This window comes from Procambarus clarkii, chromosome 2 (assembly GCF_040958095.1).
Source record: "Procambarus clarkii isolate CNS0578487 chromosome 2, FALCON_Pclarkii_2.0, whole genome shotgun sequence".
Classification (NCBI taxonomy): Eukaryota; Metazoa; Arthropoda; class Malacostraca; order Decapoda; family Cambaridae; genus Procambarus; species Procambarus clarkii.
In genome coordinates this window covers 40,746,577-40,818,665 of record NC_091151.1, presented here as the reverse complement: position 1 = coordinate 40,818,665, position 72,089 = coordinate 40,746,577, and the positions used below count along the sequence as shown (strand labels likewise).

At 44.0% G+C, this 72,089-nt stretch overlaps 1 protein-coding gene across 1 annotated transcript; it reads right to left on the bottom strand.

The window, feature by feature from the left end:
- Positions 1-36,138: 36,138 nt before the first annotated feature.
- Positions 36,139-60,648, bottom strand: LOC138366273 (S-antigen protein-like). Its single transcript, XM_069327282.1, has 4 exons — positions 60,503-60,648; positions 47,917-48,060; positions 42,690-43,064; positions 36,139-36,328 (listed from the first exon to the last, which is right to left on the bottom strand). The coding sequence occupies exons 1-4, from the start codon at positions 60,646-60,648 to the stop codon at positions 36,139-36,141; spliced, it is 855 nt and encodes a 284-aa protein (XP_069183383.1).
- Positions 60,649-72,089: the final 11,441 nt, after the last annotated feature.

The window sequence follows — 72,089 nt, the reverse complement described above, 5'->3', positions numbered from 1 at the left end:
TGATAAATGGGGTTTTAACACCTTATACACTCTCAAATTAGAGCTCTCGTGGAGTCCTCACCTCTATTTTGTGATTCTTGTCCATGGACTAACCAAATGTTCGTCGAGACATTCCAGAACTGTGCCAGATACCGCCGACACAGCCCCACTCTGCAACACAGAGATGTGGCTGCTCTGTAATGAACCTACTCCTGAAAATGTTACTACATAGTTCCACTACGTATTTCTCCCACAAGAATAAACTACAGATTGAAACTTTTACTTTAAACCAATTTGAAACTTTAAGACGAACTTAATGTTAAATTCAATATCATTCAAGCTGCTCCGGTAACTTAATCAGATACGTTTTGTTAAGCTTCCATTGTTGTTCCAGGGATATTTGTTATGTTGACCAATCCACACATTAGAAAATGAAGGGACGACGACGTTTCGGTCCGTCCTGGACCATTCTCAAGACGATTGTTATTCTCACAATCGACTTCAGAATGGTCCAGGACGGACCGAAACGTCGTCGTCCCTTCACCTTCTAGTGTGTGGTCTGGTCAACATAACCTTCCAGTATTTCCGTGTGTAGATTGAGAAACATGTCTCGACTACGAGCCAAGGAGTACAGTTTGAGTCCTATCAGGCGATTCCACAAGTCTAAGTCTTTCACTTATTATATTTTAGTCAGTAAAGAATCTTAATATTGTCTTGAACTGTAACCTCACCTCCCTTGAGAAGGTATGTGAGACCGAGCAATATTTCTGTCCTTTTATTTCACTGTAAATAGAAACTGTTGTTTTATTTCACTGCTGATTAGCATTATCTTTAATGCACAGCTAACTAGAACAGTTTCGCTTTATTGTACTGCTGATTGTAACTCCTTACTGCTTTAATAACCTCAAGATAAATAAAATATCTTTATTTTAATGATGATTCAATCTCTAGTTTTACTTCACGGATAACTTTATCTGACAAATATATATATTGCTGAGTACACAAATATCGATAAATGTCATTATTTATTTCATAAAATTCATGTTAATTCATTCAGAAAATTTATACTAATTATTTCATATTAATCAAATTCTTTCATATAATTCATAATGAATAATTTCATATAATTCACAATAATCTCTCGTATAATTAACATAAATTCTCTCGTATAATTCAAAATAATTCTCTAATATAATTCAAATCAAATCTCTCGTATAATTCAAATCAACTGTCTCATAATTCAAATCAATTCTCTTATATAATTCAAATCAATTCTCTCATATAATTCAAATTAATTCTCTCGTATAATTAAAATAAATTCTCTCGTATAATTCAAATTAATTCTCTCGTATAATTCAAATCAATTCTCTCATATAATTCAAATTAATTCTCTCGTATAATTCAAATTAATTCTCTCGTATAATTCAAATTAATTCTCTCGTATAATTCAAATCAATTCTCTCATATAATTCAAATTAATTCTCTCGTATAATTCAAATTAATTCTCTCGTATAATTCAAATCAATTCTCTCATATAATTCAAATCAATTCTCTAGTATAATTCAAATCAATTCCCTCGTATAATTCAAATTAATTCTCTCGTATAATTAAAATAAATTCTCTCGTATAATTCAAATTAATTCTCTCGTATAATTCAAATCAATTCTCTCATATAATTCAAATTAATTCTCTCGTATAATTCAAATAAATTCTCTCGTATAATTCAAATCAATTCTCTCATATAATTCAAATAAATTCTCTCATATAATTCAAATTAATTCTCTGGTATAATTCAAGTGTTATTTGTTGCACACGCAAAATGGATGAGAGCAATTTGTGGATTAGCCCCGATCATCTTTGGGTTATTAATGTTCGCTAAGTGATATTGCATGAATTTATTACTTCATAAAAGCAATATGTTGGGATCGAGTGCTGGATTTTGTTGCCATTTTGAGCTGTATAGAATTCTGCCAGTCGCTACTCAAATATAAGCTTGTAGAATACTGAACTTGGGCGATATTAATGACAATTCTAGTAATAATAATAATATAATATTATTCAAGAATAATAAAGCATCATGTAATTGCTGCAGCTAAATTACATAAAAAGCGCACTTGTAGTTTCTAAACTTTAAAGTAATTAATGATGTGTATATATAATAATAATAATGTACAAAGAAATCATATTAATGCGATGAATCAATGAGAAAATCAATAGGAGCCGTGAGGTTGATTCGAACCTATGTGGTTAGTGTTCCGGCACACACGCCCTAGTCAACTAGACCACGACATGGGCAAAAAGATTGCAACCTGGAATTCTACTGAGCTCACGAGGGTTTCCTGAGGTTTCCACTGAAACCGGACCAGGATTTTTGTACAATTTCCCCCCACCCACCCTATGCACTTAGGCTCTGTCATGCAGGAATGTTCTACCTCTGACTCGATTGACTAGTGCGTGTGTCTAGGAACACCCTCCACATAGGTTCGAACCCTCATCACTACAACGGATTTTTTCACTGACACATCACGTTAGTAAGATTACTCAGTATAATAATAATAATAACCAGATTAGGTTTCTCTAAAACTTCAGCATTTCATTAACTACAGTACAAGGACTCACAATACATGTTTCTTACTCGATGTGTGATATGGTTGAGTGTAGCTTCAGCACCCGGGCAATGATGGGGCCGAGAGTGGTTCTGGTGTGCCTGTGACTGGTCATGACCAGTGAGGCAATGGTTGCAACGCTCACATTATGCTTCTAAAGTGTTAGTATTGTTCTGGTGTTTGTATTGTGGCGGCCAGCGAGGGTTGGGTGACATTTTCAGCGTGTTTGTGTTTATTTTGTGTGTTGGTAGCTGGGGAGAGGTTGGGGGAGGGGGAGTGAACGTTGGTGTAGGGAAGGGCCTTGGGTTAGGGGCGATGGCAGGGCGTTCGTTGGGGAGAAAAGGGAGGGCGTTCGTTGCTTGGGGACGTTTGTTGGGTGGGAGGACGTTGGTTAGGGGTATGTGCGTTATTTCCAAAGTGGGGGTGCGCATTGGTTGCCAGGGACAGGGAACGACTGTGTAGGTACAGCTGTACCGTCGTACCACGAACATGGCTGGGACGGGCCATAGCCGTACAGTCGTACCATAAACATGGCTGGGACGGGCCACGGCCGTACCGTCGTACCACAAACATGGCTGGGACGGGCCACAGCCGTACCGTCGTACCACAAACATGATTGGGACGGGCCACAGCCGTACCGTCGTACCACAAACATGATTGGGACGGGCCACGGCCGTACGGTCGTACCACAAACATGATTGGGACGGGCCACAGCCGTACCGTCGTACCACAAACATGATTGGGACGGGCCACGGCCGTACGGTCGTACCACAAACATGATTGGGACGGGCCACAGCCGTACCGTCGTACCACAAACATGATTGGGACGGGCCACAGCCGTACCGTCGTACCACAAACATGACTGGGACGGGATAGTTGGCGTAAATACTTCGGAAAATTGTCACATTCAGCCCTTATTGCGGGATGGAGAGATACGAGCAGTAATATTAGAGCTCCCACACGCGGGAACACGGACATACACCCCACCAACACCCACACCCTGAACACACACCCCACCAACACCCACACCCTGGACACACACCCCACCAACACCCACACCCTGGACATACACCGCACCAACACCCACACCCTGGACACACACCTCACCAACACCCACACCCTGGACACACACCCCACCAACACCCACACCCTGGACATACACGCACCAACACCCACACCCTGGACACACACCCCACCAACACCCACACCCTGGACATACACCGCACCAACACCCACCCTGGACACACACGCACCAACACCCACACCCTGGACATACACCGCACCAACACCCACACCCTGGACATACACGCACCAACACCCACACCCTGGACACACACCCACCAACACCCACACCCTGGACATACACCGCACCAACACCCACACCCTGGACACACACGCACCAACACCCACACCCTGGACATACACCGCACCAACACCCACACCCTGGACATACACGCACCAACACCCACACCCTGGACATACACCGCACCAACACCCCACCCTGGACATACACCGCACCAACACCCACACCCTGGACACACACCCACCAACACCCACACCCTGGACATACACCGCACCAACACCCACACCCTGGACATACACGCACCAACACCCACACCCTGGACATACACCGCACCAACACCCACACCCTGGACATACACGCACCAACACCCACACCCTGGACATACACGCACCAACACCCCACCCTGGACATACACGCACCAACACCCACACCCTGGACATACACCGCACCAACACCCACACCCTGGACATACACCGCACCAACACCCACACCCTGGACACACACCCCACCAACACCCACACCCTGGACATACACCGCACCAACACCCACACCCTGGACATACACGCACCAACACCCACACCCTGGACATACACCGCACCAACCCCCACACCCTGGACATACACGCACCAACACCCACACCCTGGACATACCCGCACCAACACCCACACCCTGGACATACACGCACCAACACCCACACCCTGGACATACACGCACCAACACCCACACCCTGGACATACACGCACCAACACCCACACCCTGGACATACACCGCACAAATCACGCATATGCACCCCATGAACGAGCGCACACACACACACAGCTAAACACACACACTAACCTGCATTTTCTTTTGCCAGATTCAGTCAATTAACGTAATTACCGATTGAAAATATGTTCGAACACCAATACGAGAAATTCTTTAGCAACAAAACTAATGAAAAAAAAACCACTAAAGTATACAAAAAATACTAAATAAAATATGTAATATGACAAAATGTTATATTAACTAAGAAAATGAACTGACATAAAGACGCCTCTTTTGTTTAGGAATAGCTTTAATGGAGGAGACTCGTTTTCTTTGAATTTGTCAAAATAACGTGAATACGACCCCCCATTAAGACCTTTTTGCGTGTCCTTGAGACAGAGAGGGAAGGAGTTGGGGGGAGCCTATTTTTACACGAAAGTTTAAATACAAATTATATATCAAAATATATATATATATATCGAGATGCATTTCGCCGAATTTGTCGATAGATTTTGTTATGCTCATGGACGGCGCCCACTAGTACTGTGTCTCCTCTACTGACGGCGCAGAGGTATTTGAAGTTAGGTTAATGTGTCTGTATGTCCGTTCGCCTATCCGTCTGTACGTGCGTTTGTATGTCCGTCCGTCTTCAAGTACGTAACTGTACTCCTGTCAGTGCGCGCTTGTCAAAATGTGTTGGTGATAATGGCTATAGTGGTGATAGTTGTAAGGGAGAATGGTGACGCTTGCGGTGAGGGGTAACTGTGAGAATAATTTTGGAGGTAATGGTTTGGGTGTTGGTAACTGTGATGGTAACTATGGTAGTGATCTTTGAAGTGATGGTAACTGTTGTAGTGATGGTTGAGGCGCTGGTAACAATGGTGGTGGTGTCGCTTCTGGTAGTGTTTACTGGTGGTGGTTGCCGTATCAGTGCTATTGGTACTGAGAGTGATAGTCCAAGCTGCTACCACAGTGGGTTGCTGCTGATGGTGGTAGTGGGTGCCGTGGACGGAGGGGGGGGGGGTGGTAGTGGTAGTGGCGGTGTGGACAGAGGAGGAGGCGCTGCTGCTGGTGGTGGTGGTGGTGGTGGTGGACGCGGTCGGCCTCCATATCAAAACTTTACCTTTTCTTTGATGGAGGTATTAGAGCTGTCCACACTCGGGGATTTCATGCGTATTACACTCCAAGAAATTCATCTTGTGTGTGTTTGTGTGTGTGTGTGTGTGTGTGTGTGTGTGTGTGTGTGTGTGTGTGTGTGTGTGTGTGTGTGTGTGTGTGTGTGTGTGTGTGTGTGTGTGTGTGTGTGTGTGTCTGTATTTACTATTTGTGCCTGCAGAATCGAGCTATTAGCTCTTGTTCCCCGCCTTTCTAATCAATCTATTTTTCCTTTATTATGTCTACTACATATATTTCTCTCTAAACACAAACACACACACACACACACACACACATTCCCAGGAAGCAGCCCGTAGCATCTGTCTAACTCCCAGGTACCTATTTACAGCTAAGTAAACAGAAGCATCAGAGTGAATGAAATTCTGCCCATTTGTTTCTGCCTCGGCCGGGAATCAAACTCGGTCCCTTAGGACTACGACCCCCGAGCGCTGTTCACTCAGCCGCTCCCAAAACCCTATCAACCACAGCCATGGATGATGTTGTACAACAAAAAATTTACCTATAATTTGTATCTAACATTTCTTAACTCTAGAACCCATGATTTTCCAGTTTCCCAGTGTCAGAACTCAGGGATTCTTAAAAAGTTGGGATTACAGACCATAATGGATTACCCAATATGTTCCAATACATACTGGGCACATATTGTCACCCCTCCTCCCTCGCCTGACTCTCGAAATCGTGACCAGACCACACACTAGAATGTGAAGGGACGACGACGTTTCGGTCCGTCTTGGACCATTCTCAAGTCGATTGTGAGAATGGTCCAAGACGGACCGAAACGTCGTCGTCCCTTCACATTCTAGTGTGTGGTCTGGTCATCATACTTTAGCCACGTTATTGTGACTCATCGCCTGCATCTCGAAATCATTATGATAACCAATCCTATTCGGCACCAGAAGACTTCACAAGGTGTCAGTAGCTTGGTTTTTACTTTACATATCGATAGCGAGGAACAAAACACCTGAACCAAAAATCATAAGGATTGCATTACATTTATTAATAGAAAACCGATAAACGACAATTACACAAGCTCGCTACGACTATTAAGATGTGTGCTGTTGTTTTTGTGAGATCAAAACACGGAACTGAAGTATAGTTACTGACGAGGATAAGTATAATCGAAGATTTTTTTAATGGTTTTTGAGATCGAGTCGCATACCTCCAATATTTGGCTCTGATCCCACCCCCGCCCAGTTACGAACCCCTTGTCTTAGGGTGATCGAGGCGCCTCAACACCGACCTTCGACAAGATGTAACCCACGACAACGGTCTAATTCACAGTCTTAGTCACTCAAGATATGACAGACAAGTATCTGTATTATAAATCCCGCCAAACACGACGAAACTATGACGTCACAACATTCAAACAAGTTTTACACCTAACAAGTTGTAACACCGTTCGAATACGTCATAAAAACGATATAACAAGATGTAACAACTCGTCACGGCCCTTGTGGATTTGTTCAACTTGATTAAAAGTTGTAACAAGCGGAAAATAGGGAGAGTTACGTTGTGTGTGTGTTTGCAGGGAGGTGACATGATATATTCGTATATCTATATGATGTTTTAAGAGGCTAAAACTTTCTTCTCCTGCGCCCTTGGGAACGACCTAGGCCTCTATCACTGTGCCCAATTAATCTATCTATCACTGTGGCCTCTAGAGACCTCAGGCCTCTATCACTGTGGCCTCTAGAGGCCTCAGGCCTCTATCACTGTGCCCTGTGCCTCTATCACTGGGCACCAATTTACCCTGTGCTAATAGTGCTAATTGCACAACCCTGTGCAATTAGCACAGGGTCGAACCCCCCACAGGGTTCAACCCTATGCTAATTGCTTTTCAAGCAGGTAATAAGTCCTCAGGAAATAAGAATGCTTTGTAATTTATTCACTTTTCCAGTCTACATATTTTTGTTAAACTTTACCTAATAGACATGTTAGCATGGTAATTTTTTTGTCATTATAGAAGCAAATTTCTAATTTAGAGGTAAAACAATACTAAATTTGTTGGTGATTTACATCGAAACATTATTTTTCTCGAAAAGCTCAGAGGAACGTATCTACTCTACATGCTTATTAAGGATCACGAATCATGGGAATGTAATTTGGGTAATTAGACTCTGAGTATTTTATGTTTTTATACACTGGTGAGTAAAGGTGAGGTGTCATCTGATTCTTACTTGCAGACCAAGACCTCTCCCTCCCACAGCTCGGTGCTCCTGTGCCTACTTCTCCATTAGTGTGCCTTCCCCGCTATCATAGTGCTTTCCTCGCTATCATAGTGCCTTCTCCGCTATCATAGTGCCTTCCCCGCTATCATAGTGCCTTCCCCGCTATCATAGTGCCTTCCCCGCTATCATAGTGCCTTCCCCCGCTATCATAGTGCCTTCCCCGCTATCATAGTGCCTTCCCCGCTATCATAGTGCCTTCCCCGCTATCATAGTGCCTTTCCCGCTATCATAGTGCCTTCTCCGCCACCATAGTGCCTTCCCCGCTATCATAATGCCTTCCCCGCTATCATAGTGCCTTCTGCGCCACCAAAGTGCCTTCCCCGCTATCATAATGCCTTCTCCGCTATCATAGTGCCTTCTCCGCCACCATAGTGCCTTCCCCGCTATCATAATGCCTTCCCCGCTATCATAGTGCCTTCTGCGCCACCATAGTGCCTTCCCCGCTATCATAATGCCTTCCCCGCTATCATAATGCCTTCTCCGCCACCACAGTGCCTTCCCCGCTATCATAATGCCTTCTCCGCTATCATAGTGCCTTCCCCGCTATCACAGTGCCTTCCCCACCACCACAGTGCCTTCCCCACCACCACAGTGCCTTCCCCACCACCACAGTGCCTTCCCCACCACCAGAGCGCCTTCCCCACCACCACAGCGCCTTCCCCGCCACCACAGTGCCTAATGTGCCCCCACCCTCCCCTAATTCCAACTCATCCTCCTGATAAGACAGTATTTGTTGTAACTCTGTGAACGATCGTACAAATGTCCTTCATGTCGATAAATAAAATGTAGAATTTGGTACTTTTAATCCAAAAAGTACTGTCGTCGTCCCTTCACCTTCTAGTGTGTGGTCTGGTCAACTTACTTTAGCCACGTTATTGTGACTCATCGCCTGCATATAGAATTTGGTACTATTCGTTTCATAGTCTGGAACAAATAAAGGTTAAAAACCAAACTGAAATAATCATAAGCCTAGTACAGCCTATGTAATATATTAGGCCTCAGCGTGTGTTAGGCCTAAAATGGCTAGGTTAGGTTTCATTGGGGACATAATCAGGGAAAAACTTTTCTGGTTAGTTTAAATTCAATAATTCCCAGGTCCACTTTCCATTGGTCCATCGTGTCCATATTTGTATGATCGACCACATAGTTATCTTGAGATGATTTCGGGGCTTAGTGTCCCCGCGGCCCGGTCCTCGACCAGGCCTCCACCCCTAGGAAGCAGCCCGTGACAGCTAACTAACTCTCAGGTACCTATTTACTGCTAGGTAACAGGAGCATCAGGGTGAAAGAAACTCTGCCCACTGTTTCTCGCTGGCGCCCGGGATCGAACCCGGGACCACAGGATCACGCGTCCAGTGTTCTGTCCGCTCAGCCACCGGCTCACCCCTATGAGTACCCCTCATTACTATGCCTACTTTCATTTTATGAGGATGGGCTGGTATTCATAGTGACTCCCTCACCATCACAATGTCCCCCCCTCCCTCACCATACCTCACCCCCCCCTCACCATGCCAACAGGGTATTAATAGTCATCTGTAAATCAACAGACGCGCATGCCCTCTGTTTATTGGTTGTCATGACAACCTCCGAGGAGGATGGGGAGTGATGTTGCCAGCCTGTTCTATATTACAATGTTAGAGATGCTCTTTCCTTCTTTCTCTTTTGGAGGGAGGGAGAGGAGGGAGGGATGAAGGGAAGTAAGGATGGAGGAAGAGACTGAGTGGCGAGAGGAAGCAAGGAAGATGGGGAGGGAGAGAGGAAATAAGGAAGAGGAGAAAGGAAGGGAGGGCTGGACTTGGTAGAAGGGGAGCACGAGAAGAGGAACACTGGACTACTCAACAAACAGGTGAGAGTGAAAGCTACAAGTGTTACGAGAGAGAAGGCAGTAGATTGGGTGTATGTTTACAAATGTTAGGTCGAGAGACAAACGTCGAGAGGGAAGAGAAGCTGTGAAAGAACAAAACAGATATCTGCTCTAATCGGAGATTACATTGAATAAAAACAATATCTCTTAATTTTTTTCTAAGCATTTTAAGTTCTTGTTCATGTCCTCCCCTGCTTAATAATTATTTGTAAAATATATCCTTCTCACTCCTACACACAAACACACACACACACACACACACACACACACACACACACACACACACACACACACACACACACACACACACACCACACACACCACACACACCACACACACACACACACACACACACACCACACACACACACACACACACACACACCACACACCACCACACACCACACACACACACACACACACACACACACACCACACACACACACACACACACACACACACACACACACACACACACACACAGACTAACAGAGGAGAAACAATTGACGAACGCTCTTCAGTCCGGGGAAAGGAAATTGGGTATCAGGTAACTGTCCACTCACCACAGTTGCCAACTGCAGAGTTTTCGTAACTGGAAGAAAAGTTTACAAGTCATTTGTTGTCGAATAACAACACCTGGTGCTCTTTATATCACTCTCTCTCCCCATCTCCCGTCCCCCGAGTCTCTCACTCCCCTAAATCTCCATCTCTTTTCATTGTCTTGATGTTAGTAAGAGTTGTAAAACAAGAGAGAGAGATGAGAGAGAGAGAGAGAGAGAGAGAGAGAGAGAGAGAGAGAGAGAGAGAGAGAGAGAGAGAGAGAGAGAGAGAGACAGAGAGAGAGAGAGAGAGAGAGAGTGGTAAAGCCAATCACAAGGTGGTAACAAGGACCTACAGAAGGACAAGGTAGGAGTAGACTGGTAAATTACGTAATGTCTTATGATCCATACGGGCGTCACGTTGCCTCCAGTACTGCCTGCTCCACATATGGTAGTTCTCTACAAGCAGAAGAGAAGGGAAGGTGGTGAGAGGTGGAGGAGAGGGGAAGTAGGGGAGGGAAAAGGAGAGGGAATGAGGTTAGTGAGAATGAGAAACACAGAGGAACAAATAAACATAAAAAGGATAGGAAAATTATTGAAAACAAAAAGTAGTCGCAAGCTACAGCGGACTGAAAGAACAATTGTGTGGCTCCCGGTAAAAGTTAAGACCAAAACCTGATGCCAGTGCTTGTACGTGGGACATATGGACACCATCTTCGGAGCAGAGCCCACCATAGCCACATTTCCCCGCTGACGTATACCTCAACATTCCCCCGCAATCCATATGCATGTCCATTATCCATTTCGGAGGCAGTAGCCGCGCTATCCAGGCGAGAAAATCACAGAGAAGGAGAAGGATTAGGTTCGAATCCCCCTTAAGCCCGTGGATCTGGGGAGCCTTCCGGGCTGGCTCACCACTCTCTATGTTGCGTGTGGAGGCCGTTTTTAGCGCAAATGCTGAAGAGGTTATTCTATTATGCTCTCTATCTCTTGATTCTCTGGCAGGATATTCTCCTTCACCGGCCCTTTCTTCCTGCCCGAGCTTCTTTTGTTTCCCGCTTTATTTTCGCTACAGACCAGCATATGAATGCGTTTATCGTCGGCGCGAAAGACTCTGGAATCGGCCATCTCATCATTTCCGATGATCATATGTTTTTGTTGATCATCGCTGCCGGTTTTCCAGATCCTTGTGTCTATATCCCATGCGTCGGCTCTTGCATATTTTGCTCATTATCTAAGACTTTAGTTTTCTGGAATGGCCTCTCCTGATGATCTCCAGGACCAGGTGGATCAAGAAACACACATGCCAACGGAAACTAACTGAAAATACACTACGAGAAACAAAGGTAGAAAGGAGTCTAGGAAAAAAGACTAGGAAGCCTTCCCGTTCAAAATGGCGTCATATTGTCACCGGGTTTCTTTCTTAACCTTACCCAGATTCCCGCGTGCTCTTGCCACTCGCGGACCAGCTCCTGCTGCTGGATTTACCACTCCATAAAAATGCAACAGTTTGTCTTAACAGAAAAGTAAGAATCCAAGCAATCCACCTAACCAATCGAGGCTGATGCATAAATAACTGTAAATTTTACTGCGTTTTAATTTATATTAATATATTGTATATGTAAAATAGGGATTTGCAGAAAGGTACTATGCCAATATAAATATACATCACTTATAAGGGTATGGAATAATAAAAAATGAGATATGAGGATAGATAGCTGGGATATGATGACAAGGTGGCTGGGATATAATGACAAGGGGGCTGGGATATGATGACAAGGGGGCTGGGATATGAAGACAAGCAGCTGGGATATGAGGAAAAGCTGGGATATGATGACAAGCAACTGGGATATGAAAAGCAGCTGGGAAATAAGGAAAAGAAGCAGGGATATGAAAACAAGAAATTTGAACATAAATGATTAACAGTATTCAACCCCAGCCAAGAGTCCCCCCACCCCTAAAAACAAAATATACACATAAAGCCCGAGAAATTTCTGAAAACAACATGATTGGTCCCAGAACTGAGGACGACTCAGCAACGCCGAGAGTCTGAGAGAACTCAACCTCACAACATTCAAGGAATTATAAATCTGTGCATATGGATTTAATACAAGATCCTTGTGGGAAATCAACTGAGTGGCCAAAGAGACCATGTTCCAAAAGAGGGAGGCACAGATGAGTCGGAGAGGCGTGAGGATGCACAAGTGATAAGACCAGCATCACTTGACCAGACCACACACTAGAAGGTGAAGGGACGACGACGTTTCGGTCCGTCCTGGACCATTCTCAATTCCATTGTGAACAATCGACTTGAGAATGGTCCAGAACGAACCGAAACGTCGTCGTCCCTTCACCTTCTAGTGTGTGGTTTGGTCAACTTAATTTAGCCACGTTATTGTGAATCATCGTCTGCACCAGCATCACTTGCTTATCACCAGCAAGTGATAAGACACTACAGGAGGAAGAGACGGTCGAGGAGAGCACAATAATCACGTTCAAAGAGAATTATGAAGAAAAACACGAGGGAAAAAAACGTCAGTATTCTAATAAACCAGGAATAGGATAAAAAAGGAGGGTCTAAGGAACGAATGCTCAACCGTGCAAGTATGCAGGTATAGATAGGTGAATGCGCGTATGTGCGCACGCATGTACGCACGCACGCACGCACACACACACACACACACACACACACACACACACAGTTATGTACTAATCTGACAGCTGAGGACAACTAACGTGTCCAATTTCAGTACACAGACTGAAACATGTTCAAGTCAACCCATTCTTGAGTCTCGCTCATAGGCACATAGGACGCCCACACCCATACCGGCACGCCCACAACCTCCCTCGCACGCCCACAGTGAGATCCGTGCTAACTTCACTAGGCTTGGCGGGGATCAACAGCTCTACGCCACATCATTCTGCACTCTCCTAATAGAATAAAGGCAGGAATTTATTTCTTACGCTTTATCCCCTTAAGATGAAAAGAGGGAGGGGAGAGAATGGGTGAGAGGGGAGAGACGAGTGGGTGTGGAAGGAAGAGAGGACGTAGTGGCAATATGGATGACAGTAAGGAAGGATGGGGTGATCAGAGAGAGGAATAGAGGGAGGAAGGAACGGAGAGAGGGAGAATAGAAGGGAGTGAAGGAGGGGAGGATCAAAGAATGGCGGAGAGAGCATTACGGACGGAGATTGTGAAGGGGAAGCATGGGAGAAGGAAGTATAGAGGGATGAATGAAGGGAGGAACAGAGGGCGGGATGGGAGACGGGCAATTTTACAAAGTGTGGCAGCAGGATACTCCAGCAGGAACCTCTAGCGTATCAGTGGCAGCTCTCAAAGCAACAAATGTTTCATTTCCAAGCTCTCGGCATCAGTTAAGAGGGGCCTACACCAGATCCTAACGGGTTCCTTCTTGCAGGTGTACTGTCGTATCTTCAGACATACCAGAAGCACCTCATCACCTGTTAGTGGCACCTGTTAGGCACCTGTTAGTGCCTCATCTCTACCAAAGCTGTTGACATCTCCGGATGCTGCATCTTTGAACCCTAACAGTTTTTTGCTTTCTGTGCATAAGGAGTACAGCATATTTTTGGGTCCACTGTTATTTGATTTTTGATCTAGATTATTGCATATTAATTAGTGATGTTTGAGGTGTGTGTGTGTGTGTGTGTGTGTCCTCGCCTAGTTACTCACCTAGTTGTGCTTACGGGGGGTTGAGCTCTGGCTCTCTGGGCTCCGCCTCTCAACTGCCAATCAATCAACTGATTTTGTTTCCATACACACACACACACACACCCAGGAAGCAGCCCATAGCAGCTGTCTAATTCCCAGGAACCTAAACAGGAAAAACTGGCTCTTATCCTGGCCTCTCCTCCACCCTTACTTAGCTCATCTTATCCATCTGAATCTGGCCCATCTCCTCCACCCTGGCCTGGCCCATCTCCACCCTGGCCTGGCCCATCTCCACCCTGGCCTGGCCCACCTCCACCCTGGCCTGGCCCATCTCCACCCTGGCCTGGCCCATCTCCACCCTGGCCTGGCCCACCTCCACCCTGGCCTGGCCCATCTCCACCCTGGCCTGGCCCATCTCCACCCTGGCCTGGCACCCTCGCACGCTGTAATTCAACTGTTTAGTTTGTCATTTACATGTCTGGCAGCGTATCGTCAAGGAGGGGGGGGGGCCACACCTCCTCCCCTACTCTGAAACAACATCCCACTCCTACCCACCTCCTAACGGGAAGGAATAGGATGCCAAGCCATGCTATGCAAAGTGGCGCTTCTCTCATAAGACAGTGCATCATTTACGGTCTTGGGCTGATGGGGCTTTATTGCCTCGCCAACGAACGTAGGACTGGAATGAACCTAAAATGTGACTAGCAAGTGTTGATGTTTAAGGGAGGGAAGGAGGAATGGATAGAGATAAGGAAAGGAGTGAGGGGACAGTGAGCAAAAGAAGGGAGACACTGAAAAGGAGGGAAAGAAAAATGAAATTGAGGTAAAAGAGAGAATGAGACAGAGAAGGAGGGAAGAGGGAGGAAGGGAAGCTACTAAGAAGACATTACCCTGTCGGCGACAGAATGGTGAAGGGCCTTAAGTGTTGATCAGTAGGCAGGATATAGAGAGACGAGCGGCCTCCACGACACGCGGGTCCACGCCCTGTCGTGGAGCTGTAACACACTGGAGGGAGAGAGACAGAGACAGAGACAGAGACAGAGAGAGACAGAGACAGAGAGAGAGAGAGAGAGAGAGAGAGAGAGAGAGAGAGAGAGAGAGAGAGAGAGAGACAGAGAGAGAGAGAGAGAGACAGAGAGAGAGAGAGAGAGAGAGAGAGAGAGAGAGAGAGAGAGAGAGAGAGAGAGAGAGAGAGAGAGAGAGAGAGAGAGAGAGGAGAGAGAGAGAGAGAGAGAGAGAGACAGACAGAGACAGACAGAGACAGAGACAGAGACAGAGACAGACAGAGACAGAGACAGAGACAGAGACAGAGAGAGAGAGAGAGACAGAGAGAGAGAGAGACAGAGAGAGAGAGAGACAGAGAGAGAGAGAGACAGAGAGAGAGAGAGACAGAGAGAGAGAGAGACAGAGAGAGAGAGAGACAGACAGAGAGGGACAGACAGAGACAGAGAGAGAGGGACAGACAGAGACAGAGAGAGGGAGAGACAGAGACAGAGAGAGAGAGAGAGAGAGAGAGAGAGAGAGACAGAGACAGAGACAGAGAGAGAGAGAGAGAGAGAGAGAGAGACAGAGAGAGAGAGAGAGACAGAGACAGAGACAGAGAGAGAGAGAGAGAGAGAGACAGAGAGAGAGAGAGAGAGACAGAGAGAGAGAGAGAGAGAGAGAGAGAGAGAGAGAGACAGAGAGAGAGAGAGAGAGAGACACCTCCAGACGTCGCACACACTAACCTGTTCACTCCCTGAACATATACTAAAGCCCTACCGGCATTGTTCACAATTACAGTAACCATTGTACCATCACTCACTCTCAAAGCCACAGAGGATACAACTAAAATTCAGTAAATTACCGATTAGGAGCCTGAATAGTTGAACGAACTAAAGCATAATAATAACATTTATGTTGTAATACAATTATTACAACATAATGTAACAATATATTAACATGCATATCACATGTCAGAGCTTGCCGTCTTACACCATGTGATTAAAAGTATATATACAAAAATTAATATAAAAGTTTCAAGGAAAGATTCCCAACTGTTCTAAGCAATAGTTCTAAACTAAACTAATAAGGAGCTTCTCTTTAAACATAACAATAGGACATTGTATATAGATTTTTGCAATCATTTTATCAGTCACTTTAAAATGGTATTTAACTGAAATGTTTAGAATGTGATGAGGATAACATAAATTACGCTCTAACATACATGAGCATCATTCACAAGAAGTCAAAGGTCAAATTGGGATAAATGTTGGAATTCAAGAAAAAAACATGGGGTTATAGGACACACACTGCGAGACACGTGGTATAGTATATCTATTAACAGTTGCTTACATTTGCCTATAACTCCAGTATTGTCAAAGGTCTCCCATCCTTCACGCCCCTTTCCCACCACACTTTCCTCCTTCCTTCCCTCCACCAACCCTCCCCATCATTGTTATGGCCCCCATGTTTTCCCCTCCAACCTCTACTACTCCAACTCGTCCTCCTTACCTCTCCAATATAACATTTCCCTCTCTCCTGTCTTCCAACACCACTCAACACTTCTCTATCTCTCTCTCTGTGTTCTCTCCTGCTTCCACCACCACTCTCTCCTACGACACTATTTTCAGTGCCAGAGTAATTAACAGGTGGAATACATTAGGCAGTGATGTGGTGGAGGCAGACTTCATACACAGTTTCAAATGTAGATATGATAGAGCCCAATAGGCTCAGGAACCTGTACACCAGTTGATTGACAGTTGAGAGGCGGGACCAAAGAGCCAGAGCTCAACCCCCGCAAGCACAACTAGGTGAGTACATCCCTAACTGCCCCACACGACCGACCCCCCTCCCTACCATACATTTGACTACAGTAGAGTCGTAAATCAAGAGGAGCAAAAGGCGGTGTTATCCGCCCTGTTATCACGGCCGCTCATAAATACAACACATTGAGGAAACTATTTCATCCGGGGGCTCGCGATCACTGCCTCCTCCTCCTCCTTCCTAACCCCCTTCCATACCTCACCATCTCCCTCCCATTCTTACCCATCCTAGTAGATATGCACAAGCACGAGTAAGCAAGGACCAGTAGGCAAGCACACACACATCAGTGCGGCTCTGGAAAAGAAAGGCACCACCCCTCCTCCCTCCATCTCCCGGGCTCAATATGGTGCCCCATTAAACACACAACACAACAGCGACTGGCAGCTATAACTACAACATGATGACGACATGCTAAACGACTTTTTAATGCTATGAAAATTCACGCCAGCTCCTTCATCACAAAGATTGCCGAAAAGATGCAGAAAATGGAACGAGCGAGACAGGTGGGGGTGGGAGGTTTTGGGGGGAGGGGGATAGGGGCGGGGAGTAGGTGATGGGGTAAGGGTGGATGGAGAGGGAGGGGAAGTAGGGGGTAAGGTGCTGAAGAAGGGGAGCGGGGTAGCTCAAGTATAATTTCCCCTCGAGTCATACATAGGCCGGGATGGTATGCCTTTGTCCTGCTGTCGTCATTAAAATCTCCTCAGTGGCCTCTTTTTTCCATAATCATTGTGTTATATATCTTGCCGCTTTCAATTCAACCTCCATTAATATAATTTATTAATTTTTTTATGGTATATGTGAGAGGAAATACAAAATATTCCAACTCGATAATGACTGACCCAACAAAATATATAATATCATTCTCGGAAACTATTCTAGGAAGCTTTTAATGAGTTAGTTTGTTCTAGTGAAGTACCGGTGCTGTTGGTGGGGGAGACCTCTGTCGGCATGGGTTCGAATCCTCTGAGGATCAGAGTTATCATCACTATATTATACATATAACAATAACTTCCCTCTCCGGATATACAGTACTAGAGCGATTATCCGGCGTTGCTCGGGTGACTGACGGCACATCTTCACTACCTACTATCTTCATCACTGTTGCCATCTTCACTTTATACGGCTTTAATCAATATAACCAGTCTTCACTACCATGACAACGCTACTTACTCACACTAGACCCGTCATCATTACTACCTTCCCTACACTTTAGTGCCTTCTTTACCCTTCACTACCTTCCCTACCCTTAACCACCTTCCCTGTCCTTCACCACCTTCCCTACCCTTAACCACCTTCCCTTTCCTTCACCACCTTCCCTACCCTTCACCACCTTCCCTACCCTTCACCACCTTCCCTACCCTTCACCACCTTCCCTACCCTTCACCACCTTCCCTACCCTTCACCACCTTCCCTACCCTTCTCTACCTTCCCTGCCCTTCACCACCTTCCCTACCCTTCACCACCTTCCCTACCCTTCACCACCTTCCCTACCCTTCACCACCTTCCCTACCCTTCTCTACCTTCCCTGCCCTTCACCACCTTCCCTACCCTTCACCACCTTCCCTACCCTTCACCACCTTCCCTACCCTTCACCACCTTCCCTACCCTTCACCACCTTCCCTGCTCATCACAGCCTACCCTGCCCTTCACCACCTTCCCTACCCTACACTACCTTCCCTACCCTTCACCACCTTCCCTGCCCTTCACCACCTTCCCTGCCCTTCACCACCTTCCCTGCCCTTCACCACCTTCCCTGCCCTTCACCACCTTCCCTGCCCTTCACCACCTTCCCTGCCCTTCACCACCTTCCCTGCCCTTCACCACCTTCCCTGCCCTTCACCACCTTCCCTGCCCTTCACCATCTTCCCTGCTCATCACAGCCTACCCTTCACCAACCTCCATACCCGTCACTATCTACTCTACACCACTTTTCCTTCATCCCTGTAATGTTAGTGAGGATGGCGTTTTATCTTGCAACATTATAAATTAGTATGATTTGTCATTTCATGCTAAGGAGAGAGCCATGGGACGCTCGACCCCAACCCACCTATGACTATCCTCTGACAAAGACCAGTTACCCTGCAATGTTTGGCGAGACTAGCCCTAAGTGCCTGGCCCAAACCTCGAACATATGGATTAGTAGGCATCCATCAGTCTCAGGAGACTATGGTGTTGCGCTCTGGTTGTCGGTCTGGAGTGGCCTCTCCAGGGCGCAAAGCCAGGGTAGGGTGAGGCGGAGGAGAAGCTGTTACCCAGGCAGCAGGTCCCCCCCCTCTCCACGGCGCCGAAAGTCTCCAATGGAAAGGCAAACGCCAATACGATTGGTTCCAGCGCCGTCGCAGGAACTGTGAGTTCCGGGGTTGACCTCGAAGTTGGTGAAAAGGGGCACAGGGACTCCAAACCCGGAGACCGCCGTGGTCGGGGCCGGAGAAGAACCACCCCAGCAAGGACAAGAACGACCCCAGCCTCCTGAAGCAGAGCCTGGGGGGCCGCACGACCCCCAGGAGGTGGACGTCCCGGTCCCGCACCTACGGGTTCCTGACAGAGATCGTCACAGCCCTCCTTCACCCGAGGCCCGCTTCCTTCAAGATCGAGCAGAAGTAAGAGTGATAATTATTATTTATATTATTATAATAATAATTATAATAATAATTGTTGTATTTAATAATTATCACTCTTCCTTCTGCTTGGTCTTGAAGCATTCTTGGTCTTAATTATAATAATATTGTTTATATTATTATAATAATTATTATAATAATAATTGTTGTATTTAATAATTATCACTCTTCCTTCTGCTTGGTCTTGAAGGAAGCGGGCCTCGGGTGACAGAGGGCTGTGACGATCTCTGTCAGGAACCCGTAGGTGCGGGACCGGGACGTCCACCTCCCGGGGCTCGGGCGGCCCCCAGGCTCGGCTTCAGGAGGCTGGGGGTTGTTCTTGTCCTTGAAGGAGGACATGCATATGGATCAGGCAACGTCTAAACTACCAAGATCGACCACGTTCCTACCAGTCGCCAGTAGGTGGCCGCAGGTAAAGAAAACCCAAAATATTTGCTACACAATACGTCGAAATGTTGCATTATTTGTCTGTTTCCTTATTTCTATGTCCACCCTTCTGGCTGGCCATCTTTGCAATGAGGCTGTGGATCTGTCTGCCTGTTCATCCGGGAGTCTCGCCGCCCCGTGCAGCGTGCCAGAGCACAACACCTTAATACCACCAAGTCCGAACACACACCCACACAAGCCCCTCGTCAACAGCGGGATTGGCCGAGCTAGGAAATACGCACCGTCCCGTGTCGAATCCTAATTCTGAGTACACATCATATATTTATGTGACAGATGAGTTTTTCCTCTCACACGAACACACACATACACGAGTAAAAAATAAAACTTGGATTGTGCTTTTTTTTAAGGGGTGTTTTATAAGTACTATTGTTCGTCTGTTGCGTTCAAGCTATACACAATAAACGGTATGCTCTCAAAACGCATATAACATACACAGCATCACGACACTTAAAGTTCCTTAAGAACTTTAGCTTTTGTCATTGGAGATGTACAATTTACAATTATTGTGACATTAAAAATAACTTTGTGCCTTTTATGACTGAAGTATTAATGAATGCCTGCTGCAGTACCATAATCTTGAAGACATACGCCGCTTGTCGTGGTGAAGGTCAGGTGCCCTTAGACCTTCACCATAGCAATTTACAAGTCAGGTTGATGTCTGGTCTACATCATCGCAAGGAAAAAGACAAGGAACAATTTTTTTTTAAATCTAGAAGGGGTACCACCTCTGGTGCAAGTGTAGGGACCCATAGCCTCGGAAAAGAAAATAAAGAGTACTCAGAGAAGACCTTGTGGATCCTCAAATTGTCTGTGGACAATTTTGTATTGTAAATTCATATATTTCCCGTAATTGACTGTCCCACAGCAGCGTCTTATAGTAGTGTTCCACAATAGGTTTCGACAATAGCGTCCAGCTGTAATGTGCCATTTAAGTGTCCCACGGTAACATCCCAAGGTCATGTCCCTCTCTAGTGTCCCACGGTAACATCCCAAGGTCATGTCCCTCTCTAGTGTCCCACGGTAACATCCCACGGTCATGTCCCTCTCTAGTGTCCCACGGTAACATCCCAAGGTCATGTCCCTCTCTAGTGTCCCACGGTAACATCCCACGGTCATGTCCCTCTCTAGTGTCCCACGGTAACATCCCAAGGTCATGTCCCTCTCTAGTGTCCCACGGTAACATCCCAAGGTCATGTCCCATTCTAGCGCCGAACAGTAATGACTCACTGTGGCGCTCTGGCAATATCCCACAGTAACGTCCCACAACAGCGCCTCACAACAATATCCCACAGTAAAGTGTCCCAGTAGCGCCATAGGCTCCCATCCCTCACCAGGTAGTGGTGTTAAGTGTGCTAAAAACCGCCGCTACACACTGATGATATTACACAATGATATAATTTGCAAGTTCTGATGAATCCCTATATATATAATACGGAGGAGACATAATAGTCGCAGGTCTAACGAAGAAGGTTTCGAACCATGGAGACGAAATATAACACATACCGAAGATTTTTGACACTTTCCACAACCTTTCACACCGCCACTACCCTCAGCACTTGTATAATTACCAGACACTTCCCCCACGCCCAGAACAAAGACAAAACACCATCGCTCACTAAAGCTGCAAGTAAACAGAAGAGCATCACCATCTATCCCCTTAACGGCTTGAGAGGAAGCCTGATCCCGCTCTGAACGAGTGCCGGGGGTTAAGATGTTATCTTACGCCCTTCCTCAACAACATCCCCTATCTCACTTACCCCTCACGTTCCTCCCCTCTCCCCCCCCCCCACAAACGCCCTCGTGTTTGACTAAGAAATAGTTCTCCCTCGAAACGTCTCTCTGTAAACTTTATCAAAAGCTCCCACCCGTTTTCTGTGACATCAGCTAATGCAGTCCATACCATCCGTTTTCTGTGACATCAGTTTACATAATCCGTTAAAATTTGCTTTCATAATAGGATAATTTATCATTAAAAGTAATTAGACCTAAATCAATTATATAAGAAAAAATGGGATTTGTTCTTTACCTTAAGTAAGGCGTCTGTGTTCCGCAGGTAGCAGGTGGGCAGGGTCGGTATTGCATAACCTGGAAAATGACGTGACATTAGATGTGGCATTAGACGTGACATTAGACGTAACATAACATGTGCAATAAGGCTCGTACTATAGATATATCATTCATATACGAAAGCTCGCATTGCACATTTAAGATAAACAACCAAGGGAGAAAGACTGGGTTTGTCTGGTGAAGGGTTTAAGGCGTTTCAACATCTTGGGAGGTAACCGAAGCCACCACAATGGCTTATTGCCCAACAAGCAAAGTGCTTTAGTACTGACATAGTCCAGGACGGTTGTATACTCTGTGTGTATACCCAACACACCTCCGTAGGCAGAATTAACATTCATTGTATGGAGAAAGATTATATAATTAATAGTAATATTAATATTGTTCTAATTATATATAATTATAAATGGATTTTCCTCTTAGGAATTCCAATCTTATTATAAAAAGTTATACATCTTCTTCTGTTTAAAATAACAGACGATTTAGTCATAACTCCATCATCAGTAACAAATAAAAATTATATATAACGCATGAAGCCAACCACGTTGACTATTTAAAACGTAGATCCTCGACCCATTAAACTCAGATCTGGTGTTGTCTGTGTGTGTAAACGGTGGAACTGTAACGTTCAATATGCGGGGAACTACCTGACGAAACTTCAGACCAATACGGTTACCTCACAAGGTAAGGTAACCATCATATGGGTATCTCTTACCCTGTTAGTTTGTTTCCTAGGCCATGTGCATCCTCTCCTACTCGAGATCACAGGCCAGGATCACAGGCCACCCTGTCACTTAAGAGACATTTCGTTGTTGTGTTTCGTGGTTCGTCTCGCCTTAAACTCAACATTTTATAAAGTCTCTCAGTCGCTAGAATGAAACCAGCGTTGAACAGCTCAGAGTCGTCGACTGCGTTGTTTACATATTAATTGTTCTTTGGTTTGAAGTACGTTGTTGAGTTTGTTATTATTCTCTTGTTGCGATCTATCTCTTATTTTGAATATAGTTCAGTTTTAGGTTTTTTAGTCATTTTAGTAATTTTAATTTTTAATCATTTTAATTTTATTTTTTCCCGTCTTAGGGAGACGGGAATAAAGAGCATTCAGAGAAAAACTTGTTGTTTGACTACATACGTATGAGTATTTGCTTCTCCTACCGCCCCCTTTTATTATTAATATCTACTTTATTATATAAGGTTACACAGTTATATAGCTAACTTGTTGCAAAATTATAGCATTTATAGGAAACAAAAGGAAGTTTGTTTACTAGAGGCTGTAACTCCTCTAACTCCTCTAATGCCAGGCAGGAACCGAGGAGACAGAGGGCGTTCCCCCTCTGGATCTCCACACTGAGGCGCTGGAAAAGGAAGCTCGCCGCTCTAAGGTCTTTTATTGTCTTTATGAGCCTGGGCCAAAATCTTGAGAAACCTCCTTACATTCTCTCCCTGTGGACTAAGGTTACGGGTCCTGTTGGAACAAAATTATGCTTCTATTTGTTAAGTTTTCGTTAATCATGAGATAATTTTTAATCAATCAATTAAAAATGGATCCAAATTGTACCAACAATTACTAATATTTATGTTGTATGGCTTTGTAATTTGTATTATAGCAGAATCAATAATGTTTCTATTAAATAGCTGCTCGGATAAGAAGCGGTGTTCTCAACGTGGTATGGCCGTTGAGAGGAAATGTCAGCACTGGAGAAATGCCCGACAGACCACTGGAACATTATCTAACTGAGTGCAGTTACAAACCTATTAAGATTTGAACTTAGATTCATCAGAGCTGAAAAAGTTGTTAAACACATGGGGCAAAATCTTTCTGAAGCGACCATACAAGTCATAAATACTCATACTCCGCCCAAGTAAAACAGAAACAAGCAACACTTAGTGGGCCAGCCAGAGGCTTAGGGCCCGCGCAGGAATATCCCTGCAAAAAAAAAAGCTGCTTTTACAATTTATTATTGAAGAAAACGTCTCACAATCAATTTGGTGAGATTGTCTGAGAAATGAATAAATAAAGCGTTATAGGTATTTGGCCACTTCTTACAGAATATTTATGCTGCGAATTTCGAAATTTCAAATCGTTGGTGCTTGACCAATATAGATTATATTATGATCTTAATTGATCAAATTACAAATTTGATAATTTGCACATTGGGTAATATGCAAATTACCATGTTATCAATACGAGGGCTGTTTCTAAATAATAATCTGCCAACTGCATTTTCATATTTAAGCATCACATGTAGATCAAGACCTTTCAAGACATTGACAATATTTTTGAACTCGCAAATTTTTTAGCAAATTTTCTCAATGCAGATTTAATAACACATATGTTGAGGATTTTTACGGTAACTTCCGAAAAAAACTTACTGGGTAGCAAAGCTTGAATCCAACAGAATTAATATTTTAAAACTCTTCATCTAAGAACTCTGGGCTAAGAACTCTAATTCAGATGACGATAGTCTGGTGGCTTCTACTAATATTTATATTACTTTTTTGTTTTTAATTATTTACTATTTCCTTGTATTGGTCTTTATTACCAAAATGACGTAGAGATTTAGAGCTCTCCCTTCCCATATCTCAGCCGTTCTTAAGTCTTACTCTACTACACTTTAACATATTTTTTCTCTCTCTCTTCCTCTCTCTCTCTCTCTCTCACCGTACTAGAAAAAGGATCCTTCCCCACCATTATATTTGTCAGTTTCAGTTGTCACTCCCAATGTTAGGGGAGCAGTAATCCATTTATCTCCCGCCCCTTGTCTCTCCATCCTATAACAAGGGAGTAGAACAGGAAAAAGCCAGGAAATGAGGGCAAGAAGTAGAAAAGCGGAGTGGGATAAGGGCAAAATAAGAGAACGAGAGCAAGAGAGGATGATAGTGGAAGCTGGGTGGGAGGATGTGGAGGGTAAGAGGATATAGGGAGGATGTAGGAAGGAAAGGAAAGGATGTCGTGAAGGTATGAGAGGATGTGTGAAGGTTGTGAGATATAATAAAGGTGGTAGAAAAGGAAGAGAGGCTTGAGTGAGAGAAGAGGTGGGGGTGGAGTGAGGTATGAAGGGTAGAAGAAAGGTAAATGGAACGATAAAGGGATGGGGGGGGGGACTAACAGACAACACCCCTTCCCTCCTATCCTCTAGAATCCAAGGGAGGATGGGGAAGAGGATCAAAACTTTAGATTCGTAAACTCCAAGCACCTCATCCCACCCACAGCACCAGCAGCATCCACCCACTACACCCATATCATCTCCCATCCCCCCTCCTCACCCCTAGAACCCCCCCCCCCCCCAACAACTGACACCACAACCGGGAATAAATCAACACCCGACGAGCAACAAAGAATCCCCCCTCGTTACGTTGTACTCGGCTCCCGCCATTAACCCGCACATTAATTCCAATGCATTTTGATTCTCGTCCTCCACCAAGGCGTAAAAGAACAGCTCCATCCCTCCGTTAATCCCAGATGACTGGAAACTCCATATATGGTTTCTTTCGTTCGCCAAAGCCGCTCAAATTCGTAAATGATTTGGAAATTCTTTTCGCCTGGTGGTTGGAGCCTTCCGTTGTTTCATATTGTAGACGCTGAATAGAGCAGGAATTTTTGGCGATGTAAAGCACGGAGTTATTAGTGAACAATGTTGCGGTAATGATAGGCTTTTTGTGTCGGGCGAGGTGAGGAACAAGGGGAGGGAGGGGGGGCAAGTGGGAGGGAGATGGCTGGTGGGGGGAGAGGGAAGAAAAGACGGGAGGGAGGGGAATTGGGTAGGAAAGAGATGGGCTAGGTAACAAGGAAGCGAGAAAAAGTCTTGAAGATAGAAAAAACTGGAAAGGGAATGAGAAGAGAGGAGAGAGCTATTGTAAGGGGAATATAAGTGAATGAAGTGAGGAAGTGAAGTATGGATAGGAAGGGGGAAGGGGGCGGAATAGAAACAGAAGTTGCATGGATGAAAAGGGCGATGGGAGGGGAAAGCGAAAAGGTTTGGAGGAAATGGGATGGTTGAGGAAATGTATGGAAATTAAGATGAAGGAAATTCTTTACCACCACAACCACAACTATCGCAACCACCACAATAACCATGTCAACCACAATCCCCACAATCACCACCACTACTTATCATCCTCCTCAATCACCACCACTGCCAATCAACCACCTCCATCACCACCACTACCACCCGTAACGCCCCATTACCCACCACCTCCACCAATCCCCCCCCCCCCACACCCACCACCCCTCACTCCACCTCCAACACCTTCCCCCCCCCCCCATCCCCTACCTTACTATCTGGCCCCCTAACTAAAAGACAAAAGGAATACCAGCCATTACTTAGCGGTACATTTTCACCCATTACTAGGGTTTTAAGCTACCCATTAGCACACACAATGGCTCAGGACATTAGCTGAATGGGGAGCCCCGCGCTCTGCCTAAGACTACAACGTCTACATCACATATTAATGAAATGAAATCAGCAATTTTTTCCTAGTGACTGTTCATTTTCTTGACTTGTTGGATAAGGATAAATGAGAGAGAGAGAGAGAGAGAGAGAGAGAGAGAGAGAGAGAGAGAGAGAGAGAGAGAGAGAGAGAGAGAGAGAGAGAGAGAGAGAGAGAGAGAGAGAGAGAGAGAGAGGAGAGAGAGAGAGAGAGAGAGAGAGAGAGAGAGAGAGAGAGAGAGAGAGAGAGAGAGAGAGAGAGAGAGAGAGAGAGAGAGAGAGAGTGTGTGTGTGTGTGTGTGTGTGTGTGTGTGTGTGTGTGTGTGTGTGTGTGTGTGTGTGTGTGTGTGTGTGTGTGTGTGAAAGAAACACACGTAAAATCATCCCCTGAGAAATGTAACATCAAACACCACGAATACAAAGATATAGAGACAATGGAACATTAGCCCAGAGCCGCACTACGGGGAGGAGGGTGGCACTGACTAGGTGGAGGGTGGCACTGACTAGGTGGAGGGTGGCACTGACCAGGTGTAGGGGACACTGACCTGTGGAGGGTGACACTGACCAGGGAAGATTGGCACTTACCATTAGTAGAAGGAGGAAGACTTCTGGTAAGACTCGCTTCCTGAAGAGCCACTTTAAGACTATTTCTCAAGCATGAGAGACAGATACCTGACGTTTGGCTGAGACACAGTGAGACGTTCTCTTAATCTGTTAGTGATGTTCTGCAGAGGTAATGGTATTTAATAGAGAGACTTGTAAACGGCCAACAGTAAATAATCTTATTAGTCCTGTTGTAAAAAAATAATTGGGACTGTTAAATAAAACATAATGAGTTATTAAATGATTCTCTCTTCAGTCGACTGTTTCTGTAGCCTAACATAGACACTAGGAAAACTAGTCGGCAGGCATTAAGATATAGTTCTTTTAGCCTAGTGACTGTTGAGCCTGACAAAGACCTTAAGAATATATAAACTTCAAATCCAGAAACTTCGCAGAGACGCTGTATTTAGTTCTTATGAGTGAGAGTTCTATTTTCATACAAAAACTGCATGAAAGTTTTTGCCTGAAATCCTTGACAATCATATTCCTTTGAATATGCTTGGCCTTTAGCCTCATCCCGTTTAAGAAACAAAATTTTCGTGTCCCCGAGAGATAGCAGTTAAAATAATTCCCCAGTTAACGTCAAAACAGTCCTGGTAACCTCCCGGCAAGAGTAATTCCAGCGTCGAGTGTGACACGGCGGAAGTAATGCTAGTGATACATGTCTTGACGTGCTGGTTAGTGTGAGGTCGCACTGGGGAACTGTTTATGTTGGTGGTAGGAGAGAGGGTGAGTGTGTGTGTGTGTGTGTGTGTGTGTGTGTGTGTGTGTGTGTGTGTGTGTGTGTGAGAGAGAAAGAGAGAGAGAGAGAGAGAGAGAGAGAGAGAGAGAGAGAGAGAGAGAGAGAGAGAGAGAGAGAGAGAGAGAGAGAGGGAGAGGGAGAGGGAGAGGGAGAGGGAGAGGGAGAGAGAGAGAGAGGAGAGAGGGAGAGAGAGAGAGAGAGAGAGAGAGAGAGAGAGAGAGAGAGAGAGAGAGAGAGAGAGAGAGAGAGAGAGAGAGAGAGAGAGAGAGAGAGAGAGAGAGAGAGAGAGAGAGAGAGAGAGGGAGAGAGGGAGAGAGGGAGAGAGGGAGAGAGGGAGAGAGGGAGAGAGGGGGGGAGAGAGGGAGGGAGGGAGGGAGAGAGAGAGAGAGAGAGAGAGAGAGAGAGAGAGAGAGAGAGAGAGAGAGAGAGAGAGAGAGAGAGAGAGAGAGAGAGAGAGAGAGAGAGAGAGAGAGGGAGGGAGAGGGGGAGAGAGAGAGAGAGAGAGAGAGAGAGAGAGAGAGAGAGAGAGAGAGAGAGAGAGAGAGAGAGAGAGAGAGAGAGAGAGAGAGAGAGGGGGGGGGAGAGGGGGGGAGAGAGAGAGAGGGGGAGAGAGAGAGAGGGGGAGAGAGAGAGAGGGGGGGGAGAGAGAGAGAGAGAGAGAGAGAGAGAGAGAGAGAGAGAGAGAGAGAGAGAGAGAGAGAGAGAGAGAGAGAGAGAGAGAGAGAGAGAGAGAGAGAGAGAGAGAGAGAGAGAGAGATTACCGGAATTTGGATTTCAGAGCTTTTTACATATCAAGTTTTATGAGAGAGATAGAGGGGTCGGGTAAGAGTGGAAGGAGAGAGGGAAGCAGCAGGGGGAGAGGAGAGATGTTAGAGAGGGAAGAAGAGAGGAAAGGAGAGAAGAGGAGGGAGACAGGTGGAGAGGGGGAGAGAGGGAGGGGCTGGGGAGTGGGAAAGAGAGACCCGGACACATAATAAATAATAAACACGAATGCAATTGGAAGCTTTACAAGCAAGAAGCTGAGACATAAGAGTGTGTGAGGATCAGTATGTATAATGTTTCACAATGTCCGCCAATATAGTGTGTGGGAGCGCATGTGCCATCAACATCCCTGAAATGGTGGTGTGAGATGAAGGCGTCTATGTCAGGGGTCAGAGGAAACTCCACTCCCGTTTGTATGAGCACCGAGGTAGTATTAATACAACGGACATACTATAAACCAAGCATTTACAGTATAAGTAAATATTTATAAGTGCTTCTGTATTGAACAAAACCACAAGGGCCGTGACGAGGATTCGAACCTGCGTCCGGGAGCATCCCAGACACTGCCTTAATCGACTGAGCTATTCTTGCGTCTGTATTCTTGAAAATGTGTTGAATTACGAAACCACTCGTATTAATTTCGCTTATTTTTTCTAGGCAGATTATTAGTATATATATAAAATAAGAGAAATATAAAAATTTAAACATTAAAACCATTATTGATATCAAATGGGTAAGACAAAACACTGTAAACGAAACTCACCTTGTAAACAAGAGAACGAGGGAGGTCATTGGGCATTACAACCATTGGGCTTAGAGTCGAATTTGACAGTGAGATGTCCAACAACGTGACCCTGGAGTCTGACCACCAAATCAAGCATCCACACCGTCGCTATATCGACTGTCCAAGTGAGTGGACAATGAGAGGACAAATAATTCCGTGTCTCTCACAGGTGAAGAACGGACATCCAACTAACTGGACCTTCGGGATTCGATCGGGGACCCTGCAAGAAGCGAGGCTATATAAATTTCATAAGAATGAGGCTATATAACATCTTGAATACTCATCAGGTACATCTTAAGCCCTTGGCTTACAACATCACCTAGAGCAAGTGTATTCACGGACATATTACACTGAGATTCCTGCACAGAGGAGTGTCTTATGGCAGTTTAATGTTTTTTCCAGGACTCACTAAACTGTGTTGTTCCGTGCAAAGTAACAATAAATCATGTTACTTTTATAAATATTATTCCTTTTATAATTTAAAAAATCTGTGTTGTTTCAAAGTAAAATAGCTGTTACAAAATGTATAAAGATAAATGACCAAGAAAATGTAACTTTTCTCCCAATACGATGAATACAACAGTAAGCAAACAATAGTATACATAGTGATGATATTTGAATGATGTATAATGTGTAAGGCTTTACACACTCACAAGTTGTGTAACGGATCACACCAGCAACTTTGCAACTGTTGACTACAGATAATGCCTAACCAGTGGTGTGGGAGGGAGAGGGGGGGGGAGTGTGGAGATGAGGGGGGGGAGTGTGGAGATGGAGGGGGGAGGGGGAATGTAGAGATGGGGGGGAGTGTGGAGATGGAGGAAGTGGGGACGGAGAGTGTGTATTGAGGAAGGGTGCATATGAGAGGAGATAGGGAGTGTGTGTGTGTGTGCGTTGTAGCGTTCTGAGGTTGTGTACCGCTGTTGTCCTGAGGTAGGTGGGGGGACAAGGAGGAGGGGAAGGGGGGGGGACAGAGGGGGACCAGAGAGAGGGGGGGGGGGTACCAGGGGAAGATATTCCACCAAAGATTGTTCGGAGCCTTTACGGACTTACTGAAGAACGATATGGCGGCGGATAACACCAGCCGACGTGGAGGTGGTCGCCTCAGTGTCAAGGAGTCAGGGGGAGTGTCAAGGGGTCAGGGGGAGTGTCAAGGGGTCAGGGTGAGTGTCAAGGAGTCAGGGTGAGTGTCAAGGATTGAAGGAATGGTATTCAGCCAGCTGGAACCTCGGGGATTGAGCGGCGATCTGCAGAAGGCGAGGGCGTCGCTATACCGACCAGCTAAGTAAAGGGCATGATCCAGTCATTACATCGTGTTAGTAATGAGGTTGTAAACTATTGGTGATCGGGGCTGTAAGTATCACTCAAGTGTTATTCGTATGAAGTGGTCTCTGTTCTGCACTTACAGCAACTACCAACAACCACAACTAACAACCACCATCCTCAGCAACAGTAACCTCAACCACTAGGCAACCATAAGCAATACAACATGCAACACCGCACAACCTTCACCAATCATAACTCAAAACCACCAATACCCACATCTTCGGTTGGAGGTGAATCGAGAAATTTAAAAGAAAACACATCGCCTTAACTTTCTCAAAACTTTTTATTTTCCGAGGAAGGTGGAGCAATGGGTGAGACGCAGAAGGCGGGATAACCACGGACACTACTGACTGGTTGGTCTGGGACCGTCAACTGACTGGTTGGTCAGGGACCGTCTGGTGACAGGTTGGTCAGGGACCGTCTGGTGACAGGTTGGTCAGGGACCGTCAACTGACTGGTTGGTCAGGGACCGTCACAGGTTCTGGTCTGGAATTGAGAGAGCGGGAGAAAGTTTGATTGAGAACTCACTTGCTGTGTGGAGAGGGAGTGTTTTTCCAGAGTAATGTTCGCAAATATAATTTTGTTTCGTAAATACGTGCGAGTATTTACTGCTTCTATTTACTACCTGTCGCGACCTATTTTTATCTATCATTTTTACTACCAACATTTCTCTCTCAAACACACACCAATACATATGCACACATTAGGCAAGAGAAGGTTGGGCAGACTGCATCTTCTTGGACTGTCGGAAAGCCTTTGACACAGTACCCCCATAAGAAGCTGGAGCATAAGTTGGAGAAACAGACAAGAGTAACTGGTAGGGTGCTCCAGTGGATAAGGGAGTAACTAAGCAATAGGAAGCAGAGAGTTTCATTGACGGGTGAGACCTCAGATTGGCAAGAAGTCACAAGGGGAGTCCCACAGGGCTCTGTACTTGGTCCTATCCTGTTTCTGATATACCTAAATGATCTCCCAGATGGTATAGACTCATTCCTCTCAATGTTTGCTGATCATGCCAAAATTATGAGAAGGATTAAGACAGAGGAGGACAGCATGAGGCTTCAAGAAGATCTAGACAAACTGAAAAAATGGTCCAAAATATGGTTGTTAGAGTTTAACCCGAGCAAATGTAATGTAATGAAGATAGGTGTAAGGAGCAGAGGGCCAGATACAAGGTATCACTTGGGAGATGGAATTCTTCAAGAGTCTAGGTGGAGAGAGAGAGAGACTTGGGGGATGAAATCACGTCAGACCTGTCCCCTGAAGCCCATATCAAGAAGATAACATCAGCGGTATATGCCAGGTTGGCCAACACAAGAACGGCCACTAGAAACTTGTGTTAGGAATCATTCAGAACCTTGTATACCACGTATGTGAGACCAATCCTGGAGTATGCAGTTCCAGCATGGAATTCATATCTCGTCAAGCATAAGACTAAATTGGAGAAGGCTCAGAGGTTTGCCACCAGACTAGTGCCCGTACTGAGGGGCATGAACAATGAGGAGAGACTACGGGAATTAAACCTCGCGTCGCTAGAAGACAGGAAAGTTAGGGGGGACATGATCACCACATTCAAGATTCTCAAAGAAATTGATATGGTAGACAAAGACAGTTTATGTAATACAAGGGGTACACGCACCAGGGGATTTTTTTTTATTTTAGTGTGAGAGTAGTTAATAAATGGAATGCATTAGGAAGTGATGTGGTGGAGGCTGACTCTATACACAGTTTTAAATGTAGATATGATAAGAGCCCAATAGGCTCAGGAACATTTACACCAGTTGATTGACGGTTGAGACGCGGGACCGAAGAGCCGAAGCTGAACCCACGCAAGCACAACTAAGTGAGTACATCCCCAGGAAGCAGTCCGCCGCAGCTGTCTTAATTCTCAAGTATACCTATTTACTGCTAGGTAAACAGTGGCATCAGGTGAAAGAAATTCTACCCATTTGTTTCTGGCCTCGGCCAGGAATATGAGATATGAGAAGGGGGATAGGCTGAGAGAGGGGGGAATAGGGGAAATGTGATGAAAGAGGAGAGAGGGTTCGGAGGAGAGCTCAGGGCAGCCCCGTCATCTACATACAATCCATCCTATACTCCTACATCCTATACTCTAACCCTGTCCATGGAGGACAGAAGAAAATGTATATATGCTGGTTAGCATTGTAAATGTGTGGCCACGTCTGTGGTAGAAAATAATAATAATAATAAAAAAAATCTACATACAAAACTGTGTATGGCGGCTGACTCTAACCTTTCCATTCCTCGCGCATGTCATCTATTCACTTCTCTAACACTGGGAAATAATCTTGGTGAAGTATCTGGATAATTTGGGTACAGTTTGAGTTTCTATCAGTGACCCCCTTATTAGGAGTGCAAACCGCTGCTGCTGGATCAAGCTGGGCCTGTGTTTACCATCGCCTCAGAGACAGGCAGGAACCGGTTAACTGGTGATGGATAACGTGATCAACCGTGATCCTGACAGGTTGTGCTGTGCTCGATATCTTTAGCCACACTGTGATGAGTAACCTATATACATTGTATACAGTTTAACTGGTTGAAGTCCATAGTTTGTACACATACAATTTGCTCATAATTTAACAAAGGTAGGTGCAGGAGTAATCAACCTCCGAATCCTGTTACCACGCTTAAGAACTTTCCATTCCCATGGCATGCCTTAACCCCACTCCTTTTTCCCTAGACCTCCTTGTTCGTGTACCCCATGTGTCAAAAAGAATACCATTCTCAGATCTGTTAATTCTTCTCTGCATTTTGTATCTTGTGATCATGTCTCCTGTTTCATCTATCTTGTGAATGATGTGTGAAGTGAAGACCATCTTCTCCCGGACAGTGAATCATGTGTTGATTGATGACTGATGAAGATTAAGCCACCCAAAAGGTGGCACGGGCATGAAAAGCCTGTAAGTGGTGGCCCTTTTGAGCCATTACCAGTACCAATACTGGAGATCTGTGGAGGGGCGACTGCACCCTGCGTGACGGGAGATGTCTCCCGTCAGTCATGTGTTGTGGTGGTGAGGAGGGTCATGAGTTATATGTTGTGATGATGTGGTGGTTGTGAGTCGGGACAGACAGGAAGACAGACCAGTGGTAAACACTGGTGGCAGCGGTGGGGTGATGGTGTAGGCAAGTCACAACCAACAGGATCAAAAACTAAGCAGAGGATATCCTTCCATTTTCTGTTGGTTTCTCGCTGATACTCGCGCAGAATTTTTAACTCCGGGCCTAACTTCTCTCCTCGCTTCCCTCTAAACTTCCATAATTAAAGCAATCTCAAACGCCAAATAGAACCAACGTTCATATTATATTTTAATAAAAAGATTCGTACAATGTAGAAAGGAACGACATAAGATGATTTTAAGCACTAGTTTTTTAGATAGTTATTTGCAGCGGACTGTAGAGCGATGTGCTGACTCTTGGCGGCATATTTAAAAGCCTCTGAACGGTTCCGCACCGAAAAGTAATTCCGGGGTAATTATGAAGACTGCCACCGCAGTTCAGATGTTTCACTTATAATATACAATTTGTTTAATCTTTTTAGGTTAACAGATAATCAAGATTTATTAGCTGACATACGGGACGAAATCTACACTATCGCGACTGGTTTATTGCACAAACAATAAGGATTGGGAAATATACATGACTCAAAGCGTTAAATCCCCCAAAGTGTTGCAGAGTGTATACGACTGTACAGTTACTCAGCCGGGTCTCTCCATCTGCCACTTCGTTAAAACCACAACTGTTCTGCCAAACCAGAAACGCACCAACCCAAGCAACCCACCAAACCTTTCGAGGCTGATACTCAGAAAACGTCAATATTAAGGTGCTTTAAATTGTCCTAATATGTCGCATTTGTAATGGTTTCATCGACAACATTAAGAAAACTACTTATTAGGTGTGAGGACGGGTTGAATTATTTGCGTGGCACTTGACACGAAGATGCTCTGGTGCACCAAGAATATCTTTACACTTGACTTGTCAACCAACTTTTTAAGTGCACAACGGATTTTGTAATCCTTCAGAAAATTTTGGTTGATCAACTGCGGGGAAACTCGGGTTGATAAACTGGTAAACTTGGGTTTTATCTGTCTGCTCTAAGGAAATGTATTCCTTGCTTCACCTGGACACCAATCTGAAACGCCCCGAGGATTTGCTGCTCTTTACTTGCTACCACAAAGCGATGGTAAATGTGATTCTTCTGAAGAGTTGATACCTAACCCTCATACTTTACCAAGATCCGTCGATCCGCAATATAACACTTCGGCTAGCAGCCAGACAAGACATAACGTCACACAAAAAGATGCAGGAAGTGATGAATATAGCAGTATTACAACAAATAAGGTTATTACAAGGTTGTGTCTTTGTTGGGTGGCGCTACCTGTCTGGGGGATGTGGAGTCCTCCCACCACCTCCGAGGTAATAAATAAACTGTTTACATTATGAGAACCAAGATACGGTCATACACGGGTCTGTCTGTGGGTCTGCGGGTGGAGGTGTGGACAAGAACCGGAAAGAGGAAGATGAGGGGAAGGGAAGAAAACGAGGAAGATGTAGGGAAGCAAAGGGAAAGTCGAAAGAGGAGAATGACTGGATGAGAAGAGAAAGATGAGAGGTGTGGAGGCAGGTCCCTCAGGGCTCTCGTCTCCTCTAGTGCGGAATACAAAATTGCCAAGATCTAACATGCCGCTTGGTACAAGAGACACTCCTGGCGTGTGTGTGTGTGTGTGTGTGTGTGTGTGTGTGTGTGTGTGTGTGTGTGTGTGTGTGTGTGTGTGTGTGTGTGTGTGTGTGTGTGTGTGTGTACTCACCTAGTTGTGTTTACGGGAGTTAAGCTTTGGCTCTTTGGTCCCGCCTCTCAACTGTCAATCAACTGTGTATGTGTGTGTGTGTGTATGTGTGTGTAATTTTTAGAGTTGTACTTTTATGTGAATGCTAGAGTTGACTTTAGACTCCTCAATAAACTGGTGTACAGGTTTCCGAGTCTCTTGGTGCTGGATCATTTTTGCAGTTGAAGCTGTGTATGGAGTCTGCCTCCACCTATTTACCTCTTAGATAATTCCGTTCGTTCACTGACACTAAACAAATTATTTTAGATGTCTCTTTGTTAGTGTACCACTATTCACTGACAATGTGGCTCTTTTTACCCCGTCAATTTTCCTGAGAATATTGTATCTAGTAATCATATCTCACAAATCCCTTCAGTCTTTCAGTAATGTGAAATTTAATTTCATTAATCAAAGATGGTGGTTTACAGAGCTCTGGCGTCATATCTGTCAACGATGGTTTTCTGGACAAACACCTTAAACCGTACGTGCTTACTTCTGAACTTTATTCAACATCTGTCTGTGCTTGACAAGGACTCGACGCAAGCTCCTCATATTCCAGGATAAGTCTCACATATGTCAAATGTAAAATCCTTCAAAATTCGTTATCCTGATTTCCAATCGCAGTTTTTCTGTTGGATAATGTAGCATACGCCGCTGATGATATGTGTTTGATGAGGGCTACGAGAAAGGACTGGTGTGATTCTTGTCGGTTTTATCTCCCGTCTGGTATCTTGTGTCGGGCCAAGCTGGTTTACTTTGCACTTGTTTGAGTTAAACTCTAATACACAATTGCTGAAAAAAATATAAAAAATTTATTTATCCAGATAATTTTGTAGTTTATTGACATCTACTTCTGAATTAACCTTAATTTTTCCATCACCAGAAATCAGTCAGACGGACAAATCCACAAGGGCCGTGACGAGGATTCGAACCTGCGTCCGGGAGCATCCCACACGCTGCCTTAATCGACTGAGCTACGACATGGTTAAAAAGGTTAGAACTTCGGTTTCAACTATTTTAACCATGTCGTAGCTCAGTCGATTAAGGCAGCGTCTGGGATGCTCCCGGACGTAGGTTCGAATCCTCGTCACGGCCCTTGTGGATTTGTTCATTTGATGCATCACATTATTGTGATTTCTGTGTGCAGTGAGACGGATGCGTCTATCTCCCCTGTAAGATCGTTCACATATATCAAGAACAGCAATGATCTGAGAACTGAGATCTCATCACTCTCATCTCACTGTGACTCACTATCTTCTGTTGTATGGGTACTCCCTTATCCACTGCAACACCTTCACTGTCACACATCCAACATGTACACATGTTGCTCCAACCTGTCCACTATTATTATGTGTCGGTAGGTGGATTGTTTTGGGGGAGAACCTCACGTAAATTAATCTAGAAATAATAATTAAATAACAGCTTACAGTACCTAACCTTAGACCTAAATCCCAATAAAAATATAAATAAATAAACCTACACTTGCACCAGAGGTGGTACCCCTTCTAGGCAATAAATAAATAAATAAATAAATAAAGAGCAAAACAAAAGCAGATAGAACAAAAACTTGACCAAATTTAAGCATCTGAAAAAGCCTAAATATCTTCATAAAATGTGTAAACACTGGGCCGCACAAGAATGAGGAGTGAGGCAATATCTTTCACTCGGGATAAACCCCTCACCAGCGGCCGCTTGCCAACACTGCCACCATCGCCTCACGCCCTGGGATAAAACACTCATAAAAGTAAGTCTGGCGGTGGGTCAAGGGGAGTATGGGATTGGGGATTTAGGCGGTGGGAGGAGGGTGGGGATGGGGATAGAAGGAGAACAGGCGTGCGGTTGGCTAGCTGCTGAGGGAATGGGTGTAGAGGCGAGTGGAGATGGGAAGGAAATAGGTGCAAGAGTGGTTGAAGACCCAGTGGAAATGGGTGTTATAGTGGCTGGAGATGTGTAGGTATTGGATGGGTGGAGGTGTATAGGGGTAGAGTGAGGTGGGAAAGGAGTAAAGTGTTTAGATGTGTAAGGAAAAGGGTAAAAACGTTAGTGGGGATGGGTAAATGAATGTGGGGGGGGGGGGGAAGGTAAGTAGTGTTGTGGCGTGTTTTGATGGGGGTTAGGAAGGAATAGGAATGGAAAATGGGAGGCAATAGGAACAGGAAGCGGGAGTGAATAGGGATAGTGAAAGGGGAAGGAATACGAATATGTAGTGGGAAGGAAGAGAATAGGAATAGGTCGTGGGAGGGAATACGGATGGGGGAGTAGGAGGGAATAAGGATATGTAGTCGGGAGGATAGGGAGTGGGAGGGATAAGGAGGGAATAAAGATAGGTAGTGGGAGGAATGGGGTATGGTAGGGGATAGATGTGTGTGGACGCTCTCCCAACCATCTTCCCTGTCATCAACCATACCTGTGTACCACCATCCAGCTTACCTAACAGACTGGATTATATAAACAGGAGATAAATAAATAAGATAAATAGGGATCCCAACGAAGGGTGATAAGACACGGAGAGCAAAACTGGTAAACATGGCAGACAAACACTGCTGAAAGCAACATAGTCACACAACCAACAAGAGTACGAGACGACCCACCAGCAACACTAAGACTTGGTGTCTTCCCAAAATGATGTTGACAAAATAGAGTCTGAGATGCCTCTGGGATCTAGTGCCCAGTTGGGATCTTGCAGCATGTATGCAAGCATATACTTGCTTGTATGCTTGTATACATGCTTGTATACATGTTGCTGAAGGAATTGGTTACACAAAGAAACCCGCTGAAGAAGAAGAGATTACAGACGAGGAGACTACAGCAGGATGAGGGACTGTCTGCGGGAAATCCAGTAAGAAAAAGAAACAGAAGGGAAGACAGCAAACGAGATGATGCCATACATTGTTGTGCAACGTGCCCATGCAACTGAACAGTTCACGACGCTCAGGAAGGAGGTGGATGACAATAGTAAAGTTAGCCCCTGGTTCAATAGACAATGTAGGGAAGCTAAAGACAGGAAAACAAAATCTTGGGAAAAGCGCAAGGAACTAGGATACAGCACCCAGCCTGTCTGTGTACCACTTAGCCTGTCTGTGCACCACTCAGCCTGTCTGTGTACCACTTAGCCTGTCTGTGTACCACTCAGCCTGTCTGTGTACCACTTAGCCTGTCTGTGCACCACTTAGCCTGTCTGTGTACCACTTAGCCTGTCTGTGTACCACTTAGCCTGTCTGTGCACCACTCAGCCTGTCTGTGTACCACTTAGCCTGTCTGTGTACCACTCAGCCTGTCTGTGTACCACTTAGCCTGTCTGTGCACCACTTAGCCTGTCTGTGTACCACTCAGCCTGTCTGTGAACCACTTAGCCTGTCTGTGCACCACTCAGCCTGTCTGTGTACCACTTAGCCTGTCTGTGCACCACTCAGCCTGTCTGTGTACCACTTAGCCTGTCTGTGCACCACTTAGCCTGTCTGTGTACCACTTAGCCTGTCTGTGTACCACTTAGCCTGTCTGTGCACCACTCAGCCTGTCTGTGTACCCTCCCTCCCCCCACACCACCACCATCAGAGGAAAGGTCTCACAAGAGTAACTCAGGAGTAAGGTTCAGCTAGACCTATAAGCAGTGGGAGCATCTCTGCCCTACCAGCCATTAGCTAACTAATTAGTATGCATCGCAAAATGCAATTAACGCAAATTACCTTAGGTTAAATTAAATTTTAAATAATTATATTAGGCAGAACTAAATTTAATTTGTGGTAATAATCTTTGTTGGCAGCTAACTATTACGGAATTTTTGTATTGCTAATATATATATATATATATATATATATATATATATATATATATATATATATATATATAATATATATATATATATATATATATATATATATATATATATATATATATATATATATATATATATATATATTGGTAGCAGTCTTTCTTGTAAACATATGTTGTTGAATATGACCGAAAAGGTAAGATTAATAATTTTAACACGAAATTTCTCAATATTTCTTAACATATTCATAACTGTAGAAACCCCACTACAGCGATAGCAGGAGGCTCGACGTCAGCGAGCCACTACACATCAAAATGTCAACACCACCAATCAACAGCCAATTAATGCACGACTATATTCTACCCACTTCAAGACCCCGAACGAATATAGAAGCAACAAAGACGAAGTATGGGCCAATAGGCCTTCTGCAGTTACTTCCATTCTTATGTTTTTATACCCATTGGTTCGTGTTCTATCATGTGCAAATTTCAATCACCTCTCCCAAAACATTTGTACCATATCACTTCACCTAACGCGAGTATAAGTATGGATGTATTTTGTTTACAGGTTGTGTGTGTAAACTAAAGTCTTTGAAAATGTAATAAGTTATTACGAAATGCGTTCAGGCGTCAGACTAGAAATAAAAATGAATTTTGGAGAATTGATTTTTCAATTACCATCGACAGTGAAGAGAAACATAGGAAATATTGAGAAAATTCGTGTTAGAATTATTAATCTTACCTTCTTGGTAAGATTAACATATATATATATATAATATATATATATATATATAATATATATATATATATATATATATATATATATATATATATATATATATATATATATATATATATATATATATATGTATTAATATAAATTGGTGTTCCTGTGTACGGCGAACGAGACGCCTGTGAGTTGGACACTTGAAGGGAATTGTACAATGGCCGAAAAACTCCCACTCCGTATCTGATATACGTACACAGCTTGGAACAGTGACCATGAAAACATAAACGCAGCAGGAGTGTAGCAGACACACAATGCGTCCACAACTCCAGCACAGAAAACGAGAAACACACAACAGACGCGAACATAAGAACTCAGCCAATGGTGGGGAACACTCAAGACTATTCCTTGGTGGGGAAAGCTAAATAACCACCCCCAGATAACCGTGCCTGGCGGAAAGAGTCTAAAGGAGACTCAACACTTCTATCTGGTGTAAGGAGTCTATTACCTGCCGGAAAAATGTCTAACGTAAAACCGAAGACTGTTACCTAGCGGGAGGAATCAAAATAAAGACTCAAGATTTCCATCCTGCAGTAAAGAGTCTTAGGAAGCCCACTATATATGCCAGTCTTAGCAATCTTCGTGGTAGCTGCCCTGCTGACGCGCCCATTCCAATCTGATTTCGCCCCAATTTCAGACTGATTTATCGGGAATAATGCAAGTCAGGGAATGGGAACGAATCTACAGCAAGTGTATTCCAAACATCTGATAAAAATTTTGATTCGAAATGTTTATTTTTTGATAATACTAATGTGTGACATAAATGCTGGTTTGAGCTGATGTTAGTTTTGTTTAATACTGTCAGTTTAGTTGAAGAGTTCAATGCGCTAATATACATTTTATGGAATTCAGTAGAGCACCAGAATCATGGAGGGTTGTCAATGTGGTGTCTATGTTCTAGAAAGGAGATAGATAATTTGCGTGTAACTATTGGACAATTAGCTAGACAACTATAGCAAGTAAAATTATTCAATCGACTTGAGAATGGTCCAGGACGGACCGAAACGTCGTCGTCCCTTCACCTTCTAGTGTGTGGTCTGGTCAACAGAAAAATTATTGTATCGTTCATCGAATACAATAAATTTGTATTGCCAGTGGTAGACGATTAAGTGGAAGAGGAGAAACTACGAGAATCGATCCTTATCCTGTGATGGAAAACCCACCCGGGAAACAATTTGGACTACAATCGATCGTTGGAAGGCTCTCCTAGTACGCTGTTCGTAATTTATCTTTATCTAGAGTCAATAAAGGAGTAAGAGTTTGTTAGTTTTGTATTAGAAGAAAACTTTAGTTGTCGGACCTTCCAACAATTAATGAACATTATCTTGTAAGTGAAATGTGTAACGGAGAAACCGTAGATTTACACACAATTTATCACGAACCTCTAGCGCTTGACACACACTGTACTTCCCTTCATATAGCAGGGAGAATAGAAAGGTGGTTTCACAAATACGGAAGTACGTAAATGTGCTAATAAACAAAATCTTTTAAATTAGGTTATGCGAGCTAAACCTTGCACATATTATTTATATTTGGTGTCAGTAATGTTGGTCTCTCTTCCTACTGTATTGTACATGTACATTATTTGTACATGTAATTTATAGAATTCTATTTTGAGTTTTAGCCAAGTTCTAGATAACCTACATTTTAGGTTTTAAGAGTAGTTCTCTTGGTCCAACACATCAGCAGCTTCCGGGTAATTCTGATTCCTGCAAACAGCGACGTCTGTTTTGATTAGTGAAGTACTAAGACCCACAGATGACTACAACCACCACAAAACCTGCTGGTAGTTATGACAATGGTGAGAGTAAACTCTCACCATCACAGCCACTCTCACTCTCACCATCACAGCCACTCTCACCAATTCACTTACTATAAACACCAAACAGTTTCATCACCTCCAGTCAGCATCTGCGTCTTAGAACACCGACCAACTCCTCCACAACACCACCAACACCCTCGCAACACCACCAACACCTCCACAACACCCATCAACACCTCACCAGTACTTGAACTGAGGGCCAGGTCCTTGTCCCCCACCCCCCCCCCGCTGCCAAACTCTCGCCCCGCCAAGGTAAAGCCTCCTTATTGGCTCGATCGTGGCAACAGGGCCCGGCTAATGACCCTTGCAAATTAAAGGTTAATCGACGAGGGTGTAGATACCCCGCAGAGCCTTGTTTACCTTAAGTGTATGTCGATAGGTAATTGCTCTATAGCAGTAAACGATGGCTGTGCCCTTGTTAGGCTGTTAGGTCGTTCCGAGGTGGCAATTTAAGAGGGGTAGGAGACAGGACGAGGGTTCAGAAGAGATCGGGTGGAAAGAAATCGTTATCGTGGTTGGTTGGTTGGTGATTGGTAGCTTGGTGGTAATTAGTAGCTTGCTGGTAATTGGTAGGTTGCTGGTAATTAGTAGGTTCCTAGTGACTGTTGTCGAAGTAACAGTTGCAGCGTAAACATGCAGAATAATATAGCAAAATAACAACCCAAATTATAATAACCACCACTTAAGTCATACACAGAGCCTTCACTAACAATAATGTCCCCCATAATATTCGAGGAAATTCCTGGTAGGATGCGTAAAGCACATCAATATACGATTCATCCACCCGACCGGTTAACACCTCATCCACCCGACTGTTTAAGACATCATCCACCCGACTGTTTAAGACATCATCCACCCGACTGTTTAAGACATCATCCACCCGACTGTTTAAGACATCATCCACCCGACTGTTTAAGACATCATCCACCCGACTGTTTAAGACATCATCCACCCGACTGTTTAAGACATCATCCACCCGACTGTTTAAGACATCATCCACCCGACTGTTTAAGACATCATCCACCCGACTGTTTAAGACATCATCCACCCGACTGTTTAAGACATCATCCACCCGACTGTTTAAGACATCATCCACCCGACTGTTTAAGACATCATCCACCCGACTGTTTAAGACATCATCCACCCGACTGTTTAAGACATATCAGAAAGCCCTCTTGGCGAGGGGCTGGGCCACCACCAGCCCAGCCTCCGGCACGCTAATATCTCCAATATGGCCGCATACCCTTAGTTATTTTGGAATATTTTCCAGACACCATATTATTAAAATCCGACACCACCTTACACCTGTGGACACCATATTATTAAAATAAAATCAAAAGTATGAAAGACTCATGCAGTATGAAGTATGAAAGATTCTCACTGTTACTTGAGTAATTCCCATACTGATATTCACATTTATGCCACAATAAATAATGGATATAAAAAATATAAAAAAACGTGATACACAAATTGTAAAGAATCATTGAAATCTTCAAAAAAATATGTGTGAGATTGTTGTTTGCTCACAAATTACTTACGAACTTTCTGTATAATATTAATACCAAAATTATATATGAAGTGCACTTAAGCGATCAGACATATTTCTTAATAGTTACATTATATTTTCCAACCCATCCTCTTGGTTGGATAGTATCTATTGCGACGATCGACAATAGTCAGAATTCTTACGTTCTTAGCTTTTAGATAGTAGTATACTGACTAGTAAGGAATTCCTTTTAACATAAATGAAGCTAAAATACACACTTAAATATTCCCAGGCCTAGTATAGTACACATATGTACTATATTAGGCCTCAGATATCGTGAATTAGGCCTAGGGAGGTTAGGATAGGTTAGTTTAGTTTGTCAAAGCAACACAAGAACAAAATAGTTTTCCGGTTTGTCCAACTCAATAGTTCAGAGTTCTCCGTTCTTATTTCGTTGTACGTCGGTATATATACTATGGTCCTCATCGTTACTATAAGTTCTCCAAGAACAAGCGGATGGGCTGATATTTTCGCATTTGTATTCCCAATGTTTTAACATGTATTTACATACATACATAGCTATACATATCAAATATATATATATATACATAAGGGATGTCACGTGGTTATAAAGTGTAGATGGACGTGTATTCACCTAGTTGTACTCACCTAGTTGTGCTTGCAGAGGTTGAGCTCTGGCTCTTTGGTCCCGCCTCTCAACCGTCAATCAACAGGTGAACAGGTTCCTGAGCCTACTGGGCTCTATCATATGTGCACGGAGGTGTAGCCTACGGCTACACCTCCATACGTGTGTGTATGGAGGCGTGTGTAAAGAGTGTAGTGGGCAATTGTGTATAGAGTGTGTTTGTAGTTTTGTGTAGAATGTGATGGGGAGTTGTGTTGAGTGAGGATGGAGGGTGTGGAACTGTGTGTATGGAATTGTGCGTATGGAGAGGATTGGAACGAGCGAACAATAGCCAGTTAGGAAGACTTGTGACCGAACAACCCACCAACATAATACTGAAATAATTTCACCCTAACTGTTCCTATCTGGGTGCAGAGGGACAATACCGAGCAATGCCTAGTAAGGGGAATTAGGGGCCTATTGACGTTGAGGTGAGGGGCGGTGAGGGAGAGGTGAGGGAAGGTTAGGGAGAGGGGAGGGGCGGTGAGGGAGAGGGGAGGGAAGAGAGAGAGGGGGACGACGCTGGTAGGGGGATAGGAAAGAAGTGGATACAGGTGGATTTTTGTTGTTGATGAAGTTGGTGGTAATCGTGATGATGTTGTTGTTGGTGGTGGTGATGCTGTTGTTGGTGATGGTAGTAGTGTTGGGAGGCTAAGGTAATCGTGTTGGGGGTAATGATGTTGGTGGCGATGGTAGTAATGGTTGTGGCGATGGTGGTGTTGCTGGTGGCGATGGAGGGTTGGTGGGTAGTGATAGAGGTGTTGTTGGTGGCAAACACACCCACAACACCCCCAACATCACAACACCCCTACAACATACATCACCCCTCACAACATTCAACCCCCTCCACAGTACCCCCACAACATACAACACGTCCATAATACACACACACAACGCTTCCACCAAATATAACACTTAACAATATAACACATAACTCTTAAAATATATCACATAACAAAATATAACAACATACCCACAGTGCCTACACAACAACAATAAGAAAACAAAACTCACAACACCCACACAACACCTCCACAACACCCACACAACACATATTTCAATCCTCCAGCATCCCTACCCAACCCAGCCACTCCTCGGACAACTCACACATCGTAAGATAGTAAAGGACCAATTAAACAAAAACTCTACTTCGTAAGAAAGTAAAGGACCAATTAAACAACAACTCACACATCGTAAGATAATAACACTACCTATTTAATTAAACCTCCCCCCCCCCCCTCCCACACCCCCTAAGCAGTGATGCCAACTCCTGGTGGCAAATCACCATCGCGAGAGCTCGCAGTTCGACACATACGCAAGTGACAATAACTAGGGTCGTCTGGCGGCAGGCGGGGTGAGACCAGCTTCATTGGTCATTCAGGAGAGGAAGAGCAACTATTAGCTTCCTCGTTAACTGTTGTAGCGGCCGAGAAACTACATAATTGGGTAATTACTGACGTCTAATTGCTATTCGGACGTCATCTGGACTCATGCGCGCCGCTTTGGTAACTGTTGTTTCGGAGGGAAGCATTGTGTGGCGGTGTTTGGTAATACTGTGCTCTGTTGTGGTGCTCTATTGTGGTGCTCTGTTGTGGTGCTCTGTTGTGGTGCTCTGTTGTGGTGCTCTATTGTGGTGCTCTATTGTGGTGCTCTGTTGTGGTGCTCTGTTGTGGTGCTCTATTGTGGTGCTCTGTTGTGGTGCTCTGTTGTGGTGCTCTGTTGTGGTGCTCTGTTGTGGTGCTCTGTTGTGGTGCTCTGTTGTGGTGCTCTGTTGTGGTGCTCTGTTGTGGTGCTCTGTTGTGGTGCTCTATTGTGGTGCTCTATTGTGGTGCTCTGTTGTGGTGCTCTGTTGTGGTGCTCTATTGTGGTGCTCTGTTGTGGTGCTCTGTTGTGGTGCTCTATTGTGGTGCTCTATTGTGGTGCTCTGTTGTGGTGCTCTATTGTGGTGCTCTGTTGTGGTGCTCTATTGTGGTGCTCTGTTGTGGTGCTCTATTGTGGTGCTCTGTCTCTCTCTTGCTTCTGTTGTGGTGCTCTTTCTCTTTCTCTCTTGGTACTGTTGTAGTGCTCTTTCTCTCTCTAGCTTCTGTTGTGGTGCTCTTTCACTCTCTTGCTTCTGTTGTGGTGCTCTTTCTCTCTCTTGCTTCTATTGTGGTGCTCTTTCACTCTCTTGCTTCTGTTGTGGTGCTCTTTCACTCTTGCTTCTGTTCTGGTGCTCTTTCTCTCTCTTGCTTCTGTTGTAGTGCTCTTTCTCTCTTGCTTCTGTTGTGGTGCTCTTTCTCTCTCTTGCTTCTGTTGTGGAGCTCTGTCTCTCTCTTGCTTCTGTTGTAGTGCTCTTTCTCTCTTGCTTCTGTTGTGGTGCTCTTTCTCTCTTGCTTCTGTTGGCTCTGTTGGAGTGCTTTGTCTCTTGCCTTTGTTGGTTTTAATGTATATTGCTTAGCTCTGTTACAGATAGTTTTGTTACACTGTACAATAGTTACTTCTGTTACGTGTCTCTTAGCTCTGTTGTGTCTGTTGATTGTTACTGTCAATTCGTCTATGTTGTTTCAGATTTAATATCTTGGTTATGGTATCCCTATTGGTTCTATGCTTACCGTGATGGTTCCACATACCTCTGTTGGTTGTTTTCCATCCTGGTGGTTGTGGTATCTATGCTGTTGGCGCTGATGTATCTTCTCTTCAGTGGTCGTAGATCCTCAGTTATGTTGGCATGTCTTACGAGGTGGTTCATGTTCTCTCTCTCTCTCTCTCTCTCTCTCTCTCTCTCTCTCTCTCTCTCTCTCTCTCTCTCTCTCTCTCTCTCTCTCTCTCTCTCTCTTTCTCTCTCTTTCTCTCTCTCTCTCGCTCTCTCTCTCTCTCTCTCACTCTCTCACTCTCTCTCTCTCTCTCTCTCTCTCTACGTTATGCCTCCTTACTGCTTTATTTGTATAATGTTTTCATCATATGTTGCAACTCTACGCTATATGATGCCACATATCGCTCTCTTTGGCAGTAATTTTCTACAATCATACCTCCACTTTCTCCTGTCTCATCCATCTATTCTGCTCCTCTCCCATTTCTTATCTCCACCTTCCGTGATATCTCGTATTTGTAGAGTAACTAGAAAAAAGATAGCAGGCCTAATTGTTTCTATCATGAGAAACTTCCATATGTTCAAGGAGTTTTACCACCAAGTTTTTATACACTGTAGACTGCCTCGTGTATTGCACTGTATTGATCTCTGCATCGCATTCACCCACCTTCCTGTGTATGTCTTAGTATGTCTGACTAACATTCCCTCTTGCTCTCTATTCATCTATCTGGCTCTCTTACATCCTCCACTTGCTATTCTTTATCCAACTTACACTGGCCACACTCCAAGCTTTCTTAGGTAAACTCTGCAAGAGATACGAAAATGCAAAGGAAGGTCATTCGATGAGGGTCGAACTCCTGAGCAACTCTACTGCAGAAGGCAGAATCTCAACGAACTTGGCTTCGTGGAGTTTATTATAAATCCTCACTGGGCCGAGGCCGATAGATACGGGAGAGTAGATATGGTTGTGTGATTGTGAGAGGGGGACTAGGTCCTGTGGGGGGCTGGGAAGGAATGGGAGGGGTGTAATGGAGGATCGAAAGGAGGGGAGGGTCGTGGTAGGAGCTAGGAAGGAGGGGGAGGAAGGAGAGTGAAAGCCGGGGGTGGGGGGGAAACTGGGAAGATAAGGTGATGTGTAATACTGAAAGATATGGTGGCTTATAGTTGTGTGTGCGCCTGAGCGCGCGCGCGCGCGTGCTGTTCGGTGCGTAAGACCTGATATAACACACTCGACCTTATCACAAACAAGACTGACCTTACCTGACCTTCATGTCTTCAAACTCCCCTTTCTCGAAAGACCCTCTCGATCTTTCCGAAGTATTTGACCCTTGACGTGTGAGGGGAGCTGACCCGAGCCAAGATGGATGCCTCTGCGACCCGCCCACACCCTGACCTCTTCTCCACCTGGGAAAAACAACGATAAATCAGTCGAAGACCCGAGAAAAAGGAACAAAATTTGTCTTGCTCGAGACAGCCGCATCTGACGTGTAATCTTGGGTTGTCTTAACTTCCTTCTAACGCCATGGTTATTTGTGCACCTCCAGGTCGTCCAGATTTATCCAGTATACCTAGAGTATAGTTTGGTAGCAGTCTTTCTTGTAAACATATGTTGTTAAATATGACCGGAAAAGTAAGATTAATAACTCTTAACACGAATTTTCTCAATATTTCTTATATGTCTCTTTTTTCCTGTCGATGGTAATTGAAAAATCAACTCTCCAAAAATCCAAAATAAAAATGAATTTTGGAGATTTGATTTTTCAATTACCATCGACAGTAAAAAGAAACATAAGAAATATTGAGAAAATTCGTCTTAGAATTATTAATCTTACTTTATCGGTCATATTTAACAATATACCTAGAGTGTATACTGTACTTCCTGAAAATGTGTTAGTACACGAGAGCGCTCAGATAATTTGCGTTTTTCTCTATGTAAATACATCTTATATATTCTTAACAATTTACTTAAAATTCCCCATTTGACCAAATGAGATAATTACAAATTACGAGATAGTAATAAAAGATATAAGGTGAATTAATCCCGAGAAACATTAAGCCAGTATGAGTATATCTCCTGGAAGGAAGGAAGGAAGGAAGGAAGGAAGGAAGGAAGGAAGGAAGGAAGGAAGGAAGGAAGGAAGGAAGGAAGGAAGGAAGGAAGGAAGGAAGGAAGGAAGGAACTAAATGACACATAACAATCACCAACATGACACCAACTACATGGTGGTCTCATCTTATTGGCAAACACATCGGAAAAACGTAGTGCATTACACAGCAATCCTTAACTATACGTGTTTCCCTAACAACCTAATCAACCCTAACCTAACCTATTTTAACCTATTCTAGCCTAATCTGACCGTATTTAACTTAACCTAACCAATCCTGCCCTAATTTAACCTATCCTAACCTATACCGACCTAATCTAACTTAACATAACCAATCCTACCCTAATTTTACCTATCTTAACCTAACGTTACCTATGCTATCCATGCCTAACCTCTCGTTTCCTAACCTAACCTCTCCTTCCCTAACCTAACCTATCGTTTCCTAACCTAACCTCTCCTTCCCTAGGCTAACCTTTCGTTTCCTAGCCTAACCTATCCTAACATAACCAAACCTTGCTATCCTAACTAACATCGCTAACAAATCCTTTCTTCGGGGAACACAACTGCGATGCGAGGCTGAAATTGCCATCAAATCCGGCCGCAAGACTGTGATACGGATAACCGAGGGGGCGCCGTTACCACACCATCCGTCAAGCCGGCCGTCGTCGGATTCGGAGAACCAGCCATCCGAACACCTCATTTATCTATTCCGGAACTAAACGGAAATACAGCTTGAATGATTACCGGTAACAAAGACGCGTGTCTATAACACAACTTGAGGGAGAGGGAGAGGGAGAGGGAAAAGTGGGAGAGAGAGGGAGGGAGGAAATGGGAAGAGGAAAGGTGGAGACGAAAGGGTGGAATAGGTACGGAACCCTGAGGTCGCGAAAGAAGAAATAACGGAAATGGAATGGAAGGACTGTGTGGGGGTCTTGTGGTATGAGGAAGGGAAGGGAAGGAATGGGAATGTGTGTGTGTCTACTCACCTAATTGTGCTTACGGGAGTTGAGCTTCGGCTCTTTGGTCCCGCCTCTCAACTGTCAATTAACAAGTGTACAGATTCCTGAGCCTACTGGGCTCTATCATATCTACATTTGAAACTGTGTATGGAGTCAGCCTCCACCACATCACTGCCTAATGCATTCCATTTATTAACTACTCTGACACTGAAAAAATTCTTTCTAACGACTCTGTGACTATTTGTGTGTGTGTGTGTGTGTGTGTGTGTGTGTGTGTGTGTGTGTGTGTGTGTGTGTGTGTGTGTGTGTGTGTGTGTGTGTATCCAAGTCTGTGCGTGTGTTTGTGCACGTCTGAATGTGTGTGTTTACATCTGTGTGTAAACAAGATTGTAATGTCTTATGGTATTAAGCATGTGTAAGCTCGATAAAATGATGAGGAGTCCGACGAAAGATCACAGAGAGATGCTTCACTGTTGTCCAAGACAGGACGCCTTTTATTCTTATAGAGGACCACCCTAGCTAACGACTTACCTCCCCCCCCTCCCCCCACCCCGAGGACGCGACCCACAACAGTCGACTAATTCCCACACACCCCACATATCTCGACTTTCCGGGGAATCGATCCTAGGATCATTCGTTTTGTGAGCCGACTGCGCTAGCCACTTCACAACAGGGAGATTATATTGCAAGGCACAGTTAGAGAGAGAGAGAGAGAGAGGGAAGTGTTAAGAGGGATGAGGAGGATTAGAGAAAGACGGAGAGCTGGGGAGGATAGAGGATGGAAGTATTCCCCGCCCTGTAGTTTAATTCCGTAGTTGTCGCTCCCACGCCCGCCAACTTCGGTCCAACCAGCCAGTGGCCTGCAATTAGCCTAAATTATCACGCACGACCGCTCTCAGAAACTCGCCAAGTCCATCTAGCAGCCACCTTTAATTCCAACCGGTTCATCCAGTATTAGCCTAGTCATTTATCTACTTTTACTTTGTTCTCACTCTGTAAACGGACAAAGTTAACAAAAATTAGGTAGAAATTCCTGCCTGGAAACTAGGTTACCGCTGGGGCAATTCGTTTTCTAATTACTTCTTCCGTTTTCTTTTGAGGCGTGGCTGGCGCGTCTCTCGAGGGAGGGGCTAAAGAAATGATGAAAGAGGGCCAAGTTTGATGTGCCGCATTTTTAATGACGCTGGGACCTGCTGGGTCCAGGAGGTCCTCGCCCAGGCACGTGCTGGGCATCCTAGCTCACACACAACATTACAGGAGCTGCTGAGAATAACACGTCTCATCTGGGACGAGGGCGACGCCAACAAACTTCAAACACAAGACGACAGGACCTTCTCGACTCGCGAGGTCCATTTAGTGATAGGACACACTGTTATAAACATCTAAATATTGGCGGACAACAATTGACTTTATGGATGGGTGTAAAGAGCTCTTCAGATGACTCAGGATAATGCCAATAATCATCAGTGTTTAAGACTTAATATATAGCAACGTCACATTCAAGTGCAAAAGAGTAACTAACATAATTTAACATTCCTCTGTAAAACAGACGACCAAACTCGAGACACGGAAATGTCAGGCGAATCTGACATTTGGCAGTTCACGATTTCTTTCCAAGAGAACCTGTTTTAAAAATATACATTGAAAGTTCCAAGTTCCTCCAGCTCCTCAGCCCCGCCATCTGAGGAGGTGGAGGAACTCTACAACCTGTGACAAGTAGCCTTGTACCCTGCATGTAACCAATGTTGTAACCCTTTTTGTGTAATGGAATTTTAAAATAAAGTGAAACATCTATACACACACATATAAAAAGAATAGGGGTGGTAGAAGAAAATATCAAAATGTTCAGTGATATATATATATATATATATATATATATATATATATATATATATATATATATATATATATATATATTACTGGGTACCTCAGCAAGTAGTTAATAAAGTACATGTGCCAGCAACACTACAACATTGTATATCAGCAAGAACATCAATATGAAGCACAAGGTTCAAGAAAACAAGAACAAAGTGGTAATGAGCATAACTGTGAAATACAAATCATTCAATGGTTCAATGGCACAAATCAACGGAAAATTTTGAGGGAACATGGAATTGCATTAACCCTCTGCCGTCCTCAACTGACATTTCTAATTGCTGACATTATGACACGCCTGACAAAAATCCCTCTGCTGACACTTGAAATCGTAAACACACATGAACGTTTTGTAGGCAGATGACTCTTGATTTTGGAAATAAATTTAGAGTCGGCACGATGGAAGGATTTTTGTCGGAAAATGGTTGAATTGTATTGTAGTGTGTACTCATCTGTTAGTGTGTACGGGTGAGTGAGGTCTAGCTCTTTATGACCCGCCTACTGGCTTAGTCGTAGCTGTTGCCTACATGGCTTCTACAATTTGATCTGTCAGTGTATTACACTTCTAGACTATCCGTACAGGGTATATCTTGAGTATCTTGAGATGATTTCGAGGCTTTTTAGTGTCCCCGCTTTTTTAGTGTTCCACCTCCAGGAAGCAGCCCGTGACAGCTGACTAACACCCAGGTACCTATTTACTGCTAGGTATCAGGGGCATAGGGTGAAAGAAACTCTGCCCATTGTTTCTCGAGTATTTCCTTACATTCCTGCGACTCAAGAGCGTTTCCAGCTTCTACCTGTGTCCACTTGTCCTACTTTTTCTGAATTTAAGGAGGCTGTCTTTGTCCACCTTGCCATATTTGTAAGAGATGTATGGGTCTGGTAAGGCACTATCTTGAAATGATTTCGGGGCTTAAAGTCCCCGCGGCCCGGTCCTCGACCAGGCCTGCTTTTTGTTACACACCCCCCCAGGAAGCATTCCGTAGCAGCTGTCTAACTCCCAGGTACCTATTTACTGCTAGATAACAGAGGCATCAGAGTAAAAGAAACATTTTGACCATTAGTCTCCGCCTCCACCGGGAATCGAACCCGGAACCTCAAGACTACGAATCCGAAACGCTGACCACTCAGCTGTCAGGCGCCCGGATCGGGACGAGTCCCGAACCTGTTTACTGCGTTACCTACTGCGACACGTGAGTAGAGATAGTTGACTTGCTAACGACCGCTTCCACGACACTCTGACGATTAGTATTAAAATCGAGAGACGCAACACCATAACTACCCTCCACCTGCCCAATTAGCATTTAAATGCTGTTTGATGGCCGTTAGTGTCTCCGTGGTCACGCAAGTTCAATGATAAATTGGCTAATTAACTGCTTATTACTTAGAATTATTCCAAACAACAGCCTGTTGATGAGGGAAAATTGCCGGGGCCGTGCAAGACAAAGTGAACTGGACGACCCAGCTCTTGTTGACCTCAAACCTCCCGTACTTGAGGGCGGACCTTACAATTACAGTTACAAATAAAGAAGTGGTTACACACACACACTATATACATATATACATATATATATATATATATATATATATATATATATATTGGCAGCAGTCTTTCTTGTAAACATATGTTGTTGAATATGACCAAAAGGGTAAGAATAATGATTCTAACACGAATCTTCTCAATATTTCTTACGTTTCTATTCACTGATAATTGCAAAATTAACTTTCCAAAGTTCATTTTCTCATTTTTATTTATGGTATGATTAACAATGCGCAACAACAGGGTTCCAGCAAGGAACATATAATCTCTCCTCACAACCAGACCATCACCAGAGAAATCTTTACAAGCAACACAGAAATCATCGAAAGTTACAGCGATAGCAGGAGACTCTACATCAGCGAGGCACTACACATCAAAACGTCAACACCAGCAATCAAGAGCCAATTAACATATAACAATATTCTACCCACTTCAAGACCCCGGACCAACACAGAAGCAGCAAGAACAATATAAAAGCAGCAAATATACAACTTACCCATTGTTTCGTGTTTTGTCACTTCACCCAAAAACGAAGATAAGCATGAAATGATATGTGTGTAAAAAAATGTCTTTGAAAATGTGAGAAGTTCTTACGAAACGCTTTTAGGCGTCAGACAATAAATGAGAAAATGAACTTCGGAGAGTTATTTTTGCAATTAACCCCGACAGTGAAGAAAAACGTAGGAAATATTGAAAGATTCGTGTTAGAATCATTATTCTTACCCTTTCGGTCATATTCAACAACATATATATATATATATGACAATGTCAGACCACGGAGAAAGAATTGAAACAGGAATTTCCTTAAGTACTTTCGAATTTAATAATACATCTTCAGAAGGGTGAGTTACAAGTAAAACGATATGGACATATATAGGCAGGAGAGGTGAAGTGAAGTCAGTTACACTGATAAAATTTTGTTTATGACTGGGATTGGTTGGGTATAAATAGGAGCAGCATCCTATGGGCCATTAGGCCTTCTGCAGTTACCTTTGTTCTTATGTTTTCATGGCCCAAACGTCATAATAATAGCATAAGATAGAGAATATAAACAATGATTTAGCGAGACAAATGTGTATCAATGATCCTACTCAAATCGCCCTTTAACTGATCTATCAAAAATGGATCTAAATTAGATCAGTTAAAGGGCGATTTGAGTAGGATCATTGATACACATTTGTCACCTGGCCTCGCCTTATGTAGGATCGGCGTTCGATCCCCGAAGACTGTGATGGTTAGGCACCGTTCCTTCCCTCCCTCCTTGTGTACCAGCCCCCTGGACTCATATACCAGCCAGGGGTATATGAGCCATATAGTCTATATGACTATATCGTCACACTGGCCGAGTGGTTTCTCCTGTTGATTACCCTGCCTCCGTCCCAAAGTCCCACTCTCATTTTTAGCGACTTTAAAACTCCTTCTCATTTGTTCCCATGTCAGTCACGCCGCGTCTCTCAAGAAAAACTAATTTGTTCTTGCTTATGCTCCTCTGTGTTTGTTTGTGTAGCAGTCATGCTATCGTATACATATGTGTCTCACTAGTAATCTTCCACTGTACCTGTAGACCTTTACCTTACTAGTAACCTTCCACTGTACCTGTGGACCTTTACCTTACTAGTAACCTTCCACTGTACCTGTGAACCTTTACCTTACTAGTAACCTTCCACTGTACCTGTTGAACCTTTACCTTACTAGTAACCTTCCACTGTACCTGTGAACCTTTACCTTACTAGTAACCTTCCACTGTACCTGTTGAACCTTTACCTTACTAGTAACCTTCCACTGTACCTGTGGACCTTTACACATCGTTCCTCACTACTTGTCTTTACTCTCCGTTTCTTACTCTCCCAACACATATATATTCCCTCCTGTTTCGTTAAGTATTTTTCGTCTCATACAGATCGTTTGTCTTACTCTATTTACTTTGATTTATCTTTTTATCTCTCTTTCATCCTCTGGCATTGGTCCTTATCTTTCCCCTTCGTCTCACTCTCGGCTCTGGCGCTCTCTCTCTCTCCCCCTCCCTCCATTTATCTCTCCCTCCCTCCCTCCCTCTCTCTCTCCCTCCATTCATCCTTTCTTCCCTCCCTACCTCCATGGGCCCTCCGCCTGGCGTCCAAGTGTCCAACTTCTCACTGACACGTCTTGCAACTTTTATGTGGGCCTTCGAGGCTCCTCATTTCAACCCATTCTGAAGAAGAGGCAATGGAAGAGTGTTTTATTTGCTGGGTTTGTGGCGTTTTTTACTGTTTATATTTTACACAATTAAATGAAAAGATGAATAGGGAGAAGAAGAGGGAGAAAGCTAAGACGGGAAGGAAAGGAGGGGGAAGAGACGGGAGGAGAAGAGGTGGAAAATGGCAAGAAAAGGTGAAAGTTGGGAGAAGTGGGGGAAAGGGGAGGGAAAGGGGGGATAGTTATTGTAAAGGAGCGTAAAGGGTAACCAAAGGTGGCCAAAATGGTGAAAGAAAGGGCGGGAATTGGGAGAGGAATATGAAGAAGGAAAGACTGAGGTGGGAATAGGAAGGCGCGAGTAATTTAATATTTCTTATCTTAAACATATACCAATATTTGTACACGCACAAGGGGACACAGGTGGAGACTGAGTACCCAAATGAGCCACAGAGACGTTAGAAAGATCTTTTTCAGTGTCATAGAAGTTAATAAATGGAATGCACTAAGAAGTGAGGTGGTGGAGGCTGACTCCATACAGAGGTTCAAGTGTAGATATGATGGATTTCAAGAAGCTCAGGAATCTGTACACCATTACATTGACGGTTCAGAGGCGGGTCCAAAGAGCAGAAGCTCAACTCCCGCAAGCGAAACTAGGTGAGTACACACACACACTAATTACAATCTTCCTCACCCACTTTTCTCCAACACACGCCAAAGCTAAAGACAAATTCGTTGCGTTTAACTGAAATATATCAAACGAAAGGTCAACCACGATTTGGATTTATGGCTGAAAGAAAACGAGATGCAATCCCCAGTTTGGCAACGTCAACATTTTCTTTTGAAGGTTACATGTCTTGCAACATTGTGGCAGATTTAAGATGATGATCTAAATCTGTAAAAAATAATGTCTGTCTGTCCGAATTAGGAGGCCAGATAACTGATGCTAACCTCACCAAAATCTTCAAGCTGACACATGGATGGTATGTGTCACAGTGTGTTCGGGTCGGCCCCTGTGCCACCCTTTAAGAAATATCGACGATTACGGCAAACTTCCTCTTTCTCGCTGTCTTAAAACAAAATGTATATTACGAAGCAATGAAGCACTGCTAAAATCTCTACTGATAATAATCCCGAGTTCAGACACGAAAACCACAACGAGTTGCTATATGAGTCGATTATTCTTAAAAGATGGCATTTGGGGCGACCCCGACTAACCTATTACACTCCAATTCAAGGTATCTTCTTGATGAAAAGTTAGGTGATACAAACTCCACGCATCTGGCCTCCTACTTTGGACAGACAAATTCTGTTTCATGGATATAAATAAACACAGACAGCTACAGGTTGTTCAGATCAGACACTTACCAACACTGGTCCCCCCTCCCCCTACCCGCCACAACCCTCTCTTTTATTTAACTTAATCGCTAAATAAAATTATTTGACGAGTGTTTGTTTTACTTGTAAAAGCAGAACCTATTACCGCCAGAATAAATTCAACATATAAACACATTTTGACAAGGATTTAAACATCCTATTAAGCGTGTTTCCATGAATCAGGGAAACTTTCAAAAAGAGTTAAGTGTATTTTTGTTTTTGTGATTATTTTGTAAGGTGTGTGTGGGCTGCTGTGAGAATTTCAATATGTGTTGGAATGCGAGTGAAAGGACGTGTATTCAGGGCGGAGGAAGAGTGTTACGGACCCGGATTCAGCGTCCGAGCCTGGAGCAGTGACAAACACGCCATCTGTGGGTCAGCTCCCGAAACCCCCGCCAAACGAACGACACCTAGTGAGGACAGCGTGTACTGGACTCGAGGACCAGTTTCCAGTCTGGTTCAGCGCTCAACACCGCCGCTCCTGACCCCTGGTGAGGTGGTGCTCCGACGACAGCGCCATCTATGGAGTGGATATGTCGGGCGTTTGTATCTGAGCCTGTGAGTGTGGTGTATTAGTGTCCCGGTTATTAATGACGTGTCTGCTTACAGAGCCGACCTGGGACCACTGTGTTGAAGGTGGAGTCAGTCTACCCGAGGCAGCCAGTCTCCATACTGTGAAGTTTGCTGCAGCTGTTGTGACGTCGTCCCCCCGGAAGAACACTGTGGTGTGTTAAGCCTGCCAGTGGAGTGGCAGTGGAAGGACTTACCCGGGACCGACGGTTGGAGACGATAATCCACTGGGGTATTGAGGACAGGAGGGTGATTGGTGATATCACACGAGACTCCTGTCTAGGGCGTACCCCTTTTATCGTTCGTGGAGTGGCCGTACCAGCCTTGGTGGCTCAGTACCTGCCAGCAGACCTGCTGGACGTGTGGTTGACGGCCTCCACGACGGTGCCCCCAGTGGACCTGTGTAGTGGCTGACCTGTGGCCAGGGTAGGCTCGGCGTTCTCAGAGGACACGTCTTAAGGCCACGAAGAAAGCACCAAGGAATCGGCACCGAAAGTGGTGTGGCACCAGAGTCTTCAACAGAAGACTACAGTGAATAATCCCCTTGCATAGCATTAATACCCCTCCCCCTTGTGTACGTTTTACTTTTATATATTTAAATGGTGAAGGTTATATTATATTATATTAAGTTCTTACCTTTCTTTCCCTACTCCCTTTAAGTTACTTGCGTCACGGATCGCATCCCTTGATAGCCTCTACTGGCTTGGGGCCGGATATATATCTTCCTCTAACTACATCAGAGTAAGAACCCCGTTGCGTCCCGAGAGGGCCGTAACAAAGAGATAACTGTTATCATGGAAACTAAAATATGGATTCTTCTAGGTAAGAGGAACACGTATCCTTGGAGGGGGAGAACGCTCTCCCAAGTCGCCCAGGAGGAAACGACGAAGAGAAACATTGTGTCCGTGAGGAGGAGAAGAGGAAGATGAGTGTTGACGATTGAGGTACCATCATAACCTGAGCTTTCATCAATGAACACGTTGATGAGCACACTGAACATAACCTTACTGAAACCAGCATACGAGTCATAAACACTCATCAACTGCCTAAATATAACTGAAATAAGTAACACTTAGTGGGCCAGCAAGAGACACAAGGCCCGAGCAGTAATATCCCTGGAAAAAAACTCATTCTCTCTCTCTCTTGTGTTTAGAGAAGCCTCCATAAAAGAGAGAGCATGCATTGGCATTACTCTGATATATATTTTCATTGGGTAGAGGCGACTGCCAAAAGGTAAAAAAAATAACGTTGTCAAAAGATTGAGGAAATTAAATAATAAGAGACTAAAAATATCACGCTCCAGTAGTTCTTAGCAGAAGCACTGCTGGAGCGTGACCCACTGTCCTCTTTGGTAAGACCAGAAGTGTTCCTCGTAGACTTTCACATACAATGTAAACAAATACATTCACTCTGACATTTACCATGAACTGTCAGTTGTACACTCCACCGTTTTCTCACTCCTTAACTCCTCACGCAATCACTCCCCTAATTCCTCACACGCTCACTCCCAAGTTCCTTACACCTCACTCTCTGATTCCTAACACACTCACTCCCTAATTTCTCACTCACTCACCCCCTGATTCCTGAGACACTCACTCACTATGTTTGGTGACCTCCTTCCCAGCCATTGTTTCATCCACCTTCCCAGCCATTGTTTCATCCACCTTCCCAGCCATTGTTTCATCCACCTTCCCTGCAATACACCAGAATACAGTCTTCACCACTCCACCATCACCCATTCGTTCAACAAGACCAAACCATCCCAGTTTGTCCTGCTTAATCTTGCGGTGTATTGTGTTCTACACTCCGCATCTGTCCCCGCCATTAGTCATTTCTTACTCCATGTATTCTGCCAGTGTCACACACACTTCTCAGATCATCACAGCATCGCTCCACCACATCATTTAGAGGCACTTCATGCCACTTCTGATCACATTGTTTCCAATTTTTGCAAAAAATGTTAGTCGTACGATGGTATCGACCCGTATTCACGAATTCTTCAGACATTTATTGTAGTACTTTGAGAAATGTTTAAGGTCATCATGGTCTAGTCGGTAGTGCCTGTGCCTGAGGAGTTCAGGGATGCGGGATAATTCAGCACATTAGGTCTACATTCACCTTCCCTAACATTCTTACCTTGACCTCCCTCGTGACCCCTCTAACATTCTTGCCTCATTACCCCATCACACATCACTGTCATAAACACTAATAAACATTAACACTAACAAAAGCCACTCACTGTAACATTCATTTACACTCGAACCGCCTCTTACATCGAAGCTTTCCTCGGCATTTAAATGAAAAATAAGTATTATTTGACCTTTGTTGAATTAATTAACCATTTCAGGAATTTATTATATACAATTACCGCTTATTATATCCTTCTTTCCTAGCAGGCTAACATCCAGCGCCTGCACCACGCACCGTTTACTCCCCTGAAGAAAACTGCTGGCGAAGTACCGTGTCCTGAATACTGGGAGGGACCGCCACCCCCGGGTCACGAAAGTAAACATTGAGAGGGGTGGTGGCAGGAGGGTCCCTGGAGGTGGCCGGTGTGCAAGGGGCGCCCCTCCCAGGTCTGAGGGAGACATAAATAAAGAGGGAAGAGATAATAGATAGTTGATAAAGAGATAATGAGATTCCGGACAGTCTAAACAGGTGGGTTTGTATTCGCTTATTTATTGTTTGGATATGAGTATTGCAGCGTTCTATTACCCTGATAATACAAGTTTAGTCGACATTTTCATATACAAAATTATTAACCGAGGATAAAATACAAGTACAAATCTAAATATAAACAATATTAAGGAAGTGAAAAACAGGGAGAGAGAGCAAGAAAGAGGAGGTAGAAAGAACGAAACAATGTGGAAGGAGATGGGAGTTAAAGAAAACGTTATGGGGCAACAAATTCGTTGTGAATGTGCGGCTTGCCAGACAGCGGCGCCCAGATCCAACATTCCCCAACTACACGAAAATTATTATAATCACACAAGCGATATTTGCATAGATATTAGACTCGCTCCTCCCTCCCTGCCTCGCCTCCCTCCCTACCTCTCCTACCTCCCTCCCTTTCTCCTTCCCTCTCCTCCCTCCCTACCTATCTCCTTCCTACCCTACCTCTCATCCCTCCCTCCCTTTCTCCTTCCTTTTCCCCCTGACCTCTCGATCCCCACCTCCTCGTTCTTGCTTTCCTTCTTCTTCTCCTCCCTTCCCTATTTCCTTTGGGTGCCTTCCCTACTTTTTCTCACCATTCACTTCCTTGTTCTTTTCCACTTCCTCCTACTTCATGGTCCACGTTATTATTTCGTCCTATTCCCTTACTTTTAATTTTCCTCTTCTGTTGCTTCTTTTGTTTTCCTCTCCATCTCCCCTCTTTCTCGCTACCTTGCTCCATTTCGCCTATGTTCCCCACTTCCTTATCATCTTTCTCTTCGTTATACCCTATTCCCCTGTCTCCTCCTCTGTTTCTCTATATTCTGCATTTTTTCTCTGCTCTCCTATTCCCTGTTTCTCTATCAGCCTGTTCTCTGTATCCTCCCCCACCTCTCCCCCTCTTCCTCTGCAAACCCTCTTGTTGCTCCGTCTGGTACATACAAAAGAGTAAAAGCAATTAGCATAGTTCCTCAAGGGTGTATCCGGGTACCAGTGCTACTCACGGTAGATAGGAGCGTCATCCACAGATAAATTCCTACTCAAAGAATAACACTTTGTTAGATTGCAGGAAAGATACAACGAAAGGCTACAAGAGCTTAATACTAGCAAGTGCAATGCAATAGCGGTGAGAACAGGAGGAAGGAGAGTCTGAGACAATGAACCGTATTTAAGGATGAAAACTTCTTCACGTATCGTTTGTAATAAACACGACTTTGGAGAAGACAACATACAGAACCATCTCAACTCACACATAAACTAGAAAACATCAGCGGCAAGACGACTTTTAGATGTAAACTCTGCCAAGAAGAATCTGAACAAGGAGTTATCCAGAACATCGCTCACTGAGTACATAATACTAAGTATACACTGTACACAAGTGCCAGCTGAGTACAACACTGAGTACACAAGTACCAGCTGAGTACATCACTGAGTACACAAGTACCAGCTGAGTACAACACTTACAAGTGCCAGCTTAGAGTCCTCATCTACTCAAGCACTGAGTACGTAATATCATTCATTGAGGACATTGAGCCAACATGGAGTCCTCATCTGCCCAAGCACATCAGCAAGTTTGGAATGGTCCAGAGATCTTCCCTCTATAATGGACCTAGAGCTGAAGAGTACAAAGTACTAGTTAGGAGTAAATGAGGTAAGTCTCACACACACACATATACACAGTTTCAAATGTAGATATGATAGAGCCCAAAAGGCTCAGGAATCTGTACACCAGTTGATTGACAGTTGAAAGGCGGGACCAAAGAGCCAGAGCTCAACCCCCGCAAACACAACTAGGTGAGTACAAGTACTAGGTGAGTATACTGCTGGGTGAGTAGCAGTGAGGCACAAATCTTCCACTGAGTCAGGAGGGCAAGAGAATGACACATATAGAGGGTGCAAGGAGGAAGAACAACCCCCACACTAACAAAGAAGACGAGAACCCAATAGCAACCTCCGCATCTCCTGCAAACGAAACTAAAGAACAGCAAGTTGTTAAAGAAAGAAAAAATAAATAACATTTCCGTTGTTCGTTAGACTAAGAACAAACAACGGAAAATTACAATAAAGAATACAATCAACGCCAAACAAAATAAAAATACAGTCAACAACAATATCAGTAAAATCAAATTAAACAGAAGAAAGTTAAATCTCAACCCAAAATATAATTATAACTGCATTTTATACCAGGATGAACGTTTAACGCGCCTCCAGCAGGGAGGTGATCCCAGTAGGGTAAACAAATACACAAGTTTACAAGGCTGAGAGCAGGCCTTGTCTGCCTTCACTGTCGTGGCCGCCGTAAACTTCATGCAAATAATAATAGGAAGCGTGTATGTGTATTTACTCTAAGTGCCTGCAGGATCGAGCTGCTAGCTCTTGGACCCCGCCTTTCCAACCGTCGGTTACCTATCTTGAGAGGTTATCTTGAGATGATTTCGGGGCTTAGCGTTCCCTAATGTAATGATGTCCGATGTATTTGTTCTTTATCATATCTATTACGTATATTTGACACACACATCACCCGGATGCAGCCCGTAGCAGCTGTTTAACTCCCAGGTACTTAATTACTGCTATTTTTCTGCTTGAATCATGAATAGAAACCGGGACCTTAAACTACGACTCTCCAACGCTGTCTGCTCGACGGCAAAAACATGTGTGTAATTATCTAAGTTTAGTTACAGGATGAGAGCTACGTTCGTGGTGTCCCGTCATCACAGAACTGTCATATGATGCTCTGAATCTACTGACGGTGATGGCACTTAACCATCTTCTCACGTAACTTCTTCTAAACATCTGTTTGCAAAAAAAAAAAATCTAATATTTTTTCGGCAACTTTGTTACCCTAGCTTGAAGGTGCAGGTTTCACAAATTCCTCTTTGATAATTTTATCGACTCCTGTTACTAATTTGCACGTAATGATCATATATATGTGTGTAGAAGTTACTTTGTTTGGGCGTGAACCCACTCTTTGACTTCGGCCGTGAACCTTTTTTAAGACTTTCCACCCACTGGTTACTGTGGCCTTGCGGCTCAAGAGTCTTTGCCTTGCGGCATAGTTCATGTGTAACCTTCAGGCTATTTTCCTCGTGCTGTGCCTTGCGGCGTTTGTGGGAAATTCGAGTATACCTGGGATGTGTGCAGCATATGACCATTCCCCAGGATGCCACCCACAACAGTCGACTAACTCCCAGGTTCATAATCACTGCTGGGTGAATAGAGGCAAAAGGAATAAGGAGACTTGCCCACACGTCTCTGCTTGTCTGGGATGTGTGAGTGTGTGCACACTCACCTGGGTGTATTTGCAAGGAATGAGCCACAGCTCTTGAGTCCCGCCTCTTAACTCTTAACCAACTAATGTATAATTTCCTGAGCCTATTGGGCTCTATCTTTAGAGCTGTGTATGTAGTCAAACTGAGTTGGGACTCTCCAATCCACGTCAGTATGCCATTCTATAAACTCAGGAAATATTATTTAAGTATATTAAAGCCAAGCAATTAGGCCAGGTTTTAGTCTGGAGCCTGGCTGACACACATCCTCTCAGCTTGACGGTCAAGTAACATCTGAGGTCTCTAACTTTGCTCCCAGTAACTCTTCTTGCCATCAGTAACCTCTTGCAAAATTTCTCACAACCAACTCATGGAACTTAATTAATTTGACTCCAATATACAGCAAATTAAACTATCCCTCATGTCCATGAATCAATCATGAACATATAATAATAAATTATATATATATATATATATATATATATATATATATATATATATATATATATATATATATATATATATATATATATATATATATATATATATAAGCCACTGTGAAAGAGTTGGTAAGTAGTGATTATCAAACAAATATTCATTACAGCGCTTTCGCAAAATGTCCAGATTTGTTTTAGAATTCTATAACTATTAAAGACTATAATGTACATCATATAAAAATAAAAAAAATCCCACCAGTTTAAGTGAGTGAAAATCACACCAAACTCCCTATATTACCCTGCACAATACTCATTATTCAAAAGCATCGTATGACACCAAAATGTATCACGCCAAAGGAAAGATATATAAAGTAAAAATAAAGAATAAACTACTTGATCAAACTACAAAACTAGCTGTCAAAACATTATAAATCACAACTCTGGCCTCAGGATATATGTACCACACCACCTCATTGTACTCGAAGTATATTAGTACTCTGTGAAACTACTGAGGACGCACAGCACCGCTCCTGTGCCAGGTAAGTCCACTACGGGCTCACCATAGCCCGAGCTACATGCCCCGCTCCTGTGCCAGGTAAGTCCACTACGGGCTCACCATAGCCCGTGCTACTTGGAACTTGTTCCGAGCAGCTGAATCTATAACAACAACAAACAACTGAGGATCGAACCCGCATCCCCGGGCTCCCCAGGTAGGTTCCGTCTCCTCATAGACAAGTTACGTTTGTGTGATATCGCTGTGTTCAGTTGCACACAGCCATCACCAGGCTAAATATCCTTGTATCACATTGAAATGTGTTCCTCAATCCTTCCTTAGATTCTTGAACATAAATAGTTCTTGTGAGTGGTTAGGGCGGGGGGGGGGTGTCCTCCCGGCCTGACACGCCACACGTACACGGAGGGATAGATCAAGGGACAGGGATAGATAGAGATAGAGGGATAGAGAGAGAGAAAAACTGATGGAGGCAATCTGCCCAAGTATGAGATGAAAACAAAAACACTTGACTAAGGCGGTAATGAGGGAGGATGAGAGGAAGGAATACTAGATGGGAGGGAGAGGGATCATACGAGGGTAAGTGGGAGGGAGGGAGGGAGGGATAGAGGGAGAAATAGAGGGATGGAGGAAGACCATTCACACACGAGACGCGATTACTTAATGAGGCAACGACTCAACTTTCATCTTCTCCCTACTAACATTCCACGTAATTTGTCATCTGATTAACTTGCTTATTTAAACTATTTCTACTCTTTTAGAGTATAATCAATCGAACTTTAGTCACATTTTATCATAGGTTCTGTTGTATTCAGCCTTCACGAGCCTCCAGGCACCCTGGAATTACCTAATTAAAAGTCCTGCTATGATAATAAGCGTTTTAAAAGACTCCTTGTGCCTCCCCCCTGTGTTCCAAGGCAACTGCATACAAGCAAATATTGGAACAGTCATTACCTGAGCCGTTGCATACTTCCATTGTTCGAACAGAATTTTATTTATAGCGTGTTTATACACTATTCATTGAAGGAAACGTTGCGTTGTTCGTATTTTAAGGCTGGATTCTGCGTAGTATTTTTTTTTAGCATTAGACGAGAAAACTTTTGGAGGAAGCTCTCTCCTATGTGAAGCAACATTTTGATGGTTTACGTATGAGAGAGAGAGAGAGAGAGAGAGAGAGAGAGAGAGAGAGAGAGAGAGAGAGAGAGAGAGAGAGAGAGAGAGAGAGAGAGAGAGAGAGACAGAGAGAGAGACAGAGAGAGAGACAGAGAGAGAGACAGAGAAAGAGAGAGAGAGAGAGAGAGAGAGAGAGAGAGAGAGAGAGAGAGAGAGAGAGAGAGAGAGAGAGAGAGAGAGAGATCCAGCACTGCCGCAGTCTTTTCACCTCCTCTTAAAACAACCCTTCCCTCTAATTTCCCATTTGTACAAGACAGTCCCATCCTCTTCCCAAAAGGGCTAATTTCTCAACTCATCCTCCATAGCTAGTACCTATAGCTTCTATGGATGGAGTGTATATATATAATATGCACTGTTGTTTCCACTGTATATAATATGCACTGTTGTTTGAAAAACTCAAAAATCAATAGCACAAAACGTTACTTTTTACAACCCAACAGTCTGTATTTTGTATATTTAATCCACATTAGCTATAACTATTATCGTTTATGGAGGCTCGGTTGCTTTGTCATTATCATTGTTATAGACGACCTTCATTACTTAAAGACTTTCCAACCAAAAGGTCCTTTCACTTTCTAAACTCTTAAGATCACTTCTCATTCCATAAAGGCCACTCCAATCCCTTAATGCTCTTTCACTCTTTTTAAAACCCCTTTTCTCTCTCTCTACCCCACCCCCCCCCCCCACTCAAGGTCCTTTTTTTTCACTTAACACCTGTTTTCTCTATGAACAGCCCTTTCCAATTTTGTTTATCTCCAACTTTTTACCTTGAGATTCTCCTTTTATTTTTGGTCTTGCATCAAGAGTCACGTTATATATTTTGTCTTCTGGGAACTGAACTTTCCCCGGTGAACTGTCGAGGTCACACGGGCTAAAGGGTCAAGATCATACGGCCAATGGGTCAAGGTTATAAGGGTCAAAGGGTCAAGATCATGTGTTAAGGGATAAAGGGGCACAGGTATTTAGTTTAATATGACAAAATTAAATCAATTTATTTTCTTCCTCTGTTGGGTTCATCATGCGAGCGTAGCCGGAAACGCCTCTGATGTTCATGTCAGGAAAAGGAAGAGGTAGAAGAGATGTTTCAGGAGGACGACGGACCTTAGAAGGAAGTGGAGGTTCAGAAGGAAGTGGAAGAGGAAGCTTTGAAGGATGAGGAAGTGGAGGTTGCAGGGAGAGCAATAAGATGGAAGTGGGAGGGATGAATGGAGGATATGTAAGGTGGAAACTTGGACCTCATCTTCACCACCATCCCACGCTGGGGGCTTAGGTTGGGGATGGGAGTGCAGGGGGAAGCGGAGTAGGCAGCTTGCTGTGGGAAGGTGGGGGTGTGGGGGGGAATGCGAGACTGGAAGTGGCGTTAAAGAAGCGTTGGGGCCAAATAGTTGTCGACAGCTGTGGTGTGTACGACCCTATGTCTTTAATGGAATTATTATACAACACGTACATCCACACCCTCAGACTCCCTCGTACTTTCACACCCATAGACATGCACCCCACACATGGACATGCACACCCCACACACCCCGCATCCCACACCCCACACATGCACACCCCACATGTGCAATATTGTTCCCCCACTTCCCCCTAAACACATGCACAAAACTGTCAAAACTTCTGTATATGCAAAACATACCTTCTCCCAACAAACTCCTGAACATCCAGCCAAACACAAAAATTACCCCCTCCCCGCTCCCTCCAAACACACACATACATATACATACTCACCCCCTTCACTCCACACACACACACACGTGCTCCCCACACAGGCAAGCACGTGCGTACGTATTCTCCCCCAATGCACGGAAGTGTATACAGCTTTCTCTTCACTAAATGTTTTCTGGATGCCTAGGGGTGAGTTATACCTTGAGTACACGATTCTCGTATGGGGGGGGAATTTTTCCAATATGGCCCACAGGCCCAATTCCACTAGTATCGGGAATGGGCTTTATTTCGGGAACAGTGGGTTCTACCTGAATACTACACAGTACTAGAATTATTCATAACTTTTTACACCGCATAATATCACGTTTACGGGAACAATTTGCGTTTTAAAATAAAAGAATGGGATCAAAATATGAAGTCACGGTTTTCGCGAAAAAAAAAACATTATCAGTTTTAAATATATAGATAGGTTTATCTTTTTTTTCTTTTTAGCCATACATCCCAATCATTCTAGCACCACTTTGGGTGGGGTGGACGGTAGAACGACGGTCTCGCTTCATTCAGGTCGGCGTTCAATCCCCGACCGTCCAAGTGGTTGGACACCATTCCTTCCCAGGAATGTCAGGGAAGTCAGGATATCCTTATCCTGACTCCCCCCTTCCCAGTGCTATATAGTCGTAATGGCTTGGCGCTTTCCCCTGATAGCTTAAGCTTACTTGAATTTACACATCCAGACAATCTTGAGCATGTTGACTAAACCACACACTAAAAAGTGAAGGGACGACGATGCTTCGGTCCGTCCTGGACCATTCTCAAGTCGATTGTGAATGGTCTTGAATCGACTTGAGAATGGTCCAGGACGGACCGAAACGTCGTCGTCCCTTCACCTTCTAGTGTGTGGTCTGGTCAACATACTTCAGCCACGTTATTGTGACTCATCGCCTGCACGTAGAGGTGCATGTTGTGCTCCTTCTCTTCACTGGTGGCGTAGCAGCCTCTACCAGAGCAGGTGTCTCAATTATCTCCACACCAATACTCCTTCACATATACCTCACGGAAATGTATCTTGTGTGGCCTTTTCCAGGGAGTCCAAAGGCTCCTCACACCACTTGCTTTAACAACACTGGGAACACCCGGGAACACCCGGGTGTTCCTCTAGTGAACTAGAGGAACACCCGGCGGTGCCCGACTCTGTGTTTGTCTCTTCATTCCCTCCCCCATCTTCCCCCCTTCCTCTACCAACTCTGCTCTCCCCTTTCCTCCCCTCCTCTTCCCCTATTTCATTCCCTATTTCCCCCCCTCGTCATCCCCTTATCCCCCTCCCCTCATCTTACATCTTCACTGTATACCCTATCTCCTCACTATATATAATCTCTTCATCACCATAATCATCTTCACTACTCACTATCATCACTGTAACCATCTTCCCTACTCACTATCTTCATCACTGTAATCCGAAAGAATTAAGTTCATGATTTTCGAGTAAATCATGGAGTTGCGTTGGTAAACAGGTGGGAGGAATTTCAACACTATGGGAAACACATCTGCAATTCCATTTCAGACTTCATGGAAATCACAGGGGGATGGGTGGGTAGGGAATGATTACAGGCCGATATTTTTTAAAGTGTTACACTGGAGCCGACCCCGACTGGCGCATGTTCGTCCCATACCCCAGAGCATTCACCCTGCAAAGTTTGGTGAGGCTATCCCTAAGCTTCTGGCCTCTAACCTTGGACAAACTAAATTATCTCTAACAGGTATAGACTGCGCTCACATATACATATGTGTCAGATGATGCTATTAGTAAACTTTCAACATCTGCAATCTTAACGGCATTATTTATGTGAAGGAATAGTCTTTGATCAGCGTCCTCAAGAGTAGATCACAACTGTGGTACTTGTATTGCTTGGTCCCCTTGTGCTTTAAGAGCTTCTCCTCAACTATACCACTCACTAACAGTTATTCTAGACAGTCTCTCTTTACATTGGAAAAGACATATTCAAGCGAATTTCTGAAGATCGGTTTCATTTTGTTGCCTAAAAAGCATCCATGTCTTAGGGAAAAGTTGTCATACTGCTTGATATTTTCATATGAATAGGATCTTTTTCATGCACCTGAGCCTTTCTCTAGTTTTGCTACTGTTCTCGTGAGATATGTGAAAGACTTAATACCAAATGTGCGGGTTCAAATTATCCTCATGGGTCCTACGGATTTTATCAAAGACGGTATCAACTCAAGACATCATGCAGCTTTTTCTGTGCATAGCAAACAAAAAATCAGACATATTCAAGTCATGCTGTATAATTTTTGGATGGCTTTGATCCTGAAACAGAACTAAAACTGTATCATGTAAGCCACCAGTGCTGGACTTGGAATTCGCTTTATAGTCAAAGTTACCCATGACCGCTCCAAGTGGCATACCTCTTGCTGAGTGTGGTAATAAAGGAACTTTACATTTTCTTGACAATGCAAGATCATTGGCACTGACCAGTGCCAAAGATCTTGCAGGCAAAGGGATGGATCAATCTATGAAGACTTTTATAGCTGCAGCACACACTGTGGTTCAATTATATAATATAGGTTCTGGATTGACCTGTTTCATGTATTGTTTGTGCAGTACACAGATGAATTGGAGCTCTCTTCTAGCCAATGTGGAAAATATAATGTATTATCTGGCAAAGTGCTAGATATTCTTCCTTTGAATATCTTCACTATCTCGCGTTGGTGATGATGACGTCAATGACTTGCAGAAGCTGTCCCAAACTTTACATCTATCATGGTCAAATTGTAACATGCTCATTTCAGGATCATGTTCATCGCAGAAAATATCAAGTTGGAAATCGTAGTTTTTAAACTCATTTGTCTTTTCTTTTAAGCTGTTTGATGTCTAGATTTGTTAAATAGTTTGTGTTACACTCGTATTTCTAGAAATTACACGCTAGCATTTTGAGCGTTCATTTGGACATGTAAATTTTATATCGTCGCCAAAATGCTGAATCAAAAAGAGTTTTTATTTGTCTAGTTGAAAGAGTGCTCTCAAGCTGACATTCAGAATTCATAAAAAAGACAGTTCAGACAAACTGTAACCATTTTGGGAAAAGTCCAGGTTATCAAAAATTTTTTGAAAAGCTGTTCTAATTATGGCATCATTGATATGTATTTTAAAATGTTCAGTATTTCTGGAGTATTTTAATGAGTAATTTCTCCTGTATGATGAATGGAACGGAACATCACCAGCAAATACTCTTGACATCATCAAAAGTACTAGTCCTGAAAAATAAAAAAAAACTTCATCCTGAAAGTATTAAGTTGCTAACAAGAGTTTCCGTTTAAGTAACAATATTTCAGCTCTTTCATTTTCACAAATCTTCAACAGTCTTAAACCACCTCTGTAGCTTCTGATGCCACATATAACACACAATTCATCTTCCCGCGCCTGCCTAATACACTGCCTTTCCAAATATTCAACGTCACCACTTCTCAACAGTTAAAATGTATTCAACAATGTTTCCCATTTTCCTTCTTCCTTTGTGCCTTTAAACAACGTATTTTTAGTAGCAGTAAAGATGATAAACCACTTCTAATTCTTCTAGTGGTCGGTGAGGATCGGTATGGTTTTCGAGGATCGAATTCTCGAGGAAAATGGGGAAATATTTTGTGTAGAGAACAGTTGTATAGTTCTATGTCATAGTCACCTCCTCTGTAGTCTATACAAACTCTATGTACCCACACTCTTACGTACTCATCCCCCAAACAAACAAACAAACAAACAAACACACACACACATATATACTCACACACACACATATATATACTCACACACATACACACGACAAAGACAAACTCTTTACCACGGGTGAAACACGAATAAGGGGACACAGGTGGAAACTTAGGACCCAGATGAGCCATAGAGACATTAGAAAGAACTTTTTCAGTATCAGAGTAGTTAGTGTGTGGAATGCATTAGGCAGTGATGTGGTGGAGGCTGACTCCATACACAGTTTCAAAATGTAGATATGACAGAGCCCAGTAGGCTCAATAATCTGTACACTAGTTGATTGACAGTTGAGAGGCGGAACCAAAGAGCCAAAGCTCAACTCCCAAAAGCACAAATAGGTGAGGACACACACACACACACACACACACACACACACACATACATACTCATTCCCCCAAACACACATACTCACATGTACTCGCCTCCAAAGCACGCGTACATACATACTCATCCCCCCAAACACATACATGTACAGATTCACACCCTAAACGCGCACCCACACACACGTACCACCCCCCCACCCCCCGCAAACAAAACACACACACATACAAAGCATCTCCCTCACTTTAAACTAAAGCATAACAATGCCATTGACACGTTAAATATCACAGAGCAAAGACAAAAGAGAGAATCAACAGCGGGCGCTAATGAGCGGACAGAAACACAGAGGTGGGCCAGGAAATAATCAACGTTATATTTTACACACCATTACCCCATTAGAGTAAATGGGTTCACACATCGCCAGGTAATAGGCAGAAAATAGGATGCCAGGCTAAATGGGGGAGTAGGGGGAGGAGAGGAAATTGGGTCCCATTACGACCTATAGAAACGGTGGTGAGAGGAAGATGCGAGAGTCAGAGAGTTAATGGAGTATCAGCTGGGGAAGGGACAGATAACACTGTCAGTGCCTCGGGTCGCTCTCAGATTATCTTGGATGATTCCCTCATTACCTTTGATTACTTTTACCGTTACTTCATATTCTCGCTGGGTTTCTCTGACTACACTCAATTGGTCATCTGTATGGTTGATTATAGTTATGACTAAATTATCAAATATATATATGACAGCTACATATAATTCCTTTCGTTATCTCTTAAAAATGTCTAGCTTCATGGATTGGTCGGGACAGTGACGACCTCGCTTCGTGCAGGTTGGCGTTCGATCCCTGATGGTCAAACTGGCTGGGGCACCGTTCCTGGCCTACGGCCTCATATCTTCACTACCCCTCTTATTAACTACCCCTCCACACTCCCTTACATTCTTGGTAACAACCTTCCTTATGTTCTTGATAACTACCCTCCACTCTCCCTCATGTTCTTGATAACTACCCTCCACTCTCCCTCATGTTCTTGA

What these genes read in the sequence shown, in the direction of transcription:
- LOC138366273 (XM_069327282.1), bottom strand. Translation starts at nt 60,648, where the DNA reads ATGGAGCAAGGTAGCGAGAAAGAGGGGAGATGGAGAGGAAAACAAAAG. An exon ending in AAAGAACAAGGAAGTGAATG is followed by an intron (nt 48,061 to 60,502) that starts GTGAGAAAAAGT and finishes TGTTTTTCCCAG; the next exon opens with GTGGAGAAGAGGTCAGGGTG. An exon ending in ACCGGTCGGGTGGATGAATC is followed by an intron (nt 36,329 to 42,689) that starts GTATATTGATGT and finishes TATTTTTTTCAG; the next exon opens with CAATTGTGTATTAGAGTTTA.